General features: G+C 39.1%; 2 protein-coding genes across 6 annotated transcripts in view; both read left to right on the top strand.

Moving 5' to 3' along the window:
• The window catches only part of katnal1 (katanin p60 subunit A-like 1), a 19,160-nt gene extending 11,506 nt beyond the window's left edge, over window positions 1-7,654 (top strand). For both annotated transcript variants that reach the window (XM_079804107.1, XM_079804108.1), the window contains exons 6-11: window positions 366-471; window positions 851-1,009; window positions 1,928-2,054; window positions 2,140-2,277; window positions 3,372-3,498; window positions 6,494-7,654. In XM_079804107.1, the coding sequence (XP_079660233.1) occupies window positions 366-471; window positions 851-1,009; window positions 1,928-2,054; window positions 2,140-2,277; window positions 3,372-3,498; window positions 6,494-6,692 (856 nt within the window). In that variant the 3' untranslated portion in view covers window positions 6,693-7,654. The remainder of the gene's footprint in view (window positions 1-365; window positions 472-850; window positions 1,010-1,927; window positions 2,055-2,139; window positions 2,278-3,371; window positions 3,499-6,493) is intronic.
• A 10,437-nt stretch (window positions 7,655-18,091) lies between these two features.
• Window positions 18,092-68,016, top strand: ubl3a (ubiquitin-like 3a). 4 transcript variants are annotated; one of them, XM_079805410.1, is made up of 6 exons: window positions 18,092-18,423; window positions 18,585-18,853; window positions 46,351-46,459; window positions 55,457-55,543; window positions 64,113-64,190; window positions 65,379-68,016. In XM_079805410.1, exons 2-6 carry the CDS (start codon window positions 18,827-18,829, stop codon window positions 65,429-65,431), a joined length of 354 nt encoding a protein of 117 aa, XP_079661536.1. In that variant the 5' UTR covers window positions 18,092-18,423; window positions 18,585-18,826; the 3' UTR covers window positions 65,432-68,016. The 4 variants fall into 4 exon arrangements, with proteins under 4 accessions (XP_079661536.1, XP_079661535.1, XP_079661534.1 ...); XM_079805409.1 differs by having other exon boundaries at window positions 18,100-18,423; window positions 18,521-18,853; XM_079805411.1 differs by having other exon boundaries at window positions 18,295-18,482.
• The last annotated feature ends 4,073 nt before the right edge of the window (window positions 68,017-72,089 follow it).

Below are 72,089 nucleotides of genomic sequence, written 5' to 3'. Positions count from 1 at the left end.
TCATGTATTTTGGTTAGGATGAAAGACATCTATGGACTGCTATTATGTTTGTAAACTTACCCGTGACACCCTATTGTACCATCAAAAAATTCATTTGTGACATACTGTATGACTGCACAACATGATAAAACAAAATAAAAAGACAAGTAAAAAAAAAAAAAGAAAATGTGGAGAAAAAGTCCAAGTTCCTTCTGGGCCTAGGCACTAGCTTTATAAATAGCGATGCAGTAAGTTTAGTTTTTGTACTTCTCCAGAGTGTAGTTGTTGTGTGTCGAGTCAGCGACAGCTGTCAGTCACAGTGGCAGTTAGTGATTCAGTGCTGGACGGTGATTCAGGCAAGCTGTCATGTGTTACTGTTCCTGTAGGGATGACATAGCAGATCTGGAAGATGCCAAAAAGCTGCTGAGAGAGGCAGTGGTCCTGCCTATGTGGATGCCAGACTTCTTCAAGGGGATCCGCCGCCCATGGAAGGTTAATATGTTAGATGACACCTGACACCCTTAGTTTGACATCTGAGCATACACACATATGGATGGAGAGTCTGTCATATTATGTTTTTGCCAACATTTATGTCCATTTCTTGTGATCATAGTTTTTTAGTCCACCAGGGGGCGCAGTTATACTAGTTTATTATGTTAGACAGAATTCAACACAAGCTCTCATTAGTAAGGTATCAGTCGTCACAGATAGAGTAGGGCTGATATATTTCTACCTCAGTTTGTTTTTCACATGCCATCTGGTCTACTGTTTTTTTCCACAAACCATCAAATGCATCTTTGTTTTTTTTTTAAATACGTGCCCATGTGAAGATGATACCAATGACCAATACATGTTGTTCTTAAACTGTCAGGGTGTGCTGATGGTGGGGCCTCCAGGTACAGGGAAGACCATGCTGGCTAAAGCAGTTGCGACCGAATGTGGCACAACATTTTTCAATGTGTCGTCCTCCACGCTGACCTCAAAGTACAGGGGAGAGTCTGAGAAACTGGTGCGGCTCCTATTTGAAATGGTGAGTGATCTCCAAGAATGCAATGTAGACACTGTGATAGTGTTAATTTTCTTTTGGTATTGGATTGTGTATGGGGGTATGGGGTGGGCGGTGGGTGGGGGTGGGGCACTAAATCACTAAAATCAGCTAAACACAGAATTTAAAGAATATTCTTCCAACAACATCAAAAACTCAAACAGCGATTACATACAACATATAAATGGTTAGACAGTAGAGACCTGTATTCTAACATGGGCACCAACCAGTCCTGAAATCAGTCATGATTTGACTTAAATTGGTAATATGCTGTTTTTTAGGAAGAAAGCTGTGTAGTTAATCGGTTAGTTAGTTAGCAAGATAGGTATTTAGTTAGAGAAAAGAATATACCTTCATAAAAGGTAATAAAATACCTCTGATAGGCAATGTTGATTTCACATTAATGGCAAACATAGTGTGTTTTTATAGGAAAGTAGATAGTAAAAAGTCCGTTCAGGCTGATCTTTTTTTTCTTCTCGTTTTGTGAAGAGTGACATTACAAGGTAATAAAAAAATAAATAAAAATGAAAATAAATGCGTCTTGTGCGTGACCATGACAACAGCAATAATTAGGCTGTGCCAAAATATAAAATCTGCTGGAGCAACAGACAAAGCCAGACGGCAACACAGTATACTAAGTAAAAATTTGTATTTTAATTAGCAATGTTGATTTTGTCAGTTAGTTAGAGAAAAAAATATGCCTTTACTAAAGTTAAAATCAGTTTCAGGGATCAAATATTGCTCTGTAAAAAAAAAAAAAAAAATCCTGATTCTGTTTGTGACCTATACTTTACAACAAAACATCCTGATATTAAGTAATTAAATTTATGAGAGCACGATAATACAAGATCTGATAAATTAAAAATGTTGGTCATGTTGTAGTCTTATTTATTTTTTTAACAGGCTCGTTTTTATGCTCCCACAACAATTTTTATTGATGAGATCGACTCTATTTGCGGGAGGCGGGGGACATCAGATGAACATGAGGCCAGTCGCAGAGTGAAGTCAGAATTACTCGTGCAGATGGATGGTGAGTTTTGTGTAGTAAATTACCCTGTTATGATAGTTCAATGAATGCAGCCTTATTTTAACGCCCACTTGTGTAATGGCATCAGGTGTAGGAGGAGGTGCTCAAGAGAGTGACGATCCCTCTAAAATGGTAATGGTGCTGGCTGCCACTAACTTCCCCTGGGACATTGATGAGGCTTTAAGAAGACGCCTGGAGAAGAGGATCTACATTCCACTGCCCACTGGTAATCTAACACCCTCACACACAAACGCCCATCAACAGGACAACATTCTCCAGGCAGTCACGGCTCCTCTGATTTTTCCATGCATCTCACCCACTCATAAATGAACCAGCCTGACTAATTTCTATCCATTCATGCTGTGTAGTTTAGTTAGTTAGTCATTACTCATGAGCTTTAATTGTCTGATGCAACTCTTTTGTTATCGTTGAAGGGCCTGCACTTTAGAATTTCAAATATGTTGTGAGACAATAAATATGTCAAAAAGGTCATATTTCTCCCCGAAACCAAAAGGACAAAGTTAGAAATTGTATAAATAAAATTAAGCTTATTTTTAAGACCATTGAGAAACTGGCATTTTTCATGACACTTAAGCACATATTTTGAAATATGAATAATTAGAATTTTCATTGCTGATTTAAAATAAGTTTTTTATTTAAAAAAAATGTAAAATATATTTACCAAATTTTCCATAAGTCGCACCTGACTATAATTTTGCACCGGATCAGTGTTGCATAGTTGAGAGAGAGAAACAATACATTGGTCATATAAGTTACATTTTATTATTATTCAGAAATAATGTAAAATACCAGTAAATAAAACAAAACGTTTACAAACATTATAAATATGTATTTTAGTTCTCCTCACTCCACAACAAATCCTTTAAATTGAATGGTATTCACAGAACAGGAATGAGAAATATAAGTATGAAACAAACATACCTTATAGTGGAATTCATTATAAACAACATTTATTAAAGCCAAACTGAAAGTACCAGCACTGCTGCTATACAAATAAACTTGGGCTCACATACCACTGTCATTCAGCAGGAATCCAAATGTATTGGCTTTGTTTTACTTTACGTCAATTGTATTATACAAGTCGCTTTGGAATATAAGTTGCAGCATGTTTCAGATGAGTAAAAACATGACTTGTATTCCAGGAAATGTGGTAGTCAAAATGATAATATTGTTATGATCACATAGATGTCTATGTTTTTCTTTAAAATAAATAAATAAAACGTAATAAAAGTAAACAAAGCATAGTCATTTGTTTTATAAAAACAAGGCTTTCATCAAACCGTTATTTGAATTCCACAGCTAAAGGACGGGCAGAACTGTTAAGGATCAACCTAAGGGAAGTTGAAGTGGAATCTGACGTGGATCTCACCCTCATTGCTGAGAAAATTGAGGGTTATTCAGGAGCTGACATCACCAATGTCTGCAGGTACAGTATGTTTTCAGGATTACGGATAACACCTTGTTCTAACTGAATGTGATGTGACCGCTTTCAAGCATCGAGTCATTGTTCTGCCCTTGCTAAAAATGTAATGCAGTGCAAATCGACAAAATCACTGCCAAAAAGAACAGACTCAAGCTTAACAGTGGCTGCCTGGGGCTCGTTTTATTTTCCATTAATTGTCCCTTCAGCATTGCAGAAAATTCATGAATAGAAGAAGTATATTGAACCAAACCAAGCAGCTCTAGCTGCTTCAACTAAAAGGACAAAGTGTGTTTTAAGAGGGACAAATCTCATAAAGCACTGAAAATGATTTAATCAATTCAGTTTCTGGTTTATATGTTTTGTATTTGCGTATTAAGGGGTGGGAGAAAATATTGTTCTAATATTGTTCACTTTAAAGGGGCCATATTTTTTACATATTCTTTATTTTGTTTTAAGGGACAAGTAGAATAGGTTTTCATGCTTGAATGTTCAAAAAACATTTTTCACATATTTACATTATTGCAGGAATGTAACTTGCTGATTCACTACTATAGTATGATGCATCGTTGGAGAAACTAACCAAGTAGTCACCAATGCTTCCCAAAATTGTAGTAACACAGTCACACCTCTGTCGTTTGAATCACATTGGTTCATAATATAGGACTGTTTAAAATCACGTCATGCACAGGTGGAGGAGTAATGCTGTGATGTGAACATGGCACCTAATGACTACTTCACTGTTTTCATTCCATGTCATTTTGCTTTAATTGATGTTTGATTAATCATGGGTTCCCTCATACGTCATACGCCGGGGTTCCCTTGTGACTGAAATGTGTATATACACTATATTGCCAAAAGTATTGGGACACCCGTCCAAATCATTGAATTCAGGTGTTCCAATCACTTCCATGGCCACAGGTGTATAAAATAAAGCACCTAGGCATGCAGACTGCTTCTACAAACACTTGTGAAAGAATGGGTCGCTCTAAGGAGCTCAGTGAAATTCAAGCGTGGTACCGTTATAGGTTGCCACCTGTGCAATAAGTCCATTTGTGAAATTTCCTCACTACTAAATATTCCACGGTCAACTGTTAGTGGTATTATAACAAAGTGGAAGCAATTGGGACCAACAGCAACTCATCCACGAAGTGGTAGGCCACGTAAAATCACAGAGCTCACGGAGTCGCACAGTGCAATAGTCAATAGCTACAGACCTCCAAACTTCGTGTGGCCTTCAGATTCACTCAAGAACATTGCATAGAGAGCTTAATGGAATGGGTTTCCATGGCCGAGGCAGCTGCATCCAAGCCTTACATCACAAAGTGCAATGCAAAGCGTCAGATGCTGTGGTGTAAAGCACGCCACCACTGAACTCTAGAGCAGTGGAGACATGTTCTCTGGAGTGACGAATCACGCTTCTCTGTCTGGGAATCCAATGGACGAGTCTGGGTTTGGTGGTTGCCAGGAGAACAGTACTTGCCTGACTGCATTGTGTCAAGTGTAAAGTTTGGTGGAGAGGGGATTATGGTGTGGGGATATTTGTCAGGGCTTGGGCTTGGCCCCTTATTTCCAGTGAAAGGAACTCTTAATGCTTCAGCATACCAAGACATTTTGGACAATTTCATGCTCCCAACTTTGTGGGAACAGTTTGGGGATAGCCCCTTCCTGTTCCAACATGACTGCCCACCAGTGCACAAAGCAAGGTCCATAAAGACATGGATGAGTGAGTTTGGTGTGGAGGAAATTGACTGGCCTGAGTCCTGACCTCAACCCGATAGAACACCTTTGGAATGAATTAGAGCGGAGACTGCGAGCCAGGTCTTTTCATCCAACATCAGTGCCTGACCTCACAAATGCTCTTTCTAGAAGAATGGTCAAAAATGCCCATAAACACACTCCTAAACCTTGTGGAAAGCCTTCTCAGAAGAGTTGAAGCTGTTTTAGCTGCAAAGGGTGGGCCAACTCTATATTAAACCCTACGGATTAAGAATGGGATGTCATTAAAGTTCATGTGCATGTACAGATAGGCGTCCCAAAACTTTTGCAAATATAGTGCATATTCAAATTGAATTAACAATATAATGCACAAGTTCACGTCATGTGCAGTTGTTATTATTTATTTTAAATTATTAAAAGAGCAGTTTCATGTCTATCCTTGTATTCAACTGATTGGGGTTGATCTGGGATTTAGAAAGTAATTAGTAACATGTAATGTATACTTTTTAAAGAGAGTAATTAGTACAGTAATTTAAGTACCCTGTTGAAGATGTAATTAATTACTTTTTAGAGTAACTTACCCAACACAGCTAACAAGAAACTATGCTTCGAACCATAGGTCGAGAGCTGTAGTTCCAACCACGTAAATGTGCGATGCTGTTTGAATGTTCGAATGTTCACTAGAACTATGGGTTCGGGAAACACTACACAGAATTGTTGAACTATGTTGGTAATTTGTGACCATAGTTGTTTAATGATGCTTTTGGGAAATGTTAGTTTAAAAAAAAGTTTAGTTTCTGTCTCTGTGAAGCCCCTGATTCTGAAAAGCGCAATGTCCTCTGATTTGTTGGCTGGACCAGTGTGTTGTGATTGGTCAACTGTTTTGAGTGTGTTTTGGAAATGTCACTCCCCTTACCATAACCGCGAGTGTCGACACACTACAAAATCGACCAGGCCATGCCTCTTTTTTCACATATGTCTTGGGTGGGAATTATTTAAATGAGGAATGTTGTGACGTCTACGTTCCCGGAACAAAACTCGAGACTACAATCGGGGCATTTCAGGGAGTTCAGAAAGAGTGAGCAGCACTGATGTACAGAAAAACTCTCTTTGGAGTGGAATTTGTGCTTTGTAACTTTACAGACCTTTTTCATGCTTAAACATCAACATTACACTAAAGAAAGTTGAAAATGTAAAAAAGCATAATATGTCCTTTTTAAATGATGCTGTGTATGTTCTAAACATGTTAATCTGACTAATAAACTTGTGTTTGTGCTCTCAGAGATGCATCAATGATGGCGATGCGAAGGAGGATCCAGGGTCTGAGTCCGGAGGAGATCCGTGCTCTTTCTAAAGATGAGCTGCAGATGCCAGTCACCATGGAGGACTTTGAGCTTGCACTCAAAAAGATCTCAAAATCTGTCTCGGCCGCAGACCTGGAGAAGCATGAGTCCTGGATGTCCGAGTTTGGGTCTGTGTAAAGACAAACAACAGCTACAAGACAAGTGTGAATGTGGGAGAACACATTGTGGACCAATACTTGAAAAAAGACACGGTTTTATGTTTCAAGACATTTTAATATTCAAATATGCTACTGAAAACTAGTCAAACCAGTGTTCAGATGCGTTTGGCACCTTCAAATGTCATAAATGCACTACCGATCTGTGTATGACACTGAGCCACCTTTATTTGTTTCTAGCATCTCAGTTTCAAGTCATTTCTAACTTCATTTTTTGCTAATGGATGGAATTCACCTGAGTTGGTAATGATCTGTTTTAAGTTTCAAAAACTGAAAAGCTTGCTAAAATGATACTTGACAAGGGAGACCAGCATAATCCTGGTACTGTACTGGATGTTTTTAATGTTTAATAATGTGTAGACACTCATAGGTGCTGTGTTCTTTTATTTGTTTTACTTGATAGTTCTAATAAAATTAACATTTATTCTCTACCTATTACATGTTCTTTGGTCAGAAACGATAAAAATTTTACTTATTTACTTTCTCAATACACGTTTTAATTATAGACCTTATGTGCCAAAGAAACAAGTGCACAGCCATCTTTAGAAATTTGTGTTTGAACTGTTTTTGCGGTAGCTCTGTATATTTCTATGGCATTGCTGTTGAAGGGTAATTAGCTGGATAAGTGGATTTACTTATTGTAGAGGTAACGAAAGTTATCATGAGCTTTGTAATGTTTGCAGCAGATGTCATAAATCTCATTTGACCGGTAAGATTTTAAAACAATCAATTCATAAATAAATCCGTAAGATCTTACCTTCATGCTGTGGAAATACAAACCAGAAAACAGAAAAGAGGTGGGGCTACATAAGGTCTATAGCGCTGAAAAAATTAGCGTAGAGTTTACTTTGAAACCATTTTCACAGTACATTTCACGAATAAAAAAAATTAACACATTGAATTAAACGTAAAATTTTGAAGTAGAAAGACTTTGAATTATTTTGTGTGTGTGTGTGTGTGTGATTTCTCAGTGCATGTTATACAAAACATCTCTGAAATTACTTTCCTTTCAGCTGATGTCATCAGGTCTGTGCAAGCTATTGGATAGTATTAAAGGGATAGTTCATCCCAAACTGAAAATTACCCCATGATTTACTTACCCTCAAGCCATCCTAGGTGAATATAACATTCTTCTTTCAGACGAATACAATCGGAGTTATATTGAAAAATGTCCTGGCTAATCCAAGTTTTATAATGGCAGCCCAAAATTTGAAGCCCAAAAAAGTATATCCATCTATTATGCCCACTCCGGAGGGATAATCAAGGCCTTCTGAAGCAAATCTATGCGTTTGTGAAAGAAAAATATCCATATTTAACATGTTATAAAGTAAAATATCTAGCTACCGCAAGACCACCTTCCGTATTCAACTTACGGAAAAAGCGTAACTGGCGCGATGTATGACGTCGGACGTAGCGTAAACATTCTGAACTGCGTGAGGCGTTACACTTCTGTTGAATACAGAAGTTGAAAGTAAGTTGAAATACGGAAGGCTGTCTGGTGAAAGCTAGATATTTTTCTTACACAAACCCATCGATTTGCTTCAGAAAACCTTTATTAACCCCTGGAGTGTATGGCTCATATGGCTGCCATTTATAATGCTTGGCTTAGCCAGGACATATTTTAATATAACTCTGATTGTATTCCTCTGAAAGAAGGATGTCATATACACCTAGGATGGCTTGTGGGTGAGTAAATCATAGGTAATTAGAATTTTGGGGTGAACTATCCCCTTTAACCAATTAATTCAAACTCTACCCACTTCGTTTTTCTCCTTGAATATCCTGTTTCACTGAGAAATATGTTACACTGCAAAACTAAAATGGTTTGCATGAAAGTGCGATATTCTTTTCTTCCCTATACTGTATATCTGAGTGAAATGCTTCTCGAGCAAGAAAAAATGTAGGACAGGACTTGATTTTGTTTTTGATGACGAGCACAGATAAATTATTAATAATAAATATGGCAATATTCAATAAAAAACAACAACTTTCTGCTGGCCAACACAGCGAATCAACGTGACCAACTTGAACCGGTTGCGAAATCTTTCACCCTCATGCCAAATTCCAGATCACATAGATTCCTATGACTGGGTTTCTCCTTTGAAAATTCCCCAAGCAATGGTAATTTTGACCGGATCTTTACACATTACAAATTGGAAACATTGTCCAAAATGTTTAAAACAAAAAACCCTTAATTAATACTCATAAATTGTTGTATTAGATTAGTAACAGAAATATAATTTCACAATTGGAATGTGACATCAACACATCTGTTCAAAAGAGGCATTTACGGTTTGCATGACTCCTTTATAGCCAGATCTGGATCTGTGATGGGCGATGATGTTATTCATGTGTCCTACAGCAGCAGAAGGGTGTGACTCAGTCATCAGGAGGGAGGACAGAGGGGGGAGATGATGACTGTTTTTGTGGGCCGTGCAGTGGGAGTGTGGGCTGTGTGTGGAATTTATTGTTTTCTGACTACTTCAGAGTTGCGGTAACCATCATGTGTTGTCAGCCCTAAGGGAGTTGTCATGATTGTTATGAAATTATTTATCTGTTCTGCTTTATGGCCAGGATTAAAAGTCCCTAAGACACAAACTGACAATACATTGGCAAACTGACAATGCATGCCGCACCAACAATGATAGCGTCGGATTAAATTTGGTTAGCGAGGGTAAAAGGATGCAGGTTTTGTTCTGTTAAGTGACTTTATCCCAGAGAGTTTTGTGTGGACACAGATGGACATGGCAGCTAGTGTATATCCAAATGGAGTGTGAATGAATCATAAGTATGGACAACAGTCCGGCCGGCTGATGAGAGGGCCGGTGATGGGATGACGCGGCATTTGTGCAGTGGAGATAGAGGAAATAGTATTCTCGTCCTGAAGCGTGACTTTTTAAAGGCCACACTACACATAGCAATGAGACAACCCAGCTGCTTTTATTTGCTATGATAATTCTCTACCAAGCATGTTGTCCAGGAAAACATGACATATTTATATAAAAAAGCAGTACACATTATTTCAAACACATGCTCTTATCTATATCAACACTATAATTATATTAGGTTATACAGTGGGGTATACTGTAGAGTGTCTTGTCCTTCCCTAATATTTAAAATAATTAAGAATATAAAACATTTTCCAAAATTTTTGATGGTTTCATATATATATATATATATATATATATATATATATATATATATATATATATATATATATATATATATATATATATATATATATATATATATATATATGAAGATCAAGGTAAATTGTACTTAATTTGTCTTCCGGGAAACATGTAAGTGTAAGTATCTTCCGTTGATTCCGAAGGGCAGTACTAAGAAAAAAATAAATAAATAAATAAAAAAATAATAATAATATATATATATTATTGGTATTGGATTACAGGTAGATATTCCAGCCTTAAATGCATTTATTTTGACCATCCATAACTGCCCGTTCATAAACACCACATGTATTCTGGGAAAAATATCTTTAGTGGTATAGATTCAATCATATGAAGATTTGAAGATTAAGTGGTACAGACTCTGATCAGTTACTCCTCCACAGCATCTGGCCCCAGACAGATGTAGATGCTTTAATGGATTTTATCTATTTAAAATCATGCTGAGTACTTACATCTGTTCCATTTAGATAGAATGATGTGTACATTACATAACTTTGAATTTGTTCTTTCATTAATATATTAGCAAATATTAACATATTTGCACGGAAGCATTTAATAATGTTTGCTGTTGGACAGGCACATGTAAACTCTGTACTAAAGATAGAAATAAGAATGTGAACATTTGTGGTTTCTGTAGAATGGGGGTTGGAATATTCACAGTTTTATGTACTGCATTCTGAGAGACTCACATGACCTTCAGCAGCAGCATTTGATTTTATGCTGTTCTGAAAGTTAATCTGGTGGTTTTTAGAAGAAGGTGAGTTTCAAGCTGGCTACTGTGATGCATTTGATACTTCTTTGCATTGTGTGCTTCTGCTCTCGGTTTCAGACCTCAGCTGTGTTGTAGTTTCTAATGTGTCCCAAGAGATTGTGCTTTTGTTGGTTGTTGTTCTTCATCACCAAATTTCCTGTTTTACACATGTGACACCCTGTGCCTTAGAGAGAACAGAGTTTCCTGAAATGAATACAGACTGTAATATGACCAGCTTGAAACCCCGTGGGACGAGTTTAGAAAGGCCTACTTTGGTAATAACATTTAATCTTTGTTGAATTCCATTGAATTTGAGGGAAACTATCTATATATAGTGTATATAAAGTATATATACACACACACACACACACACACACACACACACACACACACACACACACACACACACACACACACACACACACACACACACACACACACACACACACACACACACACACACACACACACACACACACACACACACACACACACACACACACACACACACACACACACACACAATTATTATAAATAACATTTATTAATATTACACATACAAGTAATAAACATTTATTCTTTATTCTATATTCTGTGATTATAACACAGTTCCTGTGTGTGTAGTGGCAAAATCTTTTTATATATATTGTTATTTATTCTATATTTCAATGATTATACAAATTGGTATGTATGTATATATGTATTCTCAGGCTTCCTTGCTGTTCTTTTACTACATTACCGGATGTAACTGCCGTTTCTGGGTTGCCGGTCATAATCAGTGGCAGAGCCAGAATTCAAATCACTCCCTCTCATCAGACCAATCCAGCATGTTCTGCTCTGTCCGACATTGTTAGTGAGATACAGGATATCCCTGAAGGGGAGAGACAGCTAAACAATATCAGACCTAATCAACATTGTTTGTTAACAAACAGTAAGCCAGACATCCTTCTAGATGATATAACACCCCACACCCAAAGGACATAAACAGTATGCCGTGAGCCCCCAGGCAACATTTCAATCCCTAAATATGGACTTATAATGTGTTTTAATCACAAATAGTAATAGTAAATTCTTGAGGTAAAGTAAAGTAACATGAAATGGGGTGTCAAGGTGTTTTGGTCACAACAACCCCTACAGCTGTGTAGGATGATGTGGGATTTTTTCCACAAATGAGGAGGGTTTAAGCGGTATTAGAAAAGGCTGCCCACATGATGTCAGTACATGATGTCACAGCTGTAGAGTAACATCTGTTGAGGAATTTTTCTGGTTAAAGGTAAATTTGATCACTTGTGAGAGGAGGTTGTTTGTAAGACACCATTAACTATTAAAACCACTGAGGATTCCATGGGAATATGTAAACATGAGCCCTCATGTAGGGCTTCGTTTCAAACAGATGAAACATACACTGTGTCTCCACCCTTTATAATACAGTGTATTTATCACTGTTGTTGTGTTGAGGTAATACTGTCATTATGGCCACACCCGGCCTTGTATGCACTAATCTTATGTCTGGCTGGACTTTACACAGGCTTTACAGTAAGAGCCATGTTGTGACGCCTAAACTGAATCCAGGAATGGTTAAAAACTGTGAGGTCACCAAGATTCAGTGAAGTAGAAAAGCTCCCTTGTCTCACCAACTCTTTTAAATGGCAATGTAGTATAATCTTATGATCCAAAACACAGAAGTAATGCAAAATATAACTCATTATTAGTCTTTCTGTGTTTTTTTTATCATTTACTCGCCCTTATGTCATTCCTATGACATTTTTTCTTTATAAATGTTATGTATATGATTTATATATTACACTATATTGCCAAAAGTATTGGGACACCCCTCCAACTCCATGAATTCAGGTGTTCTAATCTCTTCCATGGCCACGTGAGCTATAAGTCCATTCGTAAAATTTCCTCACTGCTAAATATTCCACAGTCAACTGTTAGTGGTATTATAACAAAGTGGAAGCAATTGGTCTTTCTGCAATCTTTCCTGTAGCTCAAACAGTAGAGCGTGGTGCTAACAACGCCAAGGTCATGGGTTCGATTCCCAGGGAAAGCAAGAACTGACAAAATGTAAAAAACTTGTACCTTGAATGCAATGTAAGTCGCTTTGGATAAAAGCGTCTGCCAAATGCATAAATGTAAATGTAATTGGGAACAGCAACTCAGCCACGAAGTGGTAGGCCACGTAAAATCACAGAGCTGGGTCAGCGCACGCAATTTTCTGCTGAGTTGATAGCTACAGACCTTCAAACTTCATGTGGCCTTCAGATTAGCTCAAGAACAGTGCGTAGAGAGCTTCATGGAATGGGTTTCCACGGCTGAGCAGCTGCATCCAAGCCTTACATCACCAATTGCAATGCAAAACGTTGGATGCAGTGGTGTAAAGCATGCCGCCACTGGACTATAGAGCAGTGGAGACGTGTTTTCTGGAGTGACAAATCACGCTTCTCTGTCTGACAATACGATGGACGAGTCTGGGTTTGGTAGTTGCCAGAAAAACGGTACTTGCCACATTGTGCCAAGTGCAAAGTTCGGTGGAGGGGATATTATGGTGTGGGGTTGTTTTTCAGGGCTTCGGCTTGGCCCTTTAGTTAATGCTTCAGCATACCAAGACATTTTGGACAATTTCATGCTCCCAACTTTGTGGGAACATTTTGGGGATGGCTCCTTCCTGTTCCAACATGACTGCGCACCAGTGTACAAAGCAAGGTCCATAAGGACATGGATGAGTGAGTTTGGTGTGGAGGAACTTGACTAGCCTGCACAGAGTCCTGACCTCAACCTGATAGAACACCTTTGGGATGAATTAGTGTGGAGACTGTGAGCCAGGCCTTCTCGTCCAACATCAGTGCCTGACCTCACAAATGCGCTTCTAGAAGAATGGTCAAGAATTCCCGTAAATACACTCCTAAACCTTGTGGAAAGCCTTCCCAGAAGAGTTGAAGCTGTAATAGAAGCAAAGGGTGGACCGACTCCAAATTAAACCCTACGGATTAAGAATGGGATGTCATTAAAGTTCATGTGCATGTAAAGGCAGACGTCCCAAAACTTTTGCAAATATAATGTATATTCCAGATATTTTGAAGACACATGGTAGCTTTTTGTGTTGTTATGCTCTTATTTTTGTACCTTGACAGATTTCATATGGAACTGAGCAGCGTGAACATTCTTCTATATTCTCCTTTTGTGTTCCATGGATGAATGAAAGTACTTCGGGTTTGGGACAATGTGACATTAAGTTAAAAATGGTAGAATTTGCCTTTTTAGATGAATTATACCTTTAAGGTGCATTATGAATGGCCAGTTTCAAAGCTGCGACTGAAACAGTGGAAATGTTTAGGGAGTAACCCAGAAAGTTTTGCTCTGAGCTGGAAAGAAAAACAGAAAATGGTGGCTGCCATGGCGATTTGGGCAAAAGTTACACACAGTAAAAGCTGTGGTAGGCCTACTTGTGCTTCAAATGATCATTCAGACACAGACCAAACTGCACAGTCAAAAGATTCATGGAAATGTTCAGACACGTGATGAGGAAGGTATAAACAGGTTTGTTTAGAAATAATGTAATGGGAGACTAACCACACCTCTATAAGTACAAAAATGTAATCTAAATTATGTTCCTCACTATCTAATGTAAATCTTAGACGGAAGCAGAAACTGTTTACATGATTATTGTGTTTTCACCACTATAAATATTGAGTCAAGGATCAATGTTCAAGGCAGTTTAAAAGCCAACTTAAAATGTTAATTATCAACCAGGAACACGACTGCAAATACAATGTTATAGAATTTTTCCTGTTCAATATACAACAATTCAAAAGTTTGGGGCCAGTAAGGTGTTGTTATTTAAATACATATCCAGCAAGGACACATTAAATTGATCAAAAGTGACAGTAAAGAGATTTATAATGTTACAAAAGATTTATATTTCAAATAAGTGCTGTCCTTTTGAACTTTTTTTGAATCCTGGAAAAATGCATCAGAAATATTTATTGAGTAGCTATCAAATCAGCTTATTAGAATGATTTCTGAAGGATCATGTGGCACTGAAGACTGCTGAATATTCATCTTTACATCAGAGGAATAAAATACATTTTAAATTATATTAAAATAGAAAACATTTAAAATTGTAATAATATTTCACAATATTACTTCTTTCAGTCAACCCCAAACTTTTAAATGGTATTGAATGTAATCATTTTATATTATACAGAAATAAAAATGACAAATTAGCTCTTTTTTAAGATCCCAGTTTCTCCTGCATTAAGGTTAAATGGACAACAGTAATACTAACCACCCGTTTTTTCCTTTCAGGAAACATAACAAATTTTGATCAGGAAATTTATTGAACGTCAAATATTCCATTATGAATACCAAATGATCTAAATACAAAATTATATGAGTTACACTATCTGCATAGAGTGGTGCAGGGATGACATAAAAAAACTAATTTGCCACTGATTCCCTTGAGATTTTCCTATGGGTTTTTATAATGGGGTTTTTCAATTTATGAGACAATTTATTACAACATAAATTACACTCACTCAGTCACACACCAAACGTTCTTAGTTACTTAATAAAAACATTTTGTTTGCTTGAATCTTGAAATTTAGCATTTTTGATATGGTGGTGTGTTATGTTGTAGAACAAAACGTCCAAGTATTGTTGTAAATACACTTAATATTCAACAATATTAATGATTAAGGGTTGCCAGGTTTTCACAACAAAACCCGCCCAATTGCTACTCAAAAATTGTGTTCCGGGGGGTTAATCTACATTTTTGGTGGGGTTTCACTGTAAAGCTGATTTTAGTTTGAAACAATCTGTATGGTATAAAGCATCATATAAATAAAGATGACTTGACTTGTCAACTTATGTTTAGCACAGACTTTATTTTACTCATAAATTGACAACCCCCAGGAACATCTTGAGGGAACCAGTTGTGAATTAGTCTTCCGGGTTTTGACGTCATTCCTGCACCTTACTATTATGTGTATATTGTATAATTCAATTGATCACATTAGGAGAAGCATCTGAGACAGAGCTTTTATTTAAAGTATAATTGAGATCTCCTGAGGTTTAACGTTTGAACCCCTGGGCAATAACATTTTGGGTTATGTGTCTATCTGAATGTCTCTATCTGGCCTTTGCGACTAATGCATATAGAACTTCTCTCAGTTTCTCAAAGCTGTGAGAATGTCATTAGCTGCAAATTACAAAACCACAAACACCAGAAGGACCAAGCAGCATGTTGATAATGCATTCAGAACACTCTTTTTGTACTTTGAGGAATGCATGTAACTCTAACAGTGGTTTGGAAAGTCTTTGTTTATCAAAGGCAGTCATGTAAAACCCTCCGGTCTGGTCCCACAGCACTGAGCTGCCACTCAGAGCGCCTGTGCTTATTCTGGATGTAATCTCACTTTAGCTCTACCTATACGCTCTTATGTCTGCAACAGAGAAGGCTTCCTGTCATTCAATCCCAGGACCTTGTCACATATAATCCACAGTAATTGATTTCCCTGTGTGTGTGTGTGTGTGTGTGTGTGTGTGTGTGTGTGTTTGTCAGGTCCCCCAGCCTCATCTGAGTTTGTACTAAATGGCTTCTATGTAAACACACTATTACACAGATTAACATTCACAATCAAACAAAGGAAGTAGTTACATGTTTGTCTGAACGTCAACACAATCACAACCAGATTACAATCTTAGGCCTCAGCCTACCCAACCCCCTCGAACACACAAAAACACACCTGTTTGAACCCCTGCATATTCATATTCACACATTGTGTGGTTTTGATGGCATTTGTGGCAGTATTTTCTTCTGACAGGAGACTGAAATGGCACACAGGAGAACAAAAGCGTTTTTGAAGGCAGCATAGAAGAATCAGTGACAGATTAAAGAGTTAATCCTCTTGAGTATCTGTTGGTCCGACACCCCACGTCAGGATGAATTCCTCTCAACAACGTGCAAGACAATAGAGGAAGAGTCAACAGCACAGATATAGACCTCATGCTTCCAAGACAGGGCCACACACACACACACACACACACACACACACACACACACACACACACACACACACACACACACACACACACACACACACACACACACACACACACACACACACACACACACACACACACACACACACACACACACACACACACACACACACACACACACACACACACACACACACACACACACAATTCGCTACCTTTGTGGGGACTCTCCATAGGCTTAATGCTTTTTTTTTAATACTGTACAAACTGTATATTCTATCCCCTAACACCATACCCCTAAACCTCCTCATCACAGAACACTATGCATTTTTTCTTAAAAAAAACAAAAACATAATTTAGTATGTTTATTAATCCATTTCCTTCGTGGGGATCGCTGGCTGGCTGGTCCCCACAATGTAGGTGATCTCAGGTTTTACTATTCTTGTAGGGACATTTGGTCCCCCCACAAAGTAATATAAACCTACACACAAACTAAGGCATATAAACCTCACAGCGCTTAACTTTCTTGGTAAATTTATTCATGAAATAGCTGCAAGCACATGCAAAAGTGCACCTGTCAAGTTACATTAGAATATTGTAAAGATGAGTTCAAAAAATGTAGGCCTAGGCTACTTACACTCACAAAAGTTTAAATTTTGTAAAAAACAACAACAATTGAGGTGCTTGATAACCCTATGTTAAATTAAATTAGACTAAAAGCAAATCAATGTCTTGTTGGGAGTGGTAGAATACTGTTTGTATACTTCCTGTAGACATGAAATGGCATTTGCAACCCATTTTACATCTGTAATTTGACAAATGTGATCTTTTCTATTGTCAACAACAAAAACAAGCCTATCCATTGAGAAAATTGACAAAGGTTTTACTTTGATGTAATATATATTATATAGTGGTTTAATACCCCTTTGCTTTTCGTAACATTCCATATCGCTAAAAAACAGATAGCTTAAACCAGATAGCTTATGATGGTTTGCTGGTCCATCGTCTGGTTTTAGAAGGATTTTGAGAGCTTTTCAGCTGGTTAGGTTAGGGTACCAGCTTGCCGGTGAGCTAAACCAGCTGAGTAACATCTTGGCAAAGCTTGTGAGAAAGGCATAGAACAGCTTAAACCAGCAAACAATTTTAGCAGGGTATAAACCATAACCAATTACATCCAGAGCCACTCATGGTTTTACTTGTGGTGGTTATATGGTCTTAGTAAATGCCACAGTTAAACTATTATTATGATAGAACTAGCCTATGTGGTAAATAACTGCATAATAAAATAAAACTGAACACAAAACAAGCATGAGGCTGATTATGATTTTTATTTTATTTTAAAGTTTGCCCTTGAAAAGGATTAAGCATAAAGCATTTTGATAAAAGTTCCTAATTCCTAAATCCTTCCCACTAATTCTTTTGTAATGAAACGTATATCTGGGCGCGCAAGGATTCGTGGGATCGCCTCTCTCTCCGCCTCTTCCTTTAAACTGCTGGGGGGCGTATTCATCCGCGCACACACATACCGATCGACATCGCGCCGTTTTTATCTGCCTCACCAGCTCCGGTTTCCCCCCGTTCAGCCTTTCCCCCGTCAACTGCCGCCATGTTTTTCTGAGTCAGGATGACAGCAGAGAGTGAGCGCAGACGAAGACGGATATAAGACTGAAAAACCGTCGAATTACAGCATTTTTCCCTACCAGGCGACTATTTTTTATTGCGGAGTCCGAGGAACTCCTTTCTCGGTATATTTGCAAAAAACAATGGCTTAATTGTAGTATTGTTTTGTTTTCTTATGGCGTAGGTAGGCACATTTCCTAATATATATCCTTTTTATTTCAGGATGGGAGGGGGTCCTCCCACATAAATATAAAATCCATAAATTATTCTTTCCTTCGTTTTGAAGTTTATACCATGAAAAAGCAAAAAGTCAGAAGCCTATCTGAAGAAGAAGAACCTATTACTGCCTGCGCTTAACTGCCTCTACCAGCGAACCTACAGGAATAACCAGACGAGTGATCTATGTATGATTAACTGCTTTACCACCAGTCACCTGCTGTCAAAACTTTGTTTCTTGAGAAAACTGAAGATAGAAAAACGACTTTTAATCTAATCTGAAGTGAAGATCGGACAGAGCAAATTTCAAAGATGACGGGCAACATCCCTGTCGACATGGTAAGAATATACTCATTCTGTAAAGGGTTTAATGGTCTATATGGTAAAATATTGTAATGTTGTGTTCCTATTTATTTTATGTTACTATTTATTTTCTGTTGTTACTAAAAAGTTTTTTTTTAAATAATGATCAGTATCTGTTTATGGTAACTATTCTTGAGATGCTATTACTTATTCTTTAGATACTTAATACTACTATACTATATCAATAATAATTAGATTCTAATACAGTTAGTAAGTAGTACTTATTCAGTTGTTACTAGTCACTAAACTAATACTGACAAATTACTGTTCCATTGTTGTTTATAGCAGTTTTTAGTAGTTACACTAAACAAAATAATAATTTTACTATATATTTGGTTGTGAACTAGTATAGTTATATGCAACAATTGGAATACATAGCCTACTAGTTGGAAGTGGATAGTTCAAAACTGAACCACAGATCCCCATTTAATTAAAAATGTGCTACTAGTATCAATGGAATAGTAAGCTACTTGTCACTATTGGGATTCTGACTAGTAGCAAAGGAATGTTGACTGAGTACTACAATCTCATGAATAGTACTAGTGAAATTGAAAAAAAGGCCTACTAGTCATTATTGTATTACTTACTAGTAAATTACTTGAAAAATTAGTACTAGTAACATAAAAATGGATTAGTTAGTTTTAAGGAATAAATATGTTAAAACAAGTGTTTGTCAAAGATCAGAGAAGGTCAGCTAGTGTCACTGTTGCTCTTCCAAAAAGATTATTCCAAGAAATACATGAAGGACAGTGTTATTAAATGCATTTTGCTCTTTTGGCAATAACCCCATCACAATTCCACCTCTACCAGGAAGGGCAGTAGTGTAAAGATATCCTATCAGATGACTACATAGTGCTGTTCTGACTGATAATGAGGAAGTGTGATCAGGAAGACTTGAAAACAGTCACTGTTCTATTTGCACAACCAAAAATGTCTCGAAATGTGAATCAAGGCGAATGATCAAAGCGAAACTCCAACATTGGAATCTTGCTGTCCAGGTGAATGATGTCATATAGGTTCTGTTTAATCCTCATTACATGCTTGTAGAATGACATTTCAAGCTTTGTACTGTGATGTAAGACTATAATAGATTGAGACTTCTAAACCCGCGGGTGGTGGTAGTGCTGCTAGTATTCTCCAGTTGGTTTGAATCCAAGGACTTGGGGAATATGCTTATCAACCACAAAATACAGCCCTGATTGTGTATGAAAATATTGAAACTAATATCAAAACAAATATGAACTGTAGCACTGTTCCTGCGTGTTAGTCAAGCGCGCTTTGTATATTCCAAACAGCTGATCTGGCTGTCAAACTCAAGAGATCTGACATTGCAGAGACTTTGTTTGATGTAATGTGCACTGAGGTCTGATGTGTTTGGCCTTTACAGTGCACATTGACTGTCCTTCTGTTTCTGCTGTTGAGTAGCACTAAAATGTAATGTAAATCTGGCACTCATAAAGGCTTTTTTGGCAACTTTAGACATTAAAAGAGCGACACCATGTATTGATGCATCTCTTGACGTCTCTACAGGAAGAAAGGTTTTTCTCACATTATGCAAGCAGGGAACAAACTGGGAACAAACAGGGAACAAAGTGTTATGTTATAGCCTAAAGTCAGGCATTGATTATCTAAGCTTTGAAAACCTTAAACATTCAAACCTCACGGGAAATACTTTTATACGGATTTGCAAAGGAACGATAAAGATAATCCATTACTAGCTTTAAAATGGAGCTGTGTGACGTTTTTCTATGTTGGGTTTAGGTGTCTATTTTTGGTCTCTCGGAAGAGCACGATGAGTTTTAGGATGAAATGTCCACTCTGTGAAACTTTGAATCATTGTGTGGTCTCCAGCTGAGGGGCATTCAGTTGGGGGGTTGGGTTGTCAAACAATGGGAGTGTTTGTGTGTGTGTGTGTGTGCATACACATCTTGTGGGTGGGCATTTTAATGAATGGGCTTTTTTGCAGAGAGCTCTCACTGTTTCAAAGCAGAGAGATGTTGTGGAAGCCTATAGGTGCTACAGATATGCTCTTTTAAAAGAGTTTGCTTTGATCAGTTGAGAGACAGAGGTGTGAAGGAGAACTCAATACTCCCTGACAGTACTGTGTCACTTTGTGTGGTGTCATGTGGTATTGTGTCCTCTATGTTTAGGGGTAAATTAGTAGGGGATACCATCAGGAGAAATGTCAAGGATAGACCTCCCCTATGGCTTTTTTCCACACACTTAAATAGCATTGCTCAGCACTTTCAGAAGTTTAAATTATGTAAACAATAATTGAGGTGCTCGATAAACCTAGAAGGTAAATGAAATTAGTCTGTAAGCTAATCAACATTTTGTTATTGTTTTTAAACTTCCTGTAGAAATTAAGTGTGCAAATTGATGTGAAAAAATGTTGGATATCACTTTATTATATACATTGGAATGGTTGTGATTGTAAAAAGTGGGTTTTAGCACAGAATAAAGTAAATACAGTCATTTGATTTTATGTTTTATGAAAGACAAAAAATGAAGGTAATTAAGACATAAAGTCGCATGCTTTCTGTTTGCAAAATAAAACCAGATTTGTCATCAAAACTTAGCAAAATTATGTAACCAAGCTCAAATCAATAGAGCTCATCAGGGAACCAGAGAACAGAAGGGCATGGTTACACAAATCAGTCCCTTTGAGGGTTTATTAGGCCATTATAACATCTGTTTCATGACAGACAGACCCTCTTCTGAACACAAACAGCCAACTTGCTACGAACAGCCACCGTTTGAACTCCGCTAAAGTGTGAGTGAACGACAGGAGAAAGGTAGAGGGTAGGTAACGAAAAGTATTTCATATGAGATGGAAAAGGTGTAGAAACCTAGCTCCTCATGGTATGAAACACAACGCAGTACGTGCCTCGATTCAACATTTGCGATTGAAACTGCGTCAACATTGTGAGGGAAAGACTCAGCATGTTGCCGTGGTATCAATTTAAATATCTCACACAGAGAAACGTCATTTTCAATGATTACTGTTTTTTTTTCTCATATTTTTTCAACAGTATAGGCCTATGTTTGAATTCAAATCGTTTCTCTTCATGGTTTCCCAAACCCGCATGGATGTCTGGGATCACTTGTTGATAAAGTAATACAGTTGAGTGCAACATGTGCAGCACCAATCTTCCATATACATAACATAATGAGAACAATATAGAATGTTGTGAATTCTTTGTGCTTTAGTTGCCCATGTTTCAGTGCATTATTTGGGGAAGAGCGGAAAAAGTTCAAGTTCACTTGCATTTGTGTCCTTTTTTGCAGATACATGTAGTGTTACGTTTACGTTCTGTATCTAGGATTTCTGATTAATCTTGTATAGGATGTCATATAGAACAGGCTTTAGTTTTCTGCTGTTCATTCACGCTTCAGCTTCACCTCATACAGCTATTCCTTTTAGATTTTTCGAAAAGAAACCTGGCAGTGTTATTTTCCTAATATTTTCATATTTTGATAGACATATTTTTATTTGTCTACATCAATTTTCGCAAAAGTGTTTTAATTAAAATATTTTCACTATTATCATGAAGGACACGGCCCGCATCCCACGTACGCCCCTCCCCCGAGTACTCAAGTACTCGTTTTTAAGACCTAACAGTACCCGAAATGAAAAATGGACAAAAATGCCCGTACCTAGTTTAGAGTAGACAACTTACTCTAAAATGGAATTGCAAAATAGTATTGAAATTGATTTATTGTGAGAAAAAACATCACAATATATTGATTAAGCACAGTCCTAAAATGAAGAACAGCATAAAGAGAGAGAGAGATAAGGCTAAAGTCTGTTTTATCTGTTGTAACTATACGTGTTTGTTTGAATAAATGTGACAAATATGACATGGCGAGTTTGAATTGCATAAAATTAATGAATCCAGAGAGTGCTTATGGGTCAGTAAGGGTTAAAAGGCTAAAGAGGGAGCGAGAGAGCAAGCAAGGAGGGGGAGGAAGTAGCTCAGACTCACTCAATAAAGGATCCTTTCAGTAGAGTGAGGAACAATTTACAACAGCTCTGTGAGAGAGGTGCTCACTCGCGCACACACACACACACACACACACACACACACACACACACACACACACACACACACACACACACACACACACACACACACACACACACACACACACACACACACACACACACACACACACACACACACACACACACACACACACACACACACACACACACACACACACACACACACACACTGTCATGGAAAGTTAGAGTGATTCAACGTCATTTTGTGTAAATAGGGCTCAGTGCCTTATTATAAGTTGTTTTAACTTCTCTGCGGAGTTTCTACATATTCATTACTGGATGTGAGTCAACATATATCTGTTTTTACATGTTTCCAAAGGTGGCTCTGTTCAAGTTTTGTGTGAGTTTGGCAGAGACTGACTGCAAAGGGTTGTTCCACTGTAAACAGTGGCTCTCACTCGCCTTTATGACATCATTGCTCAAGCATCCTCTTGTAGTTTAGTGAAGTCACAGATTTAAATCTCAGGCCAGACTTCCCTTCTCCTAGAGGCCTCTTCATAGCTTTCTCTCTTTCTCCTCCAAACCAAATGTTTTTTTTTTCTCTGATCATAAGATGTGAGCTAATCGACAATCTGCCTTTGTTTTTAAAGATAGTCACTTCTGAGGCAATTGGTGTAAACTATAGTTAAAACGTGCTGATATTTGATATATGAATCATCAGAGCAATTTCAGAATATTTCTTTATTTTACCTTGTAATTTCTAATCAAAATATCATAATTCAATGTTTTGGTGAAATGTCAGACATATCTCTGGCGATGTATGACTCCAAACATTTTGTAAACAGCGCCCCTCTCTTAAAATCAACTGCAAGTTCAGATTCACATTCTGCCTTCCATCCATTCAACAACCGATGGTTCCTGCCCTGCAATTTTTGTATCTGTATATTGTTCTACAGTCCTACATTTGTTTCTTATTAATTATTCTGCAGTGCACTGAAATATAAGACATATAAGACAAATATAATCCTAGGTTCAGTGATCTGAATCAATACAGCTTTGTGTGAAAAATATTATATACAGTGTATATATATATATATATATATATATATATATATATATATATATATATATATATATATATATATATATATATATATATATATATATATATATATATATATATATATACTGCTCAAAAGAATTAAGGGAAAACTTAAATCACACATTGGACCTCAAAGAATGAAATATTTAATTTGAAAATCTTTATTTACACATTCTATAATTTGTTAAGAACAAAATTATGTGACAACAGTCAATGGAAACTAAAATCATCAACACACCAAGGGCTGGATTCTAAATCATATCAAAAATCAATGTAAAAAAACTGAAGTTACAGGCTTATCCAACTTGCATGAAGTTCACCACAGCAACTCATTATGTAAGTTAGTAGTGTGTATGGCCCCCACGTGCCTGTATGCACACACAACAACGTCTGGGCATGCTCGTGATGAGATGGCGGATGGTGTCCTGGGGGGTCTCCTCCCAGACCTGGATCAGGGCATCAGTGAGCTCCTGGACAGCCTGTGGTGCTCATAATGTCCCAGAGTTTCTCAATTGGATTCAGGTCTGGGGAACATCAGGGCCAGTCGATGGCATCTATGCCTTTGTTATCTAAAAGCTGCCTAAACAGTCTAGCCACATGAGGCTGGGAGGAACCCAGGGCCCACTGCACCAGCATAAGGTCTGACAATGGCTCTGAGGATTTCATCCTGGTACCTAACAGCAGTAAGGGAACCATTAGCTTGCACGTGAAGGTCACCCTCCAAGGATATTCCTCCCCAGACCATTACTGACTCACCACCACACAGGTCATGCCGGATGATGTTGCATGCAGCCTAACGTTCCCCACGGCATCTCCAGACTCTTTCACGCCTCTGTCAAGTTCTCACTGTGAACCTGCTCTCACCCGTGAAGAGAACGCCAATGTATTCTGGTGTTCTCTGGCAAAGGCCAATCAAGCCGCACGGTGCTGAGCTGTGAGCACAGGTCCCACTAGAGGACTTCATCTTCCTCTAGTCACCCTCATGAAGTGTGTTTCTGACAGTTTGGTCAGAAACATGCACACCAGTAGCCTGCTGGAGGTCATTTTGTAGGGCTCTGGCAGTTCTCCTCTTGTTCCTCACACAAAAAAAGCATACTGGTCCTGCTGCTGGGTTGTTGCCCTTCTACACCCCTGTCCAGCTCTGTCTCCCGTTATCTCCTTCATGCTCTTGAAACTGTGCTGGGAGACACACCAAACCTCCTTGCTACGGCATGTATGAATGTGCCATTCTTGAGGAGCAGGACTGTCTGTGCAACCTGATTAGGTTATTCCCTCATGCTATACAGACAGTGAAATGGACCCTAACAAAACACAAAACTAAAGACAAATCAGTCAGGAAGAATAAAGAGAAAACAATTGTCTATTGCCACCACCTGCAAAATCATTCCCTTTGGGGGTTGTCTGGCTGTTGCCATTCCAGTCCAGTCATGGACACTCATTTAACTATCACACCTGTTAGTCTTTGAGTTAATCTATCATCATTGTGTATTTAAATTCCTAATTTCCTTCTGTAGATTACCTGAGTTTTTTTCTTAATAAATACTTTTGTTTTTGAACCTTGTTGCATCTTGATCATCTTAGTCGGATATAGAACATTACATACATATTGAAATACATCAATATAAATTGAAATGCAATTGTACTGCCACATAGCCTGCTTGCTTTATGCTGGTGCTTATTTAAAGGAACACGCCGACTTTTTGGGACTTTAGTTTATTCACCGTATCCCCCAGAGTTAGATAAGTCGGTAACACTTTACAATAAGGTTGTATTAGTTAACATTAGTTAATGCATTAGTTAACATGAACTAACCATGAACAACACCTCTGATCAGCATTAGTTAATCTTTGTTAACGTTAGTTAATAAAAAAACAGTTGTTCATGGTTTATTCATGTTAGTTCACAGTGCATTAACTAATGTTAACAAGATTTTAATAATGCATTAGTAAATGTTTAAATTAACATTAACAAAGATAAATAAATGTGCAGTTCATTATTAGTTAATGTTAACTAATGTAGTTAACTAATGTTAACTAATGAACCTTATTGTAAAGTTGTACCGATAAGTCCATACATAACATTCTCATCTCCGTGCGTGCCATAACTCTGTCTGAAGCACCCACTGCTAGCCTAGCTTAGCACAAAGACTGGAGGTAAACGGCTCCAGCTAGCCTACTGCTCAATAAGTGACAAAATAACGCCAACATTTTCCTATTTCATGTTGTGATGTGTATAGTTACATCGTGTATTAAGACCGACGGAAAATGAAAAGTTACGATTTTCTTGACCGATATGTCTAGGAACTATACTTTCATTCCTGCGTAGTAATCAAGGAACTTTGTGCCGTACCATGGGTGCACAGGCGCAATGATATTACACAGCGCCTGAAAATAGGCTAACTTCCGTCAACACTGCTCTCTGCTTGCACAGAGAGCCTGCTAGGGACTATTATCAGGCACTGCGTAATATCATTGCGCCTGCTGCACCCATGGTACGGCAGTAAAGTTCCCTTTTACTACGCAGGAATGAGAGTATAGTTACAACATGTAAATAGGAAAATGTTGGCGTTATTTTGTCACTTATTGAGTAGTAGGCTAGATGGAGCCGTTTACCTCCAGTCTTTGTGCTAAGCTAGGCTAGCGGTGAGTGCGTCAGACAGAGATATGGCAAGCACGGAGATGAGAATGGTATGTATGGACTTATCTAACTCAGGGGGATACGGAGAATAAGCTAAAATCCCCAAAAGTCGGCATGTTCCTTTAATACCTTTATGCACCCTGTTTGACAAAAATAACAAGAAAAAGCTGTAGGACAGACTAGAGTCATGCCTTTTAATGAAAAATCAACTCTGGCCTCGCCCTAAAGAAAAGATAAAAAAAGATTTTCAGGTGCTGTAATAATTCTGTTTGAGGACATGTGCATGATAGTATTAATACGTGATGAGAAGGGTGTTTGTAATACATGGCTGTAATACAATATCAAAAGGCCATTTCTATCAGACGGCCACCTCACTGATGGGGAGGTAAGTGAATGGCTCCCCTCCCCCACTCTCTCTCTTTCTACAGATGTCTGCCCTTTTTCAGCAGTAGGCACGTGGACAGGGCCTGCAGGGCAGGAGGCTGCCTGCCTTCATCTGGCTACAGGAGATGAGATAGTGTTCTCTCATGCTCATCTTTCCTCTTTTTATCTTGAGTGTTTTTTTCTTTTCTCGCATTTCCCCATTGCTCCATCAGGAAATTATTCCATATAAATGTATATAATATAATTTATATTTATAATATGTTGAATAGTGCAAGCCAGATTTGCCTAATCATTCTCATGAAGTGGAAATCGGTTAATATTTTCTGGCCAAGCTTCATTCTCTATTGTAGAATGTGTTTAAATAACAGAGATCATCTAACATTGTGACCTTCAAGATATGTCACATTGTCCTTAAAGCACCTTAAAGGAATTTTGTTTCAGTTCTAAAAAGGTCAGAGTTCTAGGTTTGTGTTTATTCAGCGCCCCTGAGAGCACATTGCTAATGTGTTTATAGAAGGTGTGTAATTAGCCTCAAGATCAGGAAAGTTTGTACAAAGATGAATCATTCACAGATTCAGCATTTATTAACACCAGTGTGAAGACATGTCCACTTATGTGATTGTAATTGGCATGTCATCAGGCGGGCCTGCATTGATTTAAGTGATATTACCACCCAAGCCCTTGTTTTCTCATCCAGTGAGATGCATAGTTTGGGCCGGATGAGTGTGTGTGTGAGTTTGTCTGTGTGAGTGATTGTCCTTCAGGACTGCTGATGGGGCATCTGGACAGGCTGAGACTGCAGTTGCTGGTGTGCTGTGGCCGTGATTAAGTATGGAAGCTAGCTCTCTGGTGCTAATGGCCACCATGCGATTCACTCAAGTGAGTCAAGGAGAAGATCAAGAACGAGTTAATGGGAGTAAAGGATGTTCTAGTCATCTTGAGGAAAATTATCACTTTTACCGTAGCTATTGCGACCGTTCCATTATGGAAAAAATCTATCAAGGAAGTGTGGAACATTTTTTGCACCTTCTGTGTGTGTGTGTGTTGTGTGTTTTTTACAGTAAGTTTTGAATAGCCAACAGCTGAAACCAGAGCTTTTCATGCTTGTCTCCTTAGATATGTGGCAATGATTATTAAGGAACATTATGTTCAGTAAATAATGTTCATCTATCTATTACATGGGTATTATGGGGAAATACTTCATGCCACTTTCCCTACATTTCTTGCTTTGTTATAAGCATGACAAGGCAAACGCAGCTGAGTGCAAAATCAATAACTTTATGTTCAACCTACCGTACATAAAATCATGCAGAGAACATCCAGCCTCTTTTTGTGTTGCCATGTGTGTGCGCACGCCCGCGACTGTGAGTCAGTTCTCAAATTCCTGCATTAATTTGTGCCATCCACAGAGGTCTTGGAGATAGACAGGGAACTTTACAATTCCTCTATAGCCCCTCTTGCAGTTTAATTTCCCATGTCTAAATGTGCCATCTAATTCTCAGATCTCATGTCATTTAATGCTGTTATCTCTTTCTCCTGTGCTACGCTCTTTATAATGAGAATTTAAGAGTCTGACACACATCAGAAAGCTATCACATATTAATGAATGGTCGGGTCTCTTTTTCTCCGATTTTTGGTCCCATAACAGTCTGTACAATATCATGAAAAGACAATTTTATATGAGACAGTAAGGAATCATTTTGTGGGCTGGAATCAATTCATTTTGAAGCTCTAACTAGAGACTAGTGGCTGAATGAGCTAGATATTATCAAACCAATGCCAATGGTCATTGTGCTTTTGGCCCTGGCTGAAGTGAGACATTTATCCTTCCATTCCCATGTCCAAATGCATTGCAATCTGTCATTTTGAACATGATCACTTTAACTCCTGCTAATGCAAATAGGCAAGACCATTCTATATTCTCTTCAGAAAGAGTTCAAGGTGACTTGTAATGTTGAATATCTATGCAAATCCCAAACAATGGGTGGTTTACCGTACTCAGTGGTTTTAACTTTCTCACCATCAGATCTCCACTGCAAAGCGGACCAACCTGTTCTGTCTCATGTTGAGAAATAAAAAAAACTGGATTGTACAGGCTGTACTGTACCTGACAGAACCTGAAAGCGATATGTTATTATTTGTCCTCTAAATGTTTGAAAGCATACAAAAATGGTTTGCAAAAGAAACTTTATGTTATACTCATAAACCTTTAGCATGTTGTTTATGTATTTAATAGACAGGAAATGGCATTCAAAATCAAACATTTACTTCTGCAGTGTGACGCATTTCTGAGTGAAACAGGATGTTCTGTATTGGCCGGGAATTAGTTTCATCTATTGGGAAATTACTGGATTGTAAATAGCTAAAAAATAAAACAGTTTGATGATGTAATTTAAAAGAAATTGTTTCAGAGGTAGAACAAGGTACACTGCTATTCAAAAATTTGGGGTCGGTTAGATTCAAAATAAAATGTTACTTTATTAAAATACAGTGATAATAATAATGCATTTTATTTAATGGTGCCTTTCATAACACCCAAGGTCACCTCACAGATCACTACACAAGACAAAACACACAAGGAACACTCCGCATATACAGATAAAGTGCAGTAAAGACTCAATAAAACACATGATAAAAAAGCCTGTATAAAAAGATGTGTTTTAAAGGTCCCATGGCATGGCATTTTTCTATTATTTTATAATGTTTCCTGAGGTGTACTTATATTGTTAGTATGATTTTTTTCATCAAAAAATGTCATAATTTAGAAATAAAAGGCTTTTTTCTATATTGATGTTTGCCTTGTGGCTAAATGCCCTGTTTCAAGGGGCGTGTCTGCTGTGAGAACTAAGTGAAAATGCCCACTGTTGTGATTGGCTGACATCTTTTCATTTGAAATGAGTGTTAGATTAGGTTGCGGAGGGGGCGTGGTTTAGCGAGGCACTACAGGCACTGCATGCATGAGAGAGAGAGACTGACTGGCACTTGTGAACCACGGAGAGCTGGAGGAAGTTTTATTGTAACAGACTTCATTGTAATATATCTTATAATTAGTTTTTGTGTACATTTTTGACATTTCTGTGCGTTTAAATAGGGTTTAGGTCTGTATTATCTTTGTAAATAAGTAGGGACTTTTATTTTGACGGGTGTTGCACTCTACGGAGCGATATGAAAAAAGAGGGAGCGCTCGTGAGAGCTTGCGGTTCATCATTCAGTGGGTTTAAGCAGATTTAAAGTTTACAGTTTGTTTAGCACCCCCCGAAAAGACAATAGGTGTGTATGTGCTTGTTTACTGTAATTTGTAATGAGTATGTTTGAGTATTTCGCTGTATTGTTTGTTATTGATAATGCTATGGAGAGAGAGTTTGAGTACGAGGTGTTTATACACACTTCTTTGTTCAGCTCTTACGGTGATTTTTGGAGATAAACGGTTTCAATAAACTCCTGAAACATCAGTAAAGTCTAGCCATCATTCGGACGGGGTCCGCTACATTTATTGTACTAAGTTGTTGAGAGCGCTATGCTGTTAGCTCTAGCTTATTTGTATCTGAGAGTTCTGAATAAACAGTCCTAGTCATGTCGACTCTCTGTCTTCCACCTTTGTAACACATGTAATGTACCATTACAGCCGTCGAGATGAACGAATCGTCAAAGTGTGGATTATAGCATTATTTTATTATCTTTTCCTATCTATTCCTATACGGACCTTTTCCTGGACCACTTGGTGGAATGACCTGCCTATCTCAATTCGTGCGGCCGAAAAAAAAAAAAAAAAAATTCAGTTTTGTGCTAGATTAACTGAGACTTGTTACAGCACTTGCATATTGTTGCCCTTGGCTGTTCTAGTTGCTTCTATTGCCATCATTTGTAAGTCGCTTTGGATAAAAGCGTCTGCTAAATAGGGATGGCTCGATACCACAATTTTGTCTTCGGTACGGTACAACAATCTAATACCGAAGTACCGATATTAAATCGATACCATACAGGGTCTGAATTTTGATGCGGGTATTGTGCATAATTTTGCTCACTCTCGCAAGTTTTGGGTTTATGAAGCGGGAAATTACCGCAAATGTTTATTATTAAATTAATCAACAAAGATTGTCACATCAATCAGTCATTTGGAAACTTTTTTGTAAGTAATTTCAGCATTACTGCGCGTCTCCATTGCTTCTGGCTTGAAAAGACATCGCACCTGTACTATAAAAGCAATCTGCGCACTCAGATTCAACACTTTCGCTTCCGTTGCGGGACAACTGACGGAAATCACTGCCCACGTCTTTTTAAACCTCGGCAATTTGAACATGCAAGCGATTTTATAGCATTTCGTAATACATATGGGATGAGAGCTCTTTGAGAGAGAGAGTTTTCTTTGCGCTCATGCCAACAACAAACACACACACGCACACACACACACACACACACACACACACAAGCCTAAAGAGCTCGCGCATTCCAAATTAAGTTGTTTTTCCTCAGTCAAATACACATATACATTATGTCAAAAATGTAAATCTTTAGTGAGTAGTTACATAAACACAGTTGGTTATGTCTTTCGCGGATGTAAATAGTGCAATAGTATGTGTGCAAATATTATGAGGTCTAAACGTCACTGGTTGAAACGAACGCTGGAGATTTCTTTATATTTAAACGATACGATCTTATGTATGTGCGTTAATCAGTGTTAAAAGAAAAATGTCTAAATTAGATCGTTAGAATTATGCACTCACCTGTCGATCTCTTAATGTCTTACAAGTCAGGAATTAAGTGGCAGATGCTTGGCAAGGTTTGATGGTTCTTCAGCAGTTTTATAAGCAAAGTAATTCCAAATTTCACGTCTACTCGTCTTTATTAATGAGTTTTGTGCGTGTTGAGTGAGATTCAACTGCTGTATTCATCTTGTTCTGTTGCCACATTTGCCGGTTTCGCGTCAGTTTGGGTAGCGCGCTGCCACCTAGCGGTGAACTTCGGAACAGCAGTATATACCGAAATGAGCAAAATCATGATATCGTACCGTTTGAAATAAAATATATACCGGTATTTTTGCAGTACCGGTATACCGCGCATCCCTACTGCTAAATGACTAAATGTAAATGTAAATGTATCACATGAAAGGCTGCAGTGATGAGCATTGAGTACACAGGCAGTCTGTTGATTGTGTGAATGCAGTGATCTCCTCATTGCAACGCGTTCTCTCTCACAAAATGCTTTCACCACAACTAACAGCAAACACAACATCGACAGGAATACAGTAAGAGCTTTGTGTAGCATAACGGCGCCATTCCTTATAACGGCAGTTTGGGCAAGTGTGCAGATACACTCGCGATGTGTGATTGACAGATCCGAACATTATTAAGAGTGTTTTTTGATCGCTCTCTCTAGTTTAATCACTTAAAAAACGGATTTGTTTCATGCTACTAACAGAAACGATCGTTTTAGTCTCTGGCTTGATTCACTGATGCATTACGCTTAGGGCATCAAGACGGCGATCATTAAACGATCTAGAAAGAAAGTGTGAACTTGAATGATTAGCTACACATCAGAAATCACTGATCACAGATCAGGCATTAATGAACACTGTTACTCACTGTTTGTCGCGGTGCTGTCGAATCCATATTGTAAAGTCTGTTTGTAAAGCTTTTGCTGACATAAACTGAATCCATTTTCTCCGAATCCTCTTGGCGGGCAAAGCAGAGGAAGGAGAGTTAACCTTTCCTGGTATGACGTCATAACAGGAAAATTCCAGATCAGCTCGTCTGAGCTCTCATTTTCTCAAAGGCAGAGAAAGACAGCCAGAACTCGGTTTACACCCATCAAAATTTCTAGCCACTTGGGGACCATATACAGGCTAGGGGAACTCATATTAATGTTAAAAAAACTCATAAAATGACATTTTCATGCCATGGGACCTTTAAAAGTCAACAAGCAATCGCTATTGCGAACTAGAGCCCGACCGATATATCGGTGGGCTAGGCTTGCTACGATAGTCGGTGTTGCCGGTGTTACCGGTGTCCAGACTCAACACCGGTTACATCACTTGCCCACCGTGGCACCGCCCACCGTCTTTTTGATTTTTTTATAGTAATAAAATAATTTAGTTCAGTTAGAGAACAGACAATACAAATAAAAACTGAACGTATCTGCTTAATAAAGCAGGATCCGACCGTGAGTCTCGGCAGCGGCAGGAGTCATTCATCAGATTTAAGAGTGAGGAGCTGACTGAGATGATCGCGGAAGATTTGGTTTCAAAGCGAAACGTAAAAGCGCCTATTTAAGGGAGTTTGTCATTTGTTTTGTTGTTGTGTTTTTCATTAAAAATAATAGGCTAATGAACCCACAATTCAAGCAACCCGCAGCCGAATTGGCGTTAATTCAAAACCGAAAGTAAAATGTGCGCGGCCGCACAGAGCGCAAATTGTTTACATTCGCCTGGCTCCGCAGTGCGAGCCTCCGCGCTACGCTGACTGCGGCGCATTTATTTTTGCCGCGCGCACCCTCGCGCTCGTGCGGGCGCGTCGAGTATAAACAAGGGGACGAACTGTTATTCATTCATGGCGTGCATCTCAATCATAGACTAATCAATGCTTGATCAGTGCCCTGACTACTGAACTAGAGAACTGATTGAGACGCACCCATGGCCTCACAGAGCGCGCATTTACAGATGAGCTGCCATTCACGGTGTGTGCGCACTGGCGAGTTTTCAGTTCAGAGTGGTCGTGTGCATGTTACTTTCGGTTAGATAGAATTAGTGATTTAAAAGCCTCCGCCGGTGATACCGGTATTACCGGTGTTGTCACACATCAATTAACCGGTGGGAAAATTTCCTCACCGTCACATCCCTACGGTGGGCCGATATTATTGGCCGATATTAGGCATTTTCCAAACTATCGGTATCGGCATTTATGATGGCCGATAAATGAATATAAAAAAAACAAAAATCAAAAAACGGACGAAACACCGCTTAACCACATTATGAGTGTTGGCGTTTCATAGTTTGTCCACCAGAGGGCACTCTACAACGTGCAGATTGGCAACACCAGCTGATCCAGCTGAGCTGAGTCATGCTGCGCGCCGCGAACATTGCATTCACAACAGATCATCCGTGAAGTGCATGGTAAGGTGGCAACTGTCACGAGACATACATTGCTTGAATAACAATTAAAAGAACATCCCCATCAGTTCTCTTAACTCAAATAAGCATTACCAAATTTGTGACTGCCAAGTCCAGTTTTGCTGTTACATGTAAGCCAAGAGTGAAACAGAATTAGCTTACGTTAGGTTGTTCCAGTATAGTTGACTGACTGTCAGTTTAACTCGGACAAAGTGACTGAATAAGATTCTTTAATAGCGTGACAGTTTGACAGCATGAGATGTATCATCTCTCCCCTGCCCGTTATTTTGAAAAAAAGTATGTTTTATAATATTTTTGCAGTCCATTTCTAAAGCTAGACTTGAGCTAACCACAAAGCTAGCTAATGCCATGGCTATCAGTGGAAGACCGCTAAGTGCGCTAACATTAATGCGCTTGGAAATCACAACAAACTTTTTCTGCCTACATAAAGTAATGATTACTGTATTTATAACTAGTATATTTATAGTTCCAGTCCCTGCATTGTAAGTTAGGCACTTGGAGTGAACGAAAGTGCGTTGCTGCCTTCGTTCAGACGCAGCATTAGCGAGTCAAATGATGGATTTATACTGCCTTCACGTGCTATCGGAATTATTGTAAATACGAGTTTCCTAGGTAAAAATTGCACATGAACGCCCTCTGATGTCATGTTTACCACTGGGAAGTTCGGAAATAATTTTGATACCCCAATTCCCGAGATGGCCGTGTCATAAGCTTTAAACATGGTGGCGGGGAGAACTAGACTTCTGTGGCAGGTGTGGTTTTATTGTTTCCCCCCCCAAAACAGCTAGGTCGTCTTGTCTTGACATTAATGTAGTACATATTTACATGTAAGAGTAATCATATGAAGCGTATTGTATACACAGCGAAAATAGCCTGCATTTGACTGAAATTACAGAATCAGCAGAAAGCGGACTATCTGGAATGTTTATATGGTTGTCGGTGCATGGGACACTACATATGATGTTGTTTTAATAAGATTTTCCCCATAAATAGACCAGAATAACCAGGTGTCCACCATGATTCCTGTTCACTCCGACAACAAAGCACTTGAATGCAACAAGTTCGTAATCACGACTTCTAAAGTGGGAATTAGGAAATTTCCGATAGCACGTGAAGGCAGCATAACTGCATCATCAGTAACGTTAGTAGATTTTAGAAGGTAGGCAGCAAATGATGATTGAAAATGGTTTGTTGTAGCTTGATGGATAGAATTAAAAGTTCTAGGGCATGTAAAGGGATAAGCAAGTTGACATTGTAATTATAAGCTAGCTCATATTTATACTGTATATAGTTTATATTTTGCTGTTGTTATCAGAACTTATAGAACTTAACTGAATATTTTTTTCCAGTCTTGCTCAGTTATATTTATGAAGCTTACCACATCTATTAATACTATATAGATTTTTTGTTTTGTTTTTGTTATTGTGTTTTCGTCCAAAGGACTTTAAGTTTTATATTTTTATACATCAGAACTTTAATTTATTTTTATGCTCCTCTGTTCTGTTGTAACAATAAAACAAACAAGTTTATTTTTAAACTGCATTATCATATTATTAGAGAGGCTGAGGGATCATGAATAACTACAAATAAGAGAAATCTGTTTAAGTTTTTACGTGTTTCTGTATATATATATATATATATATATAATAATATATAATATATCGGCCGATATATCGGAATATCAGATTTTAAATCACCAAATATTTGTATCGGTATCGGCCTTAAAAATCCTTTATCGGTCGGGCTCTATTGCGAACATCAAGGGGAAGGAAGTTCCATAGGCGGCATAGCTATAAGATCTGGCACCCATTGTAGTTCATGATCAACCAGTGTACAAACCCGCCAAATCAGCGTGGGTACACAGGTCAGAGTGACTCCTTAAAACAGTTTAAAGAGCACCTATCATGGCATTTAAAATGTTCCAAATATTGTTTTAGAAGTCCCCAACAACAGTTTTGCATGCATGCAATGACAAAAAAGACTTTAGTTTTCTTATAATATGCATTTATTTTTACCTGTTTTGACAGCGATTCTCAAATGATTCCTTTAGTGATTCACTTTTCAAAACCCCGCCTTTACGTGACGCTAATCTGCGGTGATTGGTCAGATGACCCAGTCAGTTGTGATTGGTATAGTCTGTGCAGATATTCTCGGAAACGGAACGCCCATCAAAGTCTTATAATGACAGTAATTTGTTAATATGTGTCAGGAGTTATGAATATGAAAACCGCGTCGGTACTGTTTGATTGTAATATGAGCCTCAGCTGATCTCATTCATAAAAAAACTCCTCACGAAGACTCGCGACAAATCAACATCCCTCAGGGCTTTTAGTTCAAAAGTGTGCAGATGAGGAGACATATTGATAGATTCTCATATGTCTGTGTCAAATTTCTAAACAGAGGAGTATTTTTTATTCAATACTTCCTCAAAATGGGCAGAAATAGCCTAATCATGAGCGATTGAGTCCCTTATGTGTTGTTTTCAATTCATACTGGCAGCCGGAGGGCGCTCTGTGCACATGTAATCCATATATGGTACAGACAGACGAAGAAGATACCATGTGCCATAATAAAAGTCCATAATAAAAGCTTCCTGAGATCGCGAAACATACATTTGACGACTAATAATAAACACTCAATCGCGACGATGTATGGTTTGTCTTCAAGCCACTTAGTCTTCAAATGCTCATCCTTGGGCAGATGAAAAAAGTTTGCTTTTGAGTCGCACTTCAGAACACAGCGTCTCGTGGCCATGATGTTTTCTAGTTTTCACTGGCGTCTTGGAACGCAATAAGTGGGCGTATCGTATTCAAATAACTTGACAAGTTGACGTCATCTAGTCAGAGAAAAAGCTTCGGTCTTCTAACGATTCTTAAAAATGACTCCGAGTCGACTCTTACTTTTGAAAGAAAATAACTATATATACGGTGCACTGTCATATTTCAAGCTATCACAGGATGTTTTTGTTCACTTAGATCTATGTTACACACTACATGAAAGGTAAATTTCAAAATTCCATGATAGGTGCTCTTTAAAACAGTTCATAAATGCATTCATGCATTCATAAATACAGGAAGATTTAGAAGTACTAAAAAGTTTTAAAATTCCCTCCCTGAGCAGCGGCAGCTAATAGCGCCATTGTTCACCTGGAAGTTTACAGTAAAACTGTAATAATATTGTGATGTATTATTACAATTTAAAACAACTTTTTTCTATTTTAAAATTAAATGTATTCCTGTGATGGCAAAGCTGAATTTTTAGCAGCCGTTTCTCCAGTCTTCAGTGTCACATGATCCTTCAGAAATCATGTGCTGATATGGTGCTCAGAAACATTATTTTTTATTTAATATTATCAATGTTGAAAACAGTTGTGCTGCTTAATATTTTTGAATTTTGATGAATAGAAAGTTCAAAAGAACAGCATTTTGTAACATTATTAATGTCTTTAATGTCACTTTTGATCAGTCTAATGCATCCTTGCTGAAAAGAAAAAAAAAACCTTACCGACCGAAACTTTTGAGTGGTAGACTATTTCTTTTAAAGGAAATATTACATTTAAGAAAACATTTTTCTTGGAATGACATGCATTGATAAATCATTAACAATAAGACCAGGAGCATGTATATAAAGAAATTAAATGGGGTTACTTGTTTTTTTGTTTATTTAAAGCAAGCAGACAGTCAGTTTAGCACGGTATACCCTTCTCAAACCGAGGAATGAAATGACACTTCCATTCTTAGAATGAGATGCTCTGAGAAGCTTCTTCACACTCTCTCAGATATGCGGGCGAAATCCCGCTAACAGTCTGACTGATGAAGGAGAGATGAGTGAGTGTGATCACAGTCTTCAAAACCACCTCGGTCCCAACTACATCACAGACTCCTGGAGACAGACAGATATGACACTGTTTGAACCAACACTGTGTTGTCAGGGGGAAGATGGATGGCTTCCCTTATCTGCCTTGTCTGTTTATGACTGAGGTAGAGTTTGCACAGACTCCGAATCCATTGAGCTGAATGAATGAGTTTTGTGCCTGACTGAAATTGATTTTTCAGTACACGAAAAGAGAAAATGTTTATCTTTTGTCGAGCAGTATGATCATATTTTCTCAATTCTGTGATTTTCTGTTTATTTGTTGTTCTGACTGAATATGCCATGCTTAAAGCAGTCTTTAATAAATACCTCTCTCAAGATTATATTCTTTGTCCAGAGCTTTTCTTAAAGGGTTCACCCAAAAATTAAAATTCTGTCATTAATTACTCACCCTTATGTCGTTTCAAACCCGTAAGACCCGATCTTCGGAACACAAATGAAGATATTTTTGATAAAATCCTAGAGCTCTCTGACCCCTCCATAGACAGCTATTTAATTAACACTTTCAAGGCCCAGAAAGTTAGTAAAAACAGTCCAAATAGTTGTTAAAATAGTCCATGTGACTCCAGTCGTTCAACCTTTATTTTATGAAGCATTGAGAATATTTTTTTTGCGCAAAAACAAACAAAAATATTGACTTTATTCAGCAATTTTTTCACGTCTGTCAGTCTCCTACGCTGTTGACGTAGTAAACACAGTCCAGCGCTTCTGAGTTACGTCAGAGCTATGCCAGCACACCGGCTTACCATTGGCCGAAGCTGTTCACGGGAGCACCCGGATACATGCGTGTGATGCTGATGCAGGAGCTGGCCAACGTAAAGTGTCAGAGACTGACACAGATGTAAAAATATTCGAAAAAATATATTTTTATAAAAAGTTATGTTTGTTTGTTCTTTGCACACAAAAAGTATTCTCGACGCTTCATAAAATTAAGGTTGAACCACTCAATCCCGCTGAGTCGTTTTGATGCCCTAAGCGCAATCACTTTATGAGATGGGGGGTAAAGAGCGCATTTTCTTGTGGTGCCCCCCTGAGCAGTTGGTGCCCTACGCGCGGCGCTTAATGGGAGCGGCACTGGAACCACTGGAGTCACATGGACTATTTTAACTATGTTTTTACTGCGTTTTTGGGCCTTGAAAGTGTTCATTAAATTGCAGTCTATGGAGGGGTCAGAGAGCTCTCGGATTTCATTAAAAATATCTTAATTTGTGTTCCGAAGATGAACGGGTCTTACGGGTTTGGAACGTCATGAGGGTGAGTAATTAATGACAGAATTTTCATTTTTGGGTGAACTAACCCTTTAATGTCATGATATTTATATGATTAGTTAGTTTGCCTGAGTAATGCTTGGATATATTGAGGTATTTTTTCTCAGCCACATTAGCAGGGCTCGACAATAAGGATGTTCTGATCACACGTTTTTAAGACTTGCAAACTTTAACATTTTTTAACTTAATTTTTTTTTAAACATTTTCTGTGACGTATTAAATACTGTTATTGCAGGTTCAGCTGGTTTAAATATGCCACCTTGGTACATTAATCGACAGTAATATAGATGAGGTTAGTCAAAACTGAAAGAGTTGGAAGCATGAGATACATGGGTTGCAACTTGCAACAAATCCATGTTAAAAAAGTGTTATGAATTTATGTCATTAAATTATAGTTTCATAATTTCTAGCTATTATTTCAGTTTATCTGAAATTAATTGTCATTACTTGTAAATTGTTTTTAGGTTTATTGAAACATGCGAAATGTATTTAAAAAAAAAAAATCTGATTATTGTTATTTATTTCCTGTATAATACATGTTTTATACATTTCTAACTCAAAATACATGTAAATTAAATGTAATATTTCTTTGCAATGGGGTCTGTAAAAATATCAGCTAAACAACTTCTGTATTATTAAACTTTGCTGACCAGCCAAATGTACTCTTAATATACTGTACCCTTTATTTTTTACAGTATAATAAGGCCATAGTGAATTTTAATGTGAAACTTCATTGGTATCTTTACTAATGAAGAATGACATGATATTATTTCTGGGCTAAGTGTTTTTTTCCCTGTTTTTTTTTTGCTGCTATGTCTAACAACCTTTTTCTTTGTACAACTTTTTACTTTTTACTATTGTTGCGGTCTTGGGTGAGTCGATCACAAGTGGACGGCACTTAATATAGGTATAAATGGGTTCTATTTTGGAGATGCTTTGTGATCCAGTCACTTGAAGCCTAGTGTGAACTTGAGTATGTCCTGAGTTTGTTGATAAGACAGGGATCAACAGCATTAGGCTTGTGTGGTCTTTAATCTCTAATGGCTTCCTGTGAATCAGACATGTTGCAGGTGACTTGTTTTTGTTTTGGAACGTCAATGTCATTGTTCTTTAACCAGCTTTTGCAGACATAACCGATCTCGCCATTGAACTCACTAATTTCCTCTCTCCAAAATGGACAAATCCCTGCTGGAGGCGATGTTTCTAATATTGTTTTCATTGATGTGTGGTTGCGTAAGTGCTGTGAGTGTGTGTCTGTTCCCTATTGCATAAATGTCATTCCCAGAACAATCTGGCAGACCTCTATTCTGAGATGGGCAAAGCCGGTCGACATGTCACATCCACTGTGGTCAGCATTTGTTGTGGCTGCTTTTAGTTCAGACGTCCTGTCTGACACACTCATTAGCGTCAGCATCTCTCTCTCTCTCTCTCTCTCTCTCTCTCTCTCTCTCTCTCTCTCTCTCTCTCTCTCTCTCTCTCTCTCTCTCTCTCTCTCTCTCTCTCTCTCTCTCTCTCTCTCTCTCTCTCTCTCTCTCACTGTCTCTTGGCAGAACCACCGGGTTCTTTATCCTTCTAAAGCAGAGAATCTCCTGCTTAACTTGTGATACCCAAAAGCTACAACCCTAGTACTTCACGCTTTGTTTGTAACTATAGCAACCTGAAACACCTGCTCTGGATGACATATCTGTTTTCAACATGTCAGCTATGGAAAGACTTCTGCAGGTGTTATTTGGATATCGACAAGTACCTTGCAGTGCCAAGGTATCACAATACAGGTGTCAAATTCATTATTAAATCATGTTATCTACTAAAATACATGATCGTAATGGCAACATAATAACAGACCAATAACTCTTCAATATTCAGCTAATATTTTAAGATAATGAGCATTGGCCAATAACCGCACCTGGTAAACACAAGTGCTATGCTATCTGTCCAAGCATTTTTCGGTTTCATTTTCTTAGGGCTGCAACTAACGCTTATTTTGATAATCGATTAGTTGGTCAATTATTTTTTCGATTAATCAATTAATCAGATAAAAAGCCCACTTTTTATTAACAAAACACACTATTCCACATTCTGCCCAATACTGTCCTTCAAACAAACGTGTCAGCTGAGTGCTATGAAAACATGGTTTTACAATGAATAAATTTTTTTTTAATAAAAAAATAAAACGGGGTTATTGTAGTTAATTTGCTTCAAATCCATAGTTTAACTATGGTATTTGTGTGGTTATTCAAATGGTAAACAATACCTAAAAAAAAATACGGTTTTACTATAATAAAACTATGGTTAATTTTCGTAAGGGTATATGTGTGCTATACATTATGTGCAAAAAAAAGTTACTAAGCAAAAGGCCAGTTTAAATCCCTATGTTAAAAATATATTAAAGAAAAAGAAAAACACACAAAAAAAGGAACACACACATTCGCTATGGACAAAGTAACCGGTTACTGTCATTTCTTTATCCTGTACATAGGCTATAAGAAACGTTTTACATTTATATTCAATTACATGCTGTTATTCCTTTACAGTTACTACTCTTATAAAATACTTGAATTACATGGTGACTTTTAAACCTAAATTTAGTATCCAACAGCAGATATTTCAGCTAAATTAATGTTTTTGCGCTGAATATTAATCGGATCCCTCTCCACTCTGATCAGTGAAGTTTGAAGCTTAATGCAGACTGTCAGGACAAGCTTTCATGCAAAATATAAATTTTTGGATCATGTACCTTTCCCGCAGCAGCTCACTCTGTATTCCACTCCAGTATTTTTAGATGCATTTTGTCCATTGAAATTAGTTATTCAGTGCTGCAATTTGGCGCGACTGGTGGATGTTTTCCGTGCACAGAGGGCAGACCCGACTAATTGATCATGAGAATTGTTGATTTTCATTATCGATTATTATCGATTCGTTGTTGCAGCCCTACATTTTCTGTTTTCTTTGCGAATTTTTGATGACTATTGCAACATTCACATTTCTGCATGCAATGACTGTATTGGCAGAGCCTTTGTTGTGCTTTATGTGTTTCTCTGAAGATGAATGCAGTCTTCACATAAGCAAATCTTTTCATCACAGTGGAGATCCCATCGCTGCCCTGTAGCCTCACGAGTGAGGTTCTACGTGTCATCTGTGTCCCTAAGAAAGTGTGTTGTTTGTGCACGAGAGCCTTGGGGGGGGGGGGGGTTACATCAAACATTCCCCCTGAAGGGTTGGTTGCGGGGAGCCGGGACTTCCTATGCTGGGATTGGTGAACATATTTTGTGAGGATGCAGTAGTAGATATAAATATAAAGTGGTATAATAATGTTTGGCATAGCAACAACTATCTTCACTGAGGGAACCACCTGCTCCCGGGTAAGACTAGTGCTAGCGCTACCCTTGCCTATGAAATCATTCCCCGGCGGATGTTTTCTGCTGAGCTTGTTTTTTGTTGAAGTTCCTTGAAGGTAGCGGTGCATGTCATATTACGTCATAGTGAGATTTTGTCTGCTCACCAAGGAGATGGATGAAGGAGGAATGTTTTGAGGAGACGTATCCCAGCATAATACATATTTCTGCGATTAGAGCAGCTTTTCCTCCTTTCTATGTACGTCTGGAAACATTGTATAAATCAACTTTCTCTGGTTTTTGCTCATTGGCATTCACCAGGTGAAGATGATATGTCATCATTAGACAAAGATGTATAAAAGATGGAGTGACATAATGAAAGATGAGATCCGGCGAGAGAGAAAGAGACAGATGAAGAAAGACTCTGCCTGCAGGTGATTCAGGTCAGCGCTCTCACACAGGAGCCGCTGCCACGGTTACCATCTCTATGGAAACTAGGAGGTGTTCCGTTGCATTAGAACCATAGATGCCTCATTAGCAGCTTTTTCTATGGGCCCCTATACATAAGCCATCTGCCATATTGGAGCAGTCAATACCGGTCTGTGAACACTCGAGAGCAAGTTGACTGTGTATCTGAGCTTGTTGTTGTTGAAGTTCCTTGGAGGTAGCGCTGCATGTCGTATTACGTCTATCCCTCACAGCCTCGCTTTCATACCTGTCATGGCACTGCTCTGTATAAGGTCTATACATTAGGACATTAAAAAAGACATTAAGAAGTTACCATAGTTTAAAAACCTGTAATACTTAGTTACAATACATATAAAAACACAAACCAACACATTCCCACCTGTGAAAGGTTATCCCATTTCTTCGGGAATTTAAATCTCGGCGGTTTCACAACCAGAAGCTGCGCAATGTTGTGGCGTCAATGATTTTTATATTGTGAGTGACAACACACTGACCATTCCAAGATGGCGGGCAGCTGACATGTCTTGAGTGACTGATGTTTTTGATCAGCCACTTGCTGGCAATTGCCAGCTCACTGAGTAAGTCCATATGGGAGAATGACATACACCTTTTCACTTTTGAGTTAAATATTGATACTTCATAACCAGTGGTGGACAGTTGATTCAACATGAAACAACAACCCATTTTTACTTCATTTTTACTGCATTTTGAGTGAAACAGCATATCCATGGAGGAATTTTTTTTGGGTTGGACTAGATTTTGTCCATTGAGTATTGTATAGTGAGGACTTCGGGATGTCATTGGAAAGGGAAAGGTGGAACAGTTGGAGCATTTTTTATTATAAAATAATGTTTTAATTTCATTTAATTTTTAGTTTATGCTCCAATACTGATAACGATGTAATAAAGTATGGGCTAGTTGTAGCATATCATTTAAATAGGTAATTTTTTGAGAACAATGCACATTTTTTAATTGCTAAAGCTGTTAGTAAATGTAATCAATGTTTAATCGATGCATTATTACATTTTGTTCTGTTAATCAATGCCAGTGATGTCAAATATACCCAAATACAGTATCAGCCATGTATGCTGCATTTATTTAATTAAAAATGCAATAAAGATTTCTGCTTAATATTTTTGTGGAAACTGATTCTTTGACGAAATAGAAAGTTCAAAGGAACAGCATTTGAAATAGAAACGGAATGTCTTTACAATCACTTAAAAAAAAAAATCAATTTACTAAATCCTTGCTGAAAAAAGTATTAATTTCTTAAAAGAAACTGACTCAAAAATTTTGAACGAGAGTGTATATTTGATATATTTACCAAAATATTACTATTCACAATATTATCTAGAATTTTTTTATTGAAATATAGGATTCTTCTCTACATTTGGAGGATATGAATACTAATTTGAGGAAACAGGTCTTCTGTGCACCTTTGCACTAATTTTTATTTTCTGATATATATATATATATATATATATATATATATATATATATATATATATATATATATATATATATATATATATATATATATATATATATATATATATATATATATATATATATATATATAAAAATCAGCATAAGTATTTTAAAAGCTCTGAAATGGAGGAGTGAATTGGCAAAAATGTGTCTAGAAATATTGTGATAAGTAGATTTCCTCTGGTATTTCCTTCCTGTGTGGTGGCTTCATAAAATAGCCGCATACTAATCCAAGCCTTAATTAGATTTGCATGTGTATGTCTGCGTGTTCATCCAACCATTATTGTGCATGAATGTGTGCGTCTGTTTGTTGACTGATACTTTTTCCTTTGAGGAGACTTAAGAGTGTGTGTGTGTTGTGATCTTTGGAAGAGTTGTTTGAGTGTGCAGGCTCTTGCTCCTGGCTCTAATCTGATTCTATAAAGTGCTTAGGAGGATCTTTGTTTCCATCTGCTGGTTTTCACTCTGTTACATCACTGCAGCTGGCAGTGTGTGTGTTTATATACTAGAGGGAGGAGCTTAATGGATCTTCTGATGACATCAGACACTCGCATAGTAACACACGTGCATTGGACATGCACTGCCCCGAGCCCTGTCTGTCTCTCTCTTTCTCTCAGCCTGATACATCCTACTCTTTTGTTTTTAAATGGGCGACACTCTGGGATGTGAATGAATATGATAATTTCTCAACCATCCATTTCATTCTTTATTTATTTATTTTATTTTATTTAATTTTATTAAATGTTAACCCATTTTTCCATCAATAATGTAAACCAAGTTCACATTTAAATGGAACTGAGAACACTATACTCTTATTGGTAGTTAATAGCATAATCAAATTAGTCAATGCATTTTATACATGAATATGCAATGAGCATGAGATTGTGAAGCTTTGAGACTGACAGGCTTTTTCAATTCTGTGAGAATATGCTTACTCCAAAGCTCAAGACTCCAAAGCTTTAGAATTGTTCTATCTGATAGACCTCTCAAAATCATACTGTCGCGGTACCAAAAAATACAGTACTGTTCCATTCAAAAGTTTGGGGTTGATAAGATTTTTAATGTTTTAAAGTTGCTTTTTATTCTTACCAAGGCTGCATTTATTTAATAATTTAAAAAAAACTGTAATGTGCCTTTATTCCATTCTTTAGTATCACATGATCCTTAGAAGTGATTCTAATATGCTGATTTGGTGCTCGAAAACTTTTATTATTATTATCATCAATGTTAAAAACAGTTGTGCTATTTAATATTGGAAATAATAGTGGAAACTGTGAAACATTTTTTCAGGGTTCTCAAAGGTATTTATTAGAAATAGAAATATTTTTACATTCATTGTAACATTGTAAATGTCTTTATTGTGACTTTTGATCAGTTTAATCCATCCATCAACAACAACAAAAAAAAAAACACTATAATCTTATTGGTAGCTAAAAGCATAATAAAATTAGTCTTATACATTTTCGTTTTATAAATGAATATACACAAGGGTCATGAGATTGTGTCTGTTTTTTTAATTTTATGAAAATATGCAGATCTTTCTCCAAAGTTCTGTGTGCACAGATTCCATGTGGGCCTGCCAATAGCATAATAGCTATTTGTATTTAGGCATTGTTTTAGCAAACTAACAATCAGTTCTGGTGGTCCAATCTGGTGTGAAACAGAAATACGCCACACTACGAGTTAAAATTGGTTGCAAATGCCATTTTCCTGTCGATGTTGAGGAAGTCTGGTGTGGATTCTGACCAAGCTTCTAACTGCTCTATTGTTTGTGTTTGTGTTTCAGATCAACTTGAGGCTCATCTTGGTGAGTGGAAAAACAAAAGAGTTCCTGTTCTCGCCAAACGACTCTGCGGCCGACATCGCCAAGCACGTGTACGACAACTGGCCAATGGGTGCGTGATGATTCACATCTTAAAACACACACATATTGTTTTGAATGCATCCCCCGGTAGAAACTGTTGGCTCTTGTAAAGGATTTTCAGGCTTTTGTTTCCTGGCGTTGAGTAGATTCCTCTTTACAACCTTTTTCTGTTTTCAGATAATCTGAGCCGTAGACAAATCTGAGTCTGAACGAGTGGTAATCCCATGCAGAGCTAGATTCCACTCACTGTACACTGACCTAAAGTCAATGACATTACTCAAGGGAAGAAACAGTGTCTGAGTTTGTGTGTTTATACATCTGTCTGGCCGTCTCTCCGCCTGTGCCCAAAGACTGTGTGGTTTGCATTCAAATATTTCAGATACTGTTCTAGTAAATTTGTAGGCTATTATACACACATACGGCTACCTCTGAATTTTAGAGAAGAGCAGATGGTATCCAGACTCCTCTTTCATCTGTTTCTCCACTGTCTTGGCAACCCATCTAAAACTGCAAGTGCTTTCAGGGATGTGGCCACAAGCTCAAGTTTAGCATTTTCCACCTGATTGACCTCTCAAAAACTTACTGTGGCAGTACCATGGCACAGTGATGGTATAACACCATGGTGTTTTAATTTGTACACTACCGTTCAAAGTTTTTGGGTTGGTAAGATGTTTAAGGTTTTTTAAAGAAGTCTCTTTTCTTACCAAGATTGCATTTGATTAAAGGTAATATTGTTTAGCTATTACTCCAGTCTTCAGTGTCACATGATCTTTCAGGAATCATTCTAATATGCTGATTTGATGCTCAAAAACATTATCAATGTTGAAAAGAGTTAATATTTATTTACTATTAATAACAACTTCATATTTTTTGGGGAAACCACAATACATTTCTCATTATTTGGTGAATAGAAAGTTTAAAAGAACAGCATTATTTGAAAAATAAATCTTTTATAACATCACAAAAATGTTACTAACCCCAAACTTTTGAACGGTGTACATGGTACTGAATGGTTAGCATAGGCCAGGGGTGTCCAAACTTTTTTTAAAGGGGGCCGGATTCGATATTGTGGACATACCTGGGGGCCGGTCCCTTTTCTAGCCTATTATATATATATATATATATATATATATATATATATATATATATATATATATATATATATATATATATATATATATATATATATATATACAGGGAGTGCAGAATTATTAGGCACGTTGATTTTCTGATCATATTTTTTTTCCAGGCACATTTGACCAATTCCAAACCACAGTAATCCTAATAACTACTATTGATTTAGTATTTAATAATGTATAAGTTATATATAATTGTTCATGAAGGCTGGAAATGAAAATCACCTTATATTCAGGTGTGCAGAATTATTAGGCATGTTTTCTTTTACAGATAAATTGAGCCAAAAAAGAGATTTAACTCAGACTGAAAAGTCAGAAATTATGAAATGCCCATGAGAAGGATGCAATGCTAATGCAATACTAGACATTGCAGTTAAGGCATGACCATTGGACAGTGAAATGCTCGTTGGGTCAGCAGGATCTGACAAAAACAGGTGGTGAAGAAAAGACACCTGTTAACTGCAAAAGAATTAAGAATTAAGGTGAAGAATTAAGGGTGAAACCATCAGGAAGCCTTTAGTCTCCAGCGCCACCATTTTCCAAAGCTGCAACCTACCTGGAGTCTCCAGAAGTGCAAGGTGTCAGGATCTCAGAGACTTCAGTTAGGTAAAGAATCCTAAAAAATGACCCCCACTAGATAAGAATCACAAGCTGAAGTGTTGTAAAATACATGAAGAAGGTTTTTTTATAGGCTTTATGGACAGATAGGTTGAGAGTGACTCTTGAAGGACCAGCACCACATCCTCTAGTACCACTGTTTGAAGAATTCATCTTCCAGAATCTGGCAGTACGTTTTGGGAGTTCATTTTTAGTCCATCTCTGCAAAACGGACTTCAGGATGGACTAAAATTAACTCCCAAAACGTAATGCCAGATTCTGGAAGATGAATTCTTCAAACAGTGGTACTAGAGGATGTGGTGCTGGTCCTTCAAGAGTCTTTCTCAACCTATAAAACCTATAAAGCCTATAAAAAAGCAGGCTTCATGTATTTTACAACACTTCAGCTTGTGATTCTTATCTAGTGGGGGTCATTTTTTAGGATTCTTTACCTAACTGAAGTCTCTGAGATCCTGACACCTTGCACTTCTGGAGACTCCAGGGAGGTTGCAGCTCTGGAAAATGGTGGCGCTGGAGACTAAAGGCTTCCTGATGGTTTCACCCTTAATTCTTCACCTTAATTCTTAATTCTTTTGCAGTTAACAGGTGTCTTTTCTTCACCACATGTTTTTGTCTGACCCTGCTGACCCAACGAGCATTTCACTGTCCAATGGTCACGCCTTAACTGCAATGTCTAGTATTGCATTAGTATTGCATCCTTCTCATGGGCATTTAATACTTTTTGACTTTTCAGTCTGAGTTAAATCTCTTTTTTGGCTCAATTTATCTGTAAAAGAAAACATGCCTAATAATTCTGCACACCTGAATATAAGGTGATTTTCATTTCCAGCCTTCATGAACAATTATATATCACTTATACATTATTAAATACTAAATCAATAGTAGTTATTAGGATTACTGTGGTTTGGAATTGGTCAAATGTGCCTGGAAAAAAAATATGATCATAAAATCAACGTGCCTAATAATTCTGCACTCCCTGTATATATATATGACATGTTTTGTTTCTTTGAAACACGACAGATTTGACAAAAGCTTGAGCTGACAGTAGAGTAGCTTGAGATAGGACACAGGAAATGTATAGATATTTAACAATATCTGTAAAACTTTCATCAACCAAAAAGTTTTAATGGGTGAAATTTTAAAGAGCACCTATCATGGCATTTAAAATGTTCCAAATATTGTTTTAGAAGTCCCCAACAACAGTTTTGCATGCATGCAATGACAAAAAAGACTTTAGTTTTCTTATAATATGCATTTATTTTTACCTGTTTTGATGGCGATTCTCAAATGATTCCTTTAAGCCGCGTTTCCACCGAAATTACCCGGAACTATTTGTACCAGGAACTTTTTTCCCAGGAACTTTTTCTCCCCCAGACCTGCTACAATCTGCGTTTCCACCGCGGTCTAAAGTACCGGGGAGATTAGGCAAATTAGTCCGGTGACGTGGGAATGCGCGCGACTGCTTCTCCCAGTTACCGACGGACAGTAATCACTTTTGCGCGATACTGTCTGCAACAATAACAAGTGTAGGAGATGCAAGCAGCGCTGCTTTTGCTGATTATGTACACACATTACCAACACTGTTTATTTAAACGTGCACTTTCACCTGGTTTGACCATTTTAATGCAAAATGGGATGATGGGCAATCCAAAATCTGAATGTGTTGTAATAGCTCCATTCCAAAACAAAACATTTTCTATAAAAGGATAATGAGGTTTCAGTCATGACAGATGTGTGAAAAGTTAATTGAATGAAAACAATAGACTGAATTAAGCAGTTGAAAGATTAGGTACTAGACTGCAAGTATTTTATTTTTTATCACAATAACATCTCTTAACATTCACAAAAAAAAAAATCACATGACTAGTATTACAATATGCTTCATTAAATGCATAATTTTAGAGACTTCTTCCTCAAATTTGAAATGAAGCAGGACCACACTTATGGCTTCACTTAAGTTGTGGTTATAAGTTATTATACTACATTCACATAGTTATACATTTAAAAATATAATATTTGGGTTTTCTAGATATGTTTATGTGCATATTCAGAAAGACTTGCGAGCAGCAGCCCTTTTATTTGCTTCCTACACTATATGAATACAATTAGAATGTGGTTATATAGTTAGAATGTGGAAATTAAAGACACAGTGACATTTTACACATTTTACTTTATTTTAGACAGATTAGTTCTTACAAAATTAAAATAAAAGTGTGCAAAGACAAATAAATTACTAGAACAATAAAATGAAAATATAAAATGTGAAAACAACAATATAAAAAAAAGTGTATTTTTCAGTAACCTTTCCAAGAGCTGTGCCAACATGTACAATATATAAAGTACAAGTGTGGTAGAGCAAATGCTTCATTCAAGCGGCTGGTCATTGTGGCTACTTCTTGAACGACTGGACAAACTGTCCAAGAACAGACAGAAACCCGGTCTGAAAGTCCCTCTGCTTTCTTCTGCTTCTGACTGGTGGAATGCCAGCTCTTGCCTCCTCATCTCTCCTCGGCCTGGCTATCCAGTAACAGCTGCATATATTGGTCAGGCTGTTCTTGTCCATGCTGCAGGACGGCCCGGTTAGCCTCCTCCATGTCCCTCAGTGCATCAAAAAAGTCAGTCCTTTTTCCTTTTCCCTAAGTAGAAAACTTGCACAGAAACACATGGAAATTAATACACAAGGCAACCATGAAACAATAGAAACCATCAATTAATTATTTAAAGTGTTTTCACTACAAATAATGAACAATTGTTTGGCCAGCTTGAACAATGCCCAGTGTGCAAATTTTATCATGGGCAATTTAAGTTTACAATTAAAAACAACAAAACCATTAAGGATTACACATCAGTTTTTAAATATATACACATTTTTGTCAGCTTTATAACGTACTGGTGACCGCGGGGGGAAACACGCTGGTCTCCGTTGCCTGCGATTCATCAGGGCCACTCGTTACGTCTGGAAAAGCACGTTGAAAAAAGTTACTGCAACGTGTTTAAACACTGCAACGAGTTTAATAGATGATACCAAGATGATATATTTACCTTCAACCCACTCGGATTCCTGGATGGTTTCCAACAACGCACTAGCCGAGTCTTTCGTTACCGCTGCCCTAGAAAAGGACGGTCTGTCCCAGCAACGCGCCCAGGCGGTCATACCACTTGTTGATACGCCGGTCGGAACCGCTCCGGTTGTTATGATCCTTTAATTTCTTGTAATCTTGTCTTAATTTCTTCAATTTCTCTCTGCACTGTTTTCCAGTGTGACTGGAACCGAGTCGATATCTTCAGGTAACGTTATACCTTTTCATTACGGGTCGCCGTTTCCAGTTCCCGCTGGATGTCCTCCTCCGCATATATGCTCAATAAAGCCTGAACCTCGTCGTCGGTCCATCGGTCGAATTTATTGTTGAACTCCATTGTTGCAAAAAAAATATTTACTGAACGCAAAACCCACAGAACTCACCTCGCAAAAGACTTGTATGGCGGTGGAAAAAAAAAATTGCTGCGAGAGCTCAACCAATCAGCATGTTCAGCGCCCAAGTCCCACCCCCGAAAGTTCGCGAACTTTTCAAAAGTCCCACCTCGCAAGCAGGGCCGTTTGGAGGGGGAAATATTTACCCGGAACTTCATTTAGACCCTGGTTCCTGCGGTCGAAACACACAGAGTTCCCCCCCAAAGTTCCTAGTTCCGGGGTAAAGTTCCTGCGGTGGAAACGCGGCTTTAGTGATTCACTTTTCAAAACCCTGCCTTTACGTGACGCTAATCTGCGGTGATTGGTCCGATGACCCAATCAGTTGTGATTGGTATAGTCTGTGCAGATATTTTCGGAAACGGAACGCCCATCAAAGTCTTATAGTGACAGTAATTTGTTAATATGTGTCAGGAGTTATGAATATGAAAACCGCGTCGGTATCGTTTGATTGTAATATGAGCCTCAGCTGATCTCATTCATAAAAAAACTCCTCTATTCTCCTCACGAAGACTCGTGACAAATCAACATCCCTCAGGGCTTTTAGTTCAAAAGTGTGCAGATGAGGAGACATATTGATAGATTCTCATATGTCTGTGTCAAATTTCTAAACAGAGGAGTATTTTTTTATTCATACTTCCTCAAAATGCGCAGATGTCTCTTATGTGTTGTTTTCAATTCATACTGGCAGCCGGAGGGCGCTCTGTGCACATGTAATCCATATATGGTACAGATAGACGAAGAAGATACCATGTGCCATAATAGAAGTCCATAATAAAAGCTTCCTGAGATCGCGAAACATGCAAATAGAGACATTTGACTACTAATAAACACTCAATCGCGACGATGTATGGTTTGTCTTCAAGCCACTTAGTCTTCAAATGCTCATCCTTGGGCAGATGAAAAAAGTTTGCTTTTGAGTCGCACTTCAGAACACAGCGTCTCGTCGCCATGATGTTTTCTAGTTTTCACTGGCATCTTGGAGCGCAATAAGTGGGCGTATCGTATTCAAATAACTTGACAAGTTGACGTCATCTAGTCAGAGAAAAAGCTTCGGTCTTCTAACGATTCTTAAAAATGACTCAGAGTCGACTCTTACTTTTGAAAGAAAATAACTATATATACGGTGCACTGTCATATTTCAAACTTTGCAGGATGTTTTTGTTCACTTAGATCTATGTTACACACTACATGAAAGGTAAATTTCAAAATTCCATGATAGGTGCTCTTTAATATTATTACAGAGTTAGAACTCTATTCTTATTTAAATTTAATAAGTGCTCTATTTAGATCACCACAGGTAAAACCACACTACACAACATGCTTCTGTGACTTGGTATTTCTGTCTTTTTTCCCGTCCAAATATCTAAAAATTCTTAAATCAAGATGCTTTTACTAAGGAAAATTACATATTTTTTCTTGATTCCTGGGGGAAAAAATCTAAATGAATTGAGTTTTTGCTTGAAACAAACTAAATTATCTGCCAATGGATTAGAAAAATAATATTCAAAATAATTCTGTAGTGGTTTAAATGGTAAAAGCCAATGGTTCCTTTTGGTATTTTAATAGAAACCATTAGAAATTCTGTGATGTTTCCAACTTTTTTTTTTAAGCTGGTCTGATCTTCCAGACAGACAGAGAGACAGAGAGACACACACACACACACACACACACACACACACACACACACACACACACACACACACACACACACACACACACACACACACACACACACACACACACACACACACACACACACACACACACACACACACACACACACACACACACACACACACACACACACACACACACACACATACACACACAGCTTAATGTTTTATTATCAAGGTGAACACAAGAAATTCATCTGTATCTGTAAAATTCACCTAAATGAGTTTCACAGCACTAACACCGTTTCAGCTTTGATCGCCTCGGTAAACACGTAATAAACGGGGCGTTAACATATAAGCCTACTTGCATTTTATGGTTGTCAGCTTTGTTGCATTACATTTACTTCACCAGGAGATGATGCTGCAATTTCTATCTGATTGCAGCTTCGAGTAATGAACCCTTTTCGACACAATTGTATCAGAAAGCAATAATGCTTCGAAACGCTTCATTTGGCCATCACTAATAAACAAATGCAAAACAAAACCCACAATGGGGCAAAACATAATCAAGACTCTTAAGCAGAAACAAACTCAAAACATACCAAACACGGGGAGACGGAAGACGTAGACATGGGAACGATAATACCAAGACTGAACACTCAAAGGAACTTTATAGGGGACAAATCAAGCAGGGAAATAAGGGAACTTAGGTGGGGCAAATAAAACGAATAACGAGATAACAAGGGGGGTGGGATCAAGACAAAGACCGGAAAAATACAAAACACCACATGTGCTACACGAGACAGGACAGGCATGTGACACAAACTTGATTTTCCCATGATTCCATGTTCCAAAAACATGGCAATAACATCCCTGCTGAAAAATCTTAAACCAGATAAGATTTGGATGTGGATATCTGCTCTCCAAGCCTAGTCAAGCTTGCTAACGGGTCTGCTTTGTTGGTTTTCGGAACTAACTGACTAGCTGTGAACTTCTGTTGTTTCTTGAAGTAGAGACCAGGAGACGTCGGGATCAAACAGAAGTGATTCTTTTAATGAGAACTCTCTGTGCTGCAGGTCGTTCGAAAACAGTCTGATTTAACAGTACAAAATAATGCAATTTATCTACATTTCAGGGGGAGGGGTTATACAGCAGAGGAGGAGACATTCAAACAAAGGAATGCATATGTTGTGTAGTTAAAGGACACACCCTACTATGAAATCCCTACCAGTCCCATTGAATCAGCATAACTATTCGCATGCTGATACTGGCCAGGAACTCCAATTCCAAGAGCCATCCCAGAGCCATTAAAGACAAAAGGGGCAACGTCTGGGTTCTGAAAGGTGGGATCTCAGTGATCTGACTCATTTAAAACACAATAGAGAAAACAGGTCTGGCAGGAAAGGAGACTCTTGCTAGAGCCTCTGAAATCAGTAAAACAAGTCTGGAAGATTTGCATAGCAGACTAATTCATCTGATATCATCATTTTTACCTAAAATGCTAAATGCAATGTACTTTCTAAAATTTGTAATCCCACACTAGCTAAACCATCTTAAGCCAGTCTGAGACCAGCAAGCCAACTTAGGCTGAATTTTAGCAGGAATGAAAATGTTTTATTACCATTTATTGCTTCAGTCAAATTCAGGGTTTATTTTAAGTTCATTTATTTTTTATTTCTTGTTTTAAATAGCTCTTATGAAAGTCATCAGCCCTTAATTATAACGAATATTGTTGAAAAAAGCAAAGGTATACTGTGAAAAGAAAGGCTTTCTTTGTTGTACAGTTCATAAACTATTGGTCTGGGATTGAATCAGAGTTTTATTCATAGCAGACGAGCAAAGCAGAGCTCGACCTCTTGAAGACACAGAATGACCCTCATTTGAGTCTTGTGATTGAGTCTCCATTTGGATTGAGTGAAGAATGAGAGAGATGGATGAGAGAATGACGAGAAAACATTGAAAAACTAAGGAAGGAGTTGAAGACTGGTAGAACAGTGCCTCCAAAAATATTTTTTTTTGTTCTTCATTTACTTATCATATACACACCATCATGTTGTTTCAAATCTTTGCCTTTATTTCTTCTGTGCATAATGACTTGCATTTTGGTCTTTTTCTTGTTTGGCTACAGATTTGTATATTTTGTGTACAACACAAACATGAATCCCTCTCATTCGTTCTGTCTTTAACAGACTGGGAAGAGGAACAAGTGAGCAGTCCAAACATTCTGCGCCTCATCTACCAGGGCCGATTCCTACACGGGAATGTGACGCTAGGAGGTGAGCTGCCCTCCCACACGCCTTATTACCATTTTTATATCCCATCACACATGCTCCGTTACGGTTGATTATTTATTAAATCATTCTTCTCAGTACCAAATCATGGGTCTGACAGATAAGAAGTTTCCTGGCCTTTTCTCTGGCAGGTGAATTCGCTGTCCCATTGGACTTTTATGACCGCACAGATATTTATTTTGCCTTTGTCTTGGTTTATTTCTGGCCAGGGTGCAGTGCGGTTTCTATCACAGTTCAGCTGATTGTAGGGATATACCCAAAAATTCAGCTCCCAGTCCCAAAACACCTAAATGTTACTATTCTCAAGTCATGAATAGAATTCACTTCGTGAAATCTATCTATCTATCTATCTATCTATCTATCTATCTATCTATCTATCTATCTATCTATCTATCTATCTATCTATCTATCTATCTATCTATCTATCTATCTATCTATCTATCTATCTATCTATCTATCTATCTATCTATCTATCTATCTATCTATCTATCTATCTATCTATCTATCTATCTATCTATCTATCTATCTATCTATCTATCTATCTATCATTTTTTTCAATTCAATTCAAATTTATTTGTATAGCGCTTTTCACAATACACATTGTTTCAAAGCAGCTTTACAGAAAGTGCATTTCATAGATGTACAGTAAAAATGTTAAAAAGACAATGTTAAAGAATAATGTTCGAAAAAGTTAATCAATCGTGTATTAATCTAGGCCATAACAACGCTGGCGTTGAGTCGTCTCTTCACAGGCGTGGAGTCGTCTCATCACAGGTGTCGGGGCATCCGAAGTCTCCATGAGAGGCTGGATACAAACTGGAGCTGATGAACTATTTACCTCGGGACTAGTGTCCCGAGATAACAACAGAAAAGCAGATGGGAAATGATTAGCGTAGCTGCTGTTCAGAATATTATATTAATGCTTTTGATCCGATTTAACTGTAGTATAAAAAGATAATTATAATGTGAATGCTTGGCTAAAGAGATGCGTCTTTAATCTAGTTTTAAACTGGGACAGCGAGTCTGAACCTCGAACAATATCAGGTATACTATTCCAGAGTTTAGGAGCTAAATGTGAAAAAGCCCTCCCTCCTTTAGTGGACTTAGATATCCTAGGAATGACCAGAAGCCTAGAGTTTAGTGATCTTAAAGAGCGCGATGGATTGTAGGGCGATAGAAGATCCGTTAGATACACTGGAGCTAAACCATTTAGGGCTTTATAGGTTAGTAGCAATAGTTTGTAATTGATACGGAACTTCACAGGTAACCAGTGTAGAGATGATAAAATTGGTGTTATATGATCATATTTTCTTGACCTAGTAAGAACTCTAGCAGCTGCGTTTTGGACTAACTGTAGCTTGTTTATTGATGATGCAGGACAACCAGCTAATAAAGCATTACAGTAATCTAGTCTCGTGGTCATGAATGCATGAACTAACTTTTCTGCATCAGAAATAGATAGCATGTTACGTAGCTTAGCAATGTTTCTAAGATGGAAAAATGCCGTTCTTGTAACATATGAAATATGATTTTCGAATGTCAGGTTGCGGTCTAATATAACACCCAGGTCTTTTACTGTAGTGGATAAAGTGACAGGACATCCTTCCAAGGTAAAATTGTATTGCGAGAGGTTTTGTGGGCAGTTTTTTGGACCAATAAGTAACACCTCCGTTTTATCTGAATTTAATAGCAGAAAATTACACGTCATCCAGTATTTAATATCTTCAACACACGCTGTCAGTTTAGATAATTTAGCGTTTTCATCCGGTCGTGATGAAATATATAATTGAGTGTCATCAGCATAACAGTGGAAATTAATTCCATGTTTTCTTATAATATTACCAAGTGGCAGCATATATATTGAGAATAGCAGAGGGCCTAACACGGATCCTTGCGGCACCCCATAGTCTACTGACGTTATCTTTGATTTTTCCCCATTTAGACAGACAAAATGGTAGCGGTCTGATAAGTACGATCTAAACCAGTTTAATGCCTGTCCCTGAACACCAGTGTAATTTTGAAGTCGATCTAAGAGTAGTTTATGATCTATAGTATCGAACGCAGCACTAAGATCGAGTAGAACTAGTATTGAGATACAGCCTTGGTCAGAAGCTAGAAGTAAATCATTTGTGATTTTAACGAGTGCGGTTTCTGTGCTATGATGCGGCCTGAATCCTGATTGAAATTTTTCATAGATATCATTTTCTTGCAAGAAAGCGCACAATTGAGCGGACACAACTTTTTCTAGTATTTTAGACATAAATGGAAGATTTGAAATTGGTCTGTAATTTGCTAGGTTATTATGATCTAATTGTGGCTTCTTAATGAGAGGTTTTATGACTGCCAACTTGAATATTCTTGGAACATGACCTAAAGATAAAGACGAGTTAATAATATTGAGAAGAGGCTCTTCCACTACAGGTAACAATTATTTCAGTAGTTTAGTGGGTATTGGATCTAGTAAACATGTTGTTGGTTTAGATGCAATGATAAGTTTATTTAGCTCTTCCTGTCCTATAGTTGTAAAGCGGTGTAGTAGTTCTTGACGGGCGATAGTTGCGGTTGAATCATAAGACATCATTAAAGATTGTACATTTACAATTTTGTTTCTGATGCTTTCTATTTTTTCAGTGAAGAAGTTCATAAAATCATTGCTACTAAACTGTGACGGAATATTTTGTTCAGGCGATGCTTGTTTATTTGTTAGTCTAGCCACGATGTTAAATAAAAACCTTGGGTTATTTTGATTATTTTCTATTATTTTGCGGAGATGCTCAGCCCTGGCTGCTTTTAGGGCCTTTTTATAACGTGACATACTATCTTTCCACGCGATTCTAAAGACCTCTAAATTAGTTTGTTTCCATTTACGCTCCAAGTTACGAGTTTCTCTCTTGATAACATGTGTAGCACTGTTGTACCATGGTGCTTTAGTTTTCTCTCTAACCTTTTTTAATCTAATTGGTGCAACAATTTCTAATGTGCTAGATAAAATCGTGCTCATACTGCTAGCCATTTCCTCTAGTTCATCTGTTTGTTTGGGTTCACTGAGCAGCTGAGACAGATCAGGTAAGCTATTTGAGAATCTATCTATAGTGGTTGGAAGGATTGTTCTGCCTGGTCGATAACGTGGCGCAACATGACAGATTTCAGCAGTACGCAGTATGCAAGTTACCATGTAATGGTCAGTGACATCATCACTTTGCGGTATAATATCTATGTCGGTTGGGTTGGTTCCATGTGATATAATTAAATCTAGTGTGTGATTAAGACGATGAGTGGGACCAGTGACGTTTTGCTTAACCCCAAAGGAGTTTAATAGATCTGTAAACGCAGCCCCTAACGCATCATTTGTGTTATCTACGTGTATGTTAAAATCTCCAACAATTAATGCTTTATCGACGTTGACCAATAGATCTGAGAGAAAGTCTGCAAACTCTTTTAAGAAATCAGCATAGGGCCCTGGAGGTCTATACACAGTAGCCAAGGCTAGAGATAATACGGATTTCTTTCTTACATTTAAAGGGTTAGTTCACCCAAAAATGAAAATTCTGTCATTAATTACTCACCCTCATGTCGTTGGACACCCGTAAGACCTCCGTTCATATTCGGAACACAAATGAAGATATTTTAGTTGAAAGCTGATGGCTGAGAAAGGCTTCACACAGGCCTCCATTGGCATTCAGTACATTGACACTTCCAAGATCCATGAAAGGCACTTAAAACGTCGTTACAAAGTCTATCTCACCACAGTGGCTCTACAATAATCATACAATGCGACGACAATAGTTTTTGTGCGCAAAAAAAAATCAAAATAACACCTTTATCCAACTTGTTCTCGACTTCCGTGTATGCCTCCACGACGCATGCGCGAGAATATGACGCAGATCCGGCGTTCGGACATATGACCCAGAAGCGATTTGTTTACGAGCAGAGGAAGACGCGCGTGTCTAAGCTGTTGGATTCTACATTGATCGTGCTTTAGGTCTCGGCGTAGTGCTCAAAATGGAGCTTAAGTGTGTATTTCATCGATTCCCGAACACCGGCGCTACGTCATATTCTCGCGCATGCGTCGTGGAGGCGCACACGGAAGACAAGAACAAGTTGGATAAAGGTGTTATTTTGATTTTTTTTTGCGCACAAAAACTATTGTCGTCGCATTGTATGATTATTGTAGAGCCACTGTGGTGAGATAGACTTTGTAACGACGTTTTAAGTGCCTTTCATGGATCTTGGAAGTGTCAATGTACTGAATGCCAATGGAGGCCTGTGTGAAGCCTTTCTCAGCCATCAGCTTTCAACTAAAATATCTTCATTTGTGTTCCGAATATGAACGGAGGTCTTACGGGTGTCCAACGACATGAGGGTGAGTAATTAATGACAGAATTTTCATTTTTGGGTGAACTAACCCTTTAAGAGCGTAACATTTAGCACTAGTACTTCAAACTAATTAAACCTGTGACCTGTTTTCTGAGTAACATTAAGAATATCTCTATAGATTGTTGCAACACCGCCGCCACGACCAATCAGACGGGGCTCATGCTTATAACAGTATCCTGGCGGAGTAGACTCATTTAGACCGAAATAATCATTTGGCTTAAGCCAGGTTTCAGTAAGGCAAAGTACATCGAAACTATTATCTGTGACCATTTCATTTACAATAACCGCCTTAGGTGTGAGCGATCTAATGTTTAGAAGACCTAGTTTTAGAAATTGTTTTTGTTCACTAATATTGAGATTTTCTGGTTTAATCACAATTAGATTTTTCCTAGATCCTACAGTAGATTTAATGTTTGACCTCACTAAACGAGGAATAGACACAGTTTCTATATAATGTTCTACACAGTAGGGCTGCTCGATTATGGAAAAAATCATAATCACGATTATTTTGGTCAATATTGAAATCACGATTATGTAACACGATTATTTCACATGACTTTGGGAATGTGTTGTATTTATTAAAAATACACCTTTCAACAATTCAATTGAAATTTTAACATTTGTTGTACTTTTTGAACTATTAAAATAAATAATATAACATATATTCAAATCAAAGTATAAAAGTATTCACGTAAAAATGATAATCACAAATAAATAAGATCAACAATATGGTTCGGCTAGATATGCTTTTCAGGTACGTCTAACATTAGTTTTCAGGTACAGAAATGTCTCAAATGTAAAATAACATTGCATATTTGAGTGCATAAATTAAAGATGAATCCTATTAAACTTACAAAAGCTATTCAATCCGGATCGGATATGCGTCGTCTTTATCGACTGTATAAAGTTCACTTAAGGCATATACAGACTATGTCTGCTAGGATACTCATCAAGATGGACATGTTGACATACGTTTTGTGTGAGTTTGTCCGTTCAAGAGCAAGACTTGAAAGAGAAGTCAATATTTGCGCGCTGTGAGACGTGTGCGCGCTCTCGTATGAGCGCACAGAGATACATTTCCTCACAGCGCGCGCGGCTTCTCATTCGCGTCTTCTGGCACTAAACCCGGGTGATGACGGCAAAAACGACTGGTCATATTCAAACATACGGCAGCACTCGCATGCATTGAACAAAGTTTACAAAGAGAGAATTATTTGAAAAATATGAGGGGAAAAAAGGACGTTTACACGGCACCCCTGCTCTCGTCAGTTTTTGTTTCTTTATTAGATTGTCATAGGTCACTCTGTTTAATTTTCAAGTGGTTAAACAAATTCGTGATGTTCCCTTGCGTTGCAGCCACTACCATGTAGGAAATCTTGCACGTAACATGTTTCTGCTCGTCATCTGATTCCTCGAAGCCAAACTGTTCCCAGACAACGGAGTTGGTTTTGCCTTTTTTGCTCACCAAACGCTGCTGTAACTGCCCTCCTTCTGCCATCTTTACTCGCGCAGAGTTTTTAAATTCCAGCGGATGATATGCTCACGAGACTCCCGAACTGAGAGAGATTTGTGGCTTCGGGAGGGGCGGATGAGCGCATGCGCGTTTCATTCAGAACGCAAGGCAAAATAATCGTTTTTTCTCGATTGTACTATTTTGGTGATCGTTGGGAGGCAAAATCGAAATCGAAATCGAAATTCGATTAATTGCACAGCCCTACTACACAGTTATGTTCAGACACAGTTTCTATATAATGTTATACACAGTTATGTTCAGACACAGTTTCTATATAATGTTCTACATTGGTACTTATGTCAATTAAGTTTGGACAGCATTGTTTTTGTTCACTAATATTGAGATTTTCTGGTTTAATCACAATTAGATTTTTCCTAGATCTTACAGTAGATTTAATGTTTGACCTCACTAAACGAGGAATAGACACAGTTTCTATATAATGTTCTACACAGTTATGTTCAGACACAGTTTCTATATAATGTTCTACACAGTTATGTTCAGACACAGTTTCTATAAAATGTTCTACACAGTTATGTTCAGACACAGTTTCTATATAATGTTCTACATTGGTACTTATGTCAGTTAAGTTAGGACAGCAAATACTGTGATTTGGACTTTGACTTACTAGTCATATGGTGGTGTGCAGCGCTCTGGAGATGTTGTCCGACAGAAGAGCCGCTCCGATTCTGCTGGGGTGAAGGCCATCAGGACGGAAGAGCCTAGGTCGCTCCCAAAACAGATTCCAATTATTTACAAAGAGCAGCTTCTGTTCATTACACCATGACATTAACCATTCATTTAGAGCAAATAATCTACTGAACTTTTCATGTCCTAGTCGGTACGTGGGAAGCGGTCCAGACACGACGATCGATGCTTCAGGCGATGTTCTGCGCACAGTCTCGATCAGGCTCCTGTAGTCCCTCTTCAGAACCTCTGTCTGCCGCAGCCTGGTGTCGTTCGTTCCCGCGTGCAGCACGACAGCTCCGATGCGCTCGTCACCGTTCAGGATCTCGGGAACCTGCGCAGCGACATCGAGAACACGAGCACCAGGAAAGCAGTGAGTGATTACCTTGCCTTTACCTGAGGTAGCGTGGACATGTCGGACGATGGAAGTACCGATGACCACAGCGTCGCGTTCCGTCTCGCGAAGAGGGGAGAAGCGGTTCCGGGTGGAGATCTCGAAGACCGGGAGGGGCGGAGAGGTCCTAGCTCTGGTCCTGGCTCGCGTCTTCCGCTGTGGAAGCACCCAGGGTCGTGTCGGCGCCGGAGTGAACGAAACCAGGGATGATGATCGCGTCCTGGGTGCTTTGGTCCTGTGCAGAGAAACACACGGAGTAGACGAGGTCGGAGTCAAGAGGTTACTAACCGCATCGGCGCGTGATGTTTCAAGCGCTGATCGTCGCTCTCTCAGCACGGCTCGTCTCTCTAGTAGATCGCTAATCTGCTTCTCCAACGACTCCAGCTCCAACTGCACCGAATGCAGCTCGAACGTGTCCTCGCCTGCACTCAAAGGTAACATTAGACACACATCCGAGTTATTCGTCATTGTAGCAGATGTGCTGCGATGACGAATTGTCGGTTTCAGTGGTGACCGGTGTAAATAAGTTAAGTTACCACGCGTGCAATGCTAGCGGGCTACCGGTGTAAATAAGCTACCACGCGTGCAATGCTAGCGGGCTACGGTTAGTAGCGGAAGTTCGGATATAAGTAGTGATATCAAAGCAATCCGATTGTTTTTTATAGAGAATCGTATCGGAGATATATTCACACGCTGTAAATAATAGAAAATAATCGTTTGTAAGCGAGTGATAAGGAGAAAATCAAGGATTATGAATCAATTCAACGGAGCTCTAACATCAACAACGCGCTCACAACCCGCGCATGCGCAAAAGGTCTATCTATCTATCTATCTATCTATCTATCTATCTATCTATCTATCTATCTATCTATCTATCTATCTATCTATCTATCTATCTATCTATCTATCTATCTATCTATCTATCTATCTATCTATCTATCTATCTATCTATCTATCTATCTATCTGCCTGTCTGTCTGTCTGTCTGTCTGTCTGTCTGTCTGTCTGTCTGTCCGTCTGTCCATCTGTTCGTCTGACAATCTTGGATAAATTGTGATTAGTTAAGACATAGAAGTATGTTTTCCTCTTATTACACTAATAAATTAGATCTTTATTGTCTTTTATAAATGTTTGTGTAGTGAAAAGTTTAACTTTACTATTTACTCATATCTAATGGGTTTTGCAATGTTTTGCCTGGGCAAACTTTTCCCATAGCTGAGTAACCAGCTCCACTTTTCTGACTTTTCACTGATGACGGGATGGTGGCGCCCAGGGAGGGTTTGCCAAAGAAGTGTCACTTTGATAATACATGCTGACACCTTCTTGATTCAAGAGAACCAAGGCATGAAGGCAGAGTATGTGGGGCAGAAGGCAGTAGCAGTGGTCTCAGAGTCAGTGACGAATCTCAATAAGGCACAGCTTTAAATGCTGGACTCTCATCCAGTGGTTTACTTGCCATCCTGTTCTTCTGTCCTATGACTTCATCCCTTGGAAAAGTTTCTGTGGTATCATAGATGTACACCTGCATTAGTCTCTTGTGTCCATTCAGTCTAACACTCTTAACACTTTTTTTCTTGTGTCTTGCAGCTTTAAAACTGCCTCTCGGAAAAACCACAGTGATGCATTTAGTTGCCAGAGAGACGCTGCCCGAGCCAAATTCCCAAGGTAACCATTCTGCCCTTTCTCTTTTCTGTTCACTCCTCCTTCACTTTTTCACACGCTCCCTGCCTAACTGCAGCCTTCACTGTCTTCAAAAAACAGTTTATATGTGGATCATTCTCAACCTCTGCTAATATTTCAGTGTTTCAGAGGATTTAAAGTATTGTATCACCAAAATGTAAAAGACCATTTCACATGGTGATAAAATAGGAAGACAAATAACTATGAATTTAATGTTTGCTGAGCTTATTCTGATATATTAGTTTTAACTATTTTTATTGCAATGCTGAGCTGAAGGCACATTTTCATGACAATTTAGAGACAAGTGATGCACTATTTATTGATTTATGGTGTCAACATATAAAGAAATATGAGTATGTATGTATATTATATATTTTTAGTTATTAATTTGAGTTTGAGGGACACTTCAAATGAAAGATTATTTTGGTAACACTTTACAATAAGGTTTCATTAGTTAACATTCGTTAAATACATTAGTTAACATGAACTAATAATGTACAATACTTCTACACCATTTATTATATCTTAGTTCATGTTAATCTCAACATTTACTAATACAGTATTAAGATCAAATGTTGCATCTGTTAACATTAGTTAAAGCACTGTGAACTAACAACAATGGTTAATAAATGCTGTAAAAATATATTGTTCATTGTTAATGATATTTAATGCATTCATTAAAGGGTTAGTTCACCCAAAAATGAAAATTCTGTCATTAATTACTTACCCTCCTGTCGTTCGACACCCGTAAGACCTCCGTTCATCTTCAGAACACAAATGAAGATATTTTAGTTGAAATCTGATGGCTCTGAAAGGCCTCCATTGGCACAATGGCACGGTTCACTCTCAAGACCCTTAAAAGGTACTAAAGACGTTGTTACAAAGTCCATCTCACTACAGTGGTTCTAAAATAACTTTATGAATCGGCGACAATAGTTTTTGTGCGCAAAAAAACCCTAAATAACGACTTACATAGTGATGACGATTTCAAAACACGGCATCATGAAGCTTCGAAGAGTTATGAATCAGTGAGCCGAATGATGATTCGGATCGCGTGTCAAACCGCCAAACTGCTGAAATTTGGCGATTCAAACCGCTGATTCGTCTCACTGATTCATAACGCTTCGTGCAGTATTTGTGCAGTAGTTTTAACTGCCTGTGTTTTTGTTTCAGGTCAAAGGAACCGGGAAAAGACTGGAGAGAGCAACTGTTGTGTGATCCTGTAAATACATCCCTTCATCCCTCAGAATGAGTGTGTCCTGTCACCTTTCGCCCATGCTGCTTAAACACAACTACTCACACCTGACCGGAACGAGAGCTTCACTTTACCTGGAAAGGAAAAAAAAAAATCACACCTGAGAGAGAAAAAGACCAGGCTCGGAGAACGCATAGTCCGTATTTAAACCAAAAGATGTCAAGAAAATCCAACCTGGAGAGCAGCAGATTATAAAACGCATCCCTCCGTCACCCTCACACACATTTCTTGTCATTCTACCTTCATGTACACCCAGCAGACCTGTAACTCGATTCATCTTGCAGTGACACTCTTTCCTTCGCTTTCTACCAGTTTGCACACGGAGGAGGCACTTGTATCTCATGGTAAACCTGAATGATTCAGTGAGCAAGAAGAGACTCGCCCTTGATTCTTCCTCTCAGGAGGGAGACGTGTGAGCGGGGAAATTAATTTACACAGGGTCTGATGAACTTTTTACGTTAAACGATGCACCACGTGCTCACCAGGCTTGGCTCAGATCCGGTGCGGAGGCGGAAAGGCATGCCTTCACCTACTTCTGAAATAATAGCACACGCTTCACTGACGGTTTAACCTCCGCTACACACGCCCTCCCGATTAAATACTTATCGCCACATGTAGTCTATTGATTTCAGCGCAGGAGAACAAGTATTGATGTGCCTGATGAACGTTTTAGAAATGTTTATTATACGCTTCCATGTATTTTAAATGCCCCATTCTGGTCCTGGAGATCCAGCGTCCTGCTTTAACAAGTTCCGGTGCTCGATGTGTTGAGCACAGGAGTCGGGACTTTGCAGAAAGGTAGATCTCCAGAAGGTTTGATTCACTCATGGAAAGTCTAAATAATGCGTAATGAGTAACAGTGACATTTGCGGCTGTGTTTTGACAGTCAAACAGTGTTGCGTCTGGCCTCTTTAGATAGATCTGAGCTGCTCTCTTTCAGGAAGGGTAAGATTTATCCCTTTATTTTCTAAGTGTGGTGGTGTAAATTAATGCTTGCGTTTGGAGCCAGAAGATAAATATTGAATGAAGTTTGGCTTGGTTTCTAGGTCCCCTTTCCTGTTAGATATAAAATTTGTTTGCACAATACAGAAACATGAGCTGTTTTTATTTCTAAATCTGTGTAATTTTTCTTTCTCCTCCTCCCTTTTTAATATTTTTCCAAATGGGAATTGTATTCGAAGGTTACATATGTGTAGAGTATATTTAATATGAATCTTATAGAGAACATAACTATAGAATGTTGATATATATTGGTGTCTAGTGTATGATAGTTTAAAAACAGTTAGCACATTAGCATTTGGAGCAGTGAGATGCTGACAATGTCATGTACTTTAACAGCAGCAAACCCCTTTCGAATGGCTGATGAAATTACTGTACCATTTTCTTTTTTTTCTTCTTCTTTTCTTCAAATGTTCATAATTTGATATATTTTTTCTTCCTTTGTCTTTTGCTGTTTATGTGGTCTTTGCTTTCTGTGTTTTAACACCGCACTAGGTCTGAAAAATATTGGTCCTTATCAGGGTTCAAATCTGTACAGAGCTGAAGTTTTTAAAAATATAATTGTAAATAAAACTAATGCTTCTCATTCTCTAAACTACAAATGGAAATACATCTATAAACTATAAATAAAGAACCCAGAATATTGAAGTGAAATGATTATTGCTTCATGTGCTGATCTACAGATTGCTTATAATGAATATGAGAGGGCGATAAATCCATATAACGTGTTGGAATCCAAACAGTTTGGACGCACACGCGCGCACATACACACACAAACACCATATAAAGGTCTGGGGTCAATAAGTAAAATTCATCTTTGGCAACATGAATACATTACACAAAAACAAACAGAAAAGAAAAAAACAGCTATTTTAAATTATATTTCAGTATTAATGTTTTTGATCAAATAAATGCAGCCTTGGTGAGCATAAGAGTCTTTCTTCATTTTCTTTTAAATTGTATTAGAGTTTTTCTCCATTGGTTTGGCTCATTTCTTGAAACAGAAATGAAATTCTCAAAATTGTAAGATCATTTGGCCAAACAGTCTTACAGTTCAGCACAACACTATAGCTCACTTGCAAAAGCTAATATCTCTCCCCCAAAACTGTTCACTCATGCTTCAAAACTAAATTCCTTTCCCATATAAATAGTCAGTGCCACGAAAATGGTAAAGATCCTTCTCAATTGCCTTGGCTCATTTCTTGAAACAGACCGGACACTCAACACTCAACACTCTTGGTGCTTTTGCCAAAATAACGTAGATGGCTCGGCACAACACCATGGTTTACCTGCAAAAGCTCATACCTCTCCCAAAACAGTTCACTCATGTGTCAAAACTAAATTTCCTTCTCATTTAAAAAGAGTCAGTGCCCCCAAAATGCTTCGTCCCTTTGGCATGGTGTAAGCACTGCAAGTCAAAATGTTTAGATGTTTTGTCACTATGGCAGAGGACCATTAAAATTTCCCTCATGTCCACCTTTCAGTCTTAGCACAGTCCTTCATTGACAATGGTTACTGTACTGTTTTTTGTCTAGCTAACAGAATACAATTGTGTATAAAACTAAAAAAAGAAAGAAAAAAAAGACATAGGATTTTAGGGTAAGAGTAGCCTCCAAGGTTTGACATCACACATTGCACTCATACTGCCAAGGAAATTGTAACCATTATCATTCACACACATAAAGTAACTAGCACAATGAAAATTATATGCAGCCTACAGTGCTGTAAATAAATCGTCTCGGTTACGTATGGTAACCCTCGTTCCCTGAAGGAGGGAACGGAGACGTACGTCGGACGTACCGACGAATTGGGATCACTTCTGGGAGCCCCTATCAGCTTCGAGCTATCTAGGACCGTCCAATGAACAATTGCCGTGCGAGATTTGCATCTCGCGCTCCGCCCCGCACTGCGGGTATAAACAGGAAGCGAGAGCGAATGCACGCTGTTTTTCACTGAGGAGCCAAACGTAGTGGCTCAACCTGCAGTGATGGTACAGCAACTGTGGCGACGGGACGTACGTCTCCGTTCCCTCCTTCAGGGAACGAGGGTTACCATACGTAACCGAGACGTTCCCATTCAGTCGGTCACGTTCGACGTACGTCGGACGTACCGACGAATTGGGATCCCTTATGGAAAACGCCATAGTTAGTACCACTTCCAGCGCCCAGCGATGAGCCCTTCAGACCCCGATCTGATGCGGGCGGGAATTCACGCAGGGAGAGTCAAAGCTGCTGTTCCGCAAGACCCATTCAGCTGATTGTATTGGATAACGCTGGGAAAGCGTGCCTGTGAAGGCAGCTGCGGAAGCCACATCATGCCCAGAGGGAGTTAACATGTGGAGAATACACGTATGGGCTGACCGTGGGCAGCACAACACACGGAAGTCCCAGGGGTGGCCCCGGCCAATTAGTGGAGGGGGAACAACACGTACCTGGAACGGCAGAGGACACTCTGCCGAGGGAAAGACACGGGCTCGCCGTAGGGAGCCGTACCGTGGAAGAATACACATATGGGACCGCCGTGGGGGTCACTACATATGGAACCCAGCCTAACACAAGTTCCACCAATGCATACGAGTGTTAGACCTGGCGTCGAACGCTCCGCCACGTCCGACTGCCGCGGGTTGCGGAGGACTCAACAGGGTTCGCCGTTCCGGGGAACTCGACTGGAGCAGAATAAGCGCAGGTATCCGTCTACCACAGGGGAGGGAATGGCGCAGCAAGCCGACACTAGAACAGGCATTTCGGTGTTACTGACTATGGGAAGTGAGCACACAGGAAGATACCGGCTCTACACGGAGGCTATAGAATCTAGCGAACGTGTTAGGTGTCGCCCAGCCCGCAGCTCTACAAATATCTGTCAGCGAGGCGCCACGAGCCAGCGCCCAGGAAGAGGCAACACCCCTAGTGGAGTGGGCTCTTAACCCGAGCGGGCAGGGCACGTCTTGGGACTGATAAGCCAAGACGATGGCATCCACTATCCAGTGGGCCATCCTCTGCTTGGAGACAGCCTTTCCCTTCTGCTGTCCTCCGTCACAGACGAAGAGCTGCTCTGAGGTCCTGAAGCTTTGCGTTCTGTCCACGTAAGTCCGGAGAGCACGGACGGGACAGAGAAAAGCTAGGGCTGGGTCTGCCTCCTCCGAAGGCAGCGCTTGCAGGCTCACCACTTGGTCCCGGAAGGGAGTAGTGGGAACCTTGGGCACGTATCCAGGCCGGGGTCTCATGATCACATGAGAGTTACCGGGCCCGAATTCCAGGCACGATTCGTCGACCGAAAATGCCTGCAGGTCCCCTACCCTCTTGATGGAGGCCAACGCAATCAGGAGTATAGTCTTTAACGACAGGATTTTCAACTCAGCTGACTGCAGAGGCTCAAAGGGTTCTCTCTGTAGTGCAGTAAGCACCAGAGCTAAGTCCCAAGAGGGTATAGAGGGAGGACGAGGCGGATTTAATCTCCTCGCTCCCCTAAGGAACCTGACGATCAGATCGTGCTTACCTAGAGATTTTCCATCTACTAGCTCATGGTTAGCGGCGATAGCGGCAACATAGACTTTGAGGGTGGAGGGAGACAGCCTTCGCTCCAACCCATCTTGTAGAAAGGTAAGCACAGATGCGATCGCACATCTTCGGGGGTCTTCTCGGCGAGAAGAGCACCAATCGACGAACAGGTTCCACTTCAACGCATAGAGGCGCCTCGTAGAGGGGGCTCTAGCGGAAGTGATGGTGTCAACTACCGCTTGCGGTAGGTCACCTAGAACCTCCGCGTCCCGTCCAGGGACCAGACATGGAGTTTCCAGAGGTCTGGACGCGGGTGCCATAGGGTGCCCCGTCTCTGAGTCAGGAGGTCCTGTCTCAGAGGAATGGGCCAGGTAGGTGCTGTCGCAAGGAGCACTAGTTCCGGGAACCAGGTCCGGTTGGGCCAATACGGAGCAACCAACAGGACCTGCTCCTTGTCCTCCCTGACTTTGCACAGTGTCTGCGCAAGAAGGCTCACTGGGGGAAACGCATACTTGCGTTCTTCCCGGGGCCAGCTGTGGGCCAGGGCATCCGACCCGAGGTTCCCCTGGGTCAAGGAATAAAACCACTGACAGTGGGTCGTCTCTGGGGAGGCAAACAGGTCTACCTGTGCGGCCCCGAACGACTCCAGATTAGCTGGACCGCCTGGGGATGGAGTCGCCATTCTCCCGGAAGTACCTGCTGACGTGACAGCTCGTCGGCCGCACGATTGAGCAGGCCCGGAATGTGAACAGCACGAAGCGACCTCAGATGCTTCTGACTCCATAAGAGGAGATGGCGGGCGAGTTGCGACATGCGACGGGAGCGTAGACCACCTTGTTTGTTGATGTACGCTACGGCCGCAGTGTTGTCCGTCCGGACCAGAACGTGCTTGCCTCTGAGCGGCACTTTGAAGCGGCTGAGTGCAAGACGAACTGCTAACAACTCGAGGCAATTGATATGCCATTGCACTTGAGGCCCCGTCCACAGACCCGAAACTGCAAGCCCGTTGTACGTGGCACCCCAACCCGTGGATGAGGCATCCGTGGAGACAACGGAGTGCCTGGACACTTGCTCTAGGGGAACTCCCGCCCGGAGAAACAAAGGGTCCGACCACGGGCCGAAGGTTTGGCGGCATCTCAGAGTCACTTGGACACGGAGGGAACCGCTGTGCCACGCCCATCTCGGGACTCGATCGTGTAGCCAGCGTAGAAGCGGTCTCATATGAAGCAATCCGAGCAGCGTTACTGCGGCTGCGGATGCCATATGCCCCAGGAGCCTCTGAAAATGTTTCAGTGGTACCGCTGTCCTGCCTTTGAACGAATTCAAGCAGTTCAACACTGACTGGACGCGCTCCTCTGTGAGGCGCGCTGTCATGGCGACCGAGTCTATCTCCATACCGAGAAAAGAGATCCTCTGTGTGGGACAGAGTTTGCTCTTCTCCCAGTTGACCCGAAGTCCCAACTGGCTGAGGTGACTGAGCACCTTGTCCCTGTGTTCGCACAACTGCTCTCGCGACTGGGCAAGAATCAGCCAGTCGTCGAGGTAGTTGAGGATGCGAACGGCATGCTCTCTCATGGGAACAATGGCCGCCTCCGCAACCTTCGTAAAGACGCGGGGCGACAGGGACAGGCCGAAGGGTAAGACGCGGTACTGATATGCCCGTCCCTCGAACGCGAAGCGCAGAAAGGGCCGGTGTCGAGGGAGAATCGAGACATGAAAGTACGCGTCCTTCAGGTCGATCGCTGCAAACCAATCTCGGGGACGGATGCACCTGAAGATGCGTTTCTGCGTTAACATCGTGAACGGCAGCCTGTGAAGGGACCGGTTCAGGAATCGCAGGGCCAAGATCGGTCGTAACCCGTCGCCTTTCTTGGGTACAATGAAGTACGGGCTGTAGAACCCGGACCTCATATCGGCTTGAGGGACCGGCTCTATCGCGTCCTTCGCCAATAGGACAGCGATCTCCGCCCTGAGCACGGGGGCGTTCGCCTCCACTACAGTCGTGAAGTGAACGCCCCTGAACTTGGGGGGACGCCGGGCGAACTGAATCGCATAGCCGAGTCTGATGGTACGGAGGAGCCACCAAGACGGGCTGGGAAGCGATAGCCAGGCTCCCAGACTCCGCGCAAGGGG

Source organism: Gobio gobio (genome assembly GCF_949357685.1).
Source record: "Gobio gobio genome assembly, chromosome: 22".
Lineage (NCBI taxonomy): Eukaryota > Metazoa > Chordata > Actinopteri > Cypriniformes > Gobionidae > Gobio > Gobio gobio.
Note: the sequence above shows the minus strand (reverse complement) of the source record. Positions and strands in the feature narration are given on the sequence as shown.

What these genes read in the sequence shown, in the direction of transcription:
- ubl3a (XM_079805410.1), top strand. Translation starts at nt 18,827, where the DNA reads ATGACGGGCAACATCCCTGTCGACATG. An exon ending in GTACGACAACTGGCCAATGG is followed by an intron (nt 46,460 to 55,456) that starts GTGCGTGATGAT and finishes TGTCTTTAACAG; the next exon opens with ACTGGGAAGAGGAACAAGTG. An exon ending in CGGGAATGTGACGCTAGGAG is followed by an intron (nt 55,544 to 64,112) that starts GTGAGCTGCCCT and finishes TGTGTCTTGCAG; the next exon opens with CTTTAAAACTGCCTCTCGGA.